Genomic DNA, 72,089 nt, shown 5'->3' on the forward strand with positions numbered 1-72,089 from the left:
TCTGGTTGCCATCCTACGGTACGGGAGATTACAAACAAAATGCACATACCATCATTTGCATCCTTAACGGTACTCCATTATTTTGCAGGGACCAGTCATCCCCCGATCAAAATAAGATCGTCGATCCTGGATGTGCATTTGCGTCCGCGATTCAGTCTAACCTGGAACCTTGTAGCTGACTTTGGCATATTGGGATCAACTATCTTAGCAGTCGTTAGCCATGGTACCACTGATGTGCAACATGGTCACACAATCTACCATGATCGGACCATCACCATCTACCCAGGTATTCCATTTTCTCATTGTTGTGTGTTAGAGTAGTAGAGTAGTACTTGTTAGTTATTTTCTTTTCTTGACTGGGACATGTTTGCTGTAGTAGTAGTACAATTTAGTATTATATTTCTTTAACCTTCTCGCCTTCTCTTTCATTGTTGTACTACTTACTAGTACTAGTAGGAGTACTTTTTACCTTGGAGGACACGTATAGCTAGCTAGGCCCTTGAAGACTTGAACCCACTAGCTCCCACCATTTTTGTTTTTCCATGTCTTACTATATCATCCATGTAGCCAAGAGTGGCTATATATAATAAGCCGGTAATTTTACTTCCTCTATACCAGAGTAGTACTATTTGCTTCACAGTATTACTGACCACCATATTTGAGCACAACATTATTATGCATGGACCTTGACTATGTACGTCACTATGTGTCCAGATCTGAGATGCCGCGTGTACCAGATGAACGGTGCTGAGTTCTACCCACGTGGTGCTATGTGGGTGTCGAGGAACACTCTTGGAGAGTACTCTCTTTTCATTGGGGATAGCTACCCCATTGTGAAGCTGATGCCACCTTCCATGCACGACACCGAAGGCCTGCCGTTCATGAAGCATGGTTGTGTCTTCAGTGCACACCGCCGGATGAATGACATGCCGGGACACGCTATCCCTGATTTATGCCACTTCAGCTTGGATGAGTCTCCATCATGTGGAACCGGACTAGAAAGCTGCGACAATGATTCCCATTGCCCACGCTATGGATCGTGCCATCCATGAAGAACACCTAGGACTGGAACTTGCGTTGGTTTTCCTTGAAGAGGAAAGGGTGATGCAACAATAGTAGCATAAGTATTTCCCTTAGTTTTTGAGAACCAAGGTATCAATCCAGTAGGAGTCTCCTGAAAGTCCCATGCACCTACACAAACAAAGAAAGAACTCACAACCAACGCAATAAAGGGGTTGTCAATCCCTTCACGGCCACTTGCGAAAGTGAGATCTGATAGAGATAGTATGATAAGATAAATATATTTTTGGTATTTTATAATATAGATTGGAAAAGTAAAGATGCAAATAAAAGTAGATTGAAAGCTTATATGATAAAAGATAGACCCCAGGGCCATAGGTTTCACTAGTGGCTTCTCTCAAGATAGCATAAGTATTACGGTGGGTGAACAAATTACTGTTGAGCAATTGATAGAAAAGAGAATAATTATGAGATTATCTAGGCATGATCATGTATATAGGCATCACGTCCGTGACAAGTAGACCGACTCCTGCCTGCATCTACTACTATTACTCCACATATCGACCGCTATCCAGCATGCATCTAGAGTATTATGTTCATAAGAACATAGTAACGCATTAAGAAAGATGACATGATGTAGAGGGATAAACTCATGCAATATGATATAAACCCCATCTTTTTATCCTCGATGGCAACAATACAATACGTGCCTTGCTACCCTTATTGTCACTGGGTAAAGACACCACAAGATTGAACCCAAAGCTAAGCACTTCTCCCATTGCAAGAAAGATCAGTCTAGTAGGCCAAACCAAACTGATAATTCGAAGAGACTTGCAAAGATAACTCAATCATACATAAAAGAATTCAGAGGAGATTCAAATATTTCTCATAGATAAACTTGATCATAAACCCACAATTCATCAGATCTCGACAAACAAACCGCAAAAAGAGTTACATCGAATAGATCTCCAAGAAGATCGAGGAGAACATGGTATTGAGATCCAAAAAGAGAGAAGAAGCCATCTAGCTAACAACTCTGGACCCGGAGGTCTGTGGTAAACTACTCACGACTCATCGGAGGGGCTATGGTGTTGATGTAGAAGCCCTCCATGGTCGATTCCCCCTCCGACGGAGTGCCGACGAAGGCTCCAAGATGGGATCTCGCAGATACAGAAGGTTACGGTGGTGGAAATTGTTTTTCGTTGGCTCCCTGGATGTTTTCGGGGTACGTGGTATAGGAGAAAGAAGTAGGTCGGTGGCCGCCCGAGGGGCCCACAAGATAAGGGGCGCACCCTATAGGGGTGGACGTGCCCTCCACCCTCGTGGCTGCCTCGACTGCTTCTTGACTTGCACTCCAAGTCCTCTGGATCATGTTCGTTCCAAAAATCACACTCCTGAAGGTTTCATTCCGTTTGGACTCCGTTTGATATTCCTTTTCTTCGAAATACACAAATAGGCAAAAAAATAGCAATACGGGCCATGCCTCCTGTTAGTAGGTTATTCCAAAAAATGATATATATGTGTAAAATAAAGCCCATAAACATCCAAAACGGGTAATATAATAGCATGGAACAATCAAAAATTATAGATACATTGGAGACGTGTCAATCATCCCCAAGCTTAATTCCTGCTCGTCCTCGAGTAGGTAAATGATAAAAACAGAATTTTTGATGTGGAATGCTAGCATAATTCTCAATATAATTTTCTTTATTGTGGCATGAATGTTTAGATCCAAATGATTCAAAATAAAAGTTCATATTGACATAAGAAATAATAATACTTCAAGCATACTAATCAAAGCAATCATGTCTTCTCAAAATAACATGGCTAAAGAAAGTTCATCCCTACAAAATCATATAGTTAGGCTATGCTTCATTTTTGTCACACAAAGATGCTCCCAAATTCTACACCCCGATGACAAGCCAAGCAATTGTTTCATACTTAAATAATCTCAAACTTATTCAACTTTCACGCAATACATGAGCGTGAGCCATGGATATAGCACTATGGGTGGAATAGAATATGATGATTGGGACTGTGTGGAGAAGACAAAAAAGGAGAAAGTCTTACATTGACGAGGATAATCAACAGGCTATGGAGATGCCCATCAATTGATGTCAACATGAGGAGTAGGGATTGCCATCCAATGGATGCACTAGAGCTAAAAATGTATCAAAGCTCAACAAAAGAAAACTAAGTGGGTGTGCATCCAACTTGCTTGCTCACGAAGACCTTGGGCATTTTCAGGAAGCCCATCGTAGGAATATACAAGCCAATTTCTATAATGAAAAATCCCCACTAGTATATGAAAGTGACAACATATGAGACTCTCTATATGAAGAACATGGTGCTACTTTGAAGCACAAGTGTGGAAAAGAGATAGTAACATTGCCCCCTTTTTATTTATTTTCTTTTTTTCTTTTTCATTTTTTTCATTTTTTGGGCCTTTCTTTTTTTCTTTTGGCCTTTTTTTCTTTGGCCTTTCTTTTTTTCTTTTGGCCTTTTTTTCTTTTTTGGTGACAATGATCTAATAATGATGATCATCACACTTTTATTGATTTACAACTCATGAATTACAACTCGAAACTAGAACAAGATATGACTCTATATGAATGCCTCCGGCGGTGTACCGGGATGGTGCAATGAATCAAGAGTGACATGTCTGAAAAATTATGCATGGTGGCTTTGCCACAAATACGATGTCAACTACATGATCATGCAATGGCAATATGACAAAAGTAATGCGTGTCATGATGATAAACGGAACGGTGGAAAGTTGCATGGCAATATATCTCGGAATGGCTATGGAAATGCCATAATAGGTAGGTATGGTGGCTGTTTTGAGGAAGATATAAGGAGGTTTATGTGTGATAGAGCGTATCATATTACGGGGTTTGGATGCACCGGCAAAGTCTGCACCAACTCTCAAGGTGAGAAAGGGCAATGCACGATACCGAAGAGGCTAGCAATGATGGAAAGGTAAAAGTGCATATAATCCATGGACTCAACATTAGTCAAAACAACTCATATACTTATTGCAAAAATTTAGAAGTCATCAAACACCAAGCACTACGCGCATGCTCCTAGAGGGATAGATTGGTAGGAAAAGACCATCGCTCGTCCCCGACCGCCACTCATAAGGATGCACAATCCAAGGACACTTCATGTTTCAAATTTGTTATACAACTTTAACCATACGTGCATGCTATGGGACTTGCTAACTTCAACACAAGCATTCTTTAAATTCATAATCACCTAACTAGCATGAATTTAATATCACTACCTCCATATATCAAAACAATTATCAAGTATCAAATTGATCATAGCATCCAATTCACTTCCTACAATAGTTTTTATTATACCCAACTTGGATGCCTACCATTCTAGGACCAATTTTATAACCATAGCAAATACCATGTTGTTCTAAAGACTCAAAATAATATAAGTTAAGCATGAGAGACTAGAAATTTCTACAAAATTAAGACACCGCCGTGCTCTAAAAGATATAAGTGAAGCACTAGAGCAAAAACTATTTAGCTCAAAAGATATAAGTGAAGCACTAGAGTATTCTAGTAAATTTCAATCAAGTGGGCTTCTCCCAAAAGGTGTTTACAGAAAGGATTATTGTGAAAAACTAAAAAGCAAATACTAATATCATACACGACGCTCCAAGCAAAACACATATCATGTGGCGAATAAAAATATAGCTCCAAGTAAAGTTACCAATGAATGAAGACGAAAGAGGGGATGCCTTCCGGGGGCATCCACAAGCTTGGGCTTTTGGCTACTCTTGAATATCTTGGGGTGCCATGGGCATCCCCAAGCTTAGTCTTTTTCCACTCGTTATTCCATAGTCCATCAAATCTTTACCCAAAACTTGAAAACTTAACAACACAAAACTCAAGAGGAAATCTCATAAGCTCCGTTAGTGAAAGAAAGCAAAACCACCACATAAGGTACTGTAATGAACTCATTCTTTATTTATATTTGTGTTAAACCTACTGTATTTAAAGTTCTCTATGGTTCATACCACTTAATACTAGACATAGATGCATTAAAATAAGCAGACAACACACGAAAAACAGAATCTGTCAAAAACAGAACAGTCTGTAGCAATCTGTAACTAACGCAAACTTCTGAACTCTAAAAATACTACCAAAATAGGAAGTTCTGGACAATTTGTCTATTGATCTACAGCAAAAAGAATCAACGCAAAAGCACGTTTCTGTGATTTAACAAAACTAATTTTGTGCGCGCAAAATTTCTGTTTTTCAGCAGAATCAAATTAACTATCACCATAGGTTATCCTATAGGTTCTACTTGGCACAAACACTAATTAAAACATAAAAACACATCTAAACAGAAGGTAGATGCAAAAAAAAATACTAAACAAAAAACAAAAACAAAAAACACAAATAAATTTGGGTTGCCTCCCAACTAGCGCTATCGTTTAACGCCCCTAGCTAGGCATAAAAGCGAAGATAGATCTAAGTAGTGCCATCTTTAATTTTCAGTTTTTTAGCGGAGTCATGCTCGAATCCGGGCGGTTCTTTACGTTTCCCTTCATACTCACAAATTTTTAGGTCCAAAGAATCCAACCGCTTATTGCAAAGAGTAATCAACATATTCATGCGGTGAAGATTTCCGCTAAGACTTTTAAGAGGCTCAAGAGACTTTTGTAAAAAAATTGTTAGTTCGCAATTTTTTACAAATACTTGTGTTTCTTCTTGGGTAGGATGTGATCCCCCTTTTTGAGGTAGTGTTCCCACTATTCCCTCTATAATTTCATGCGCAATACTAGGATCAATTTCAATAAAATTTCCTTTGGCAATGCAATCCAAGAGTTGTCTATGCGACATATTTAGCCCAACATAAAAATTGCGAAGAAGAATTCTAACATTCACCTCTAGGGTGCAATTACGATAAGATTCCATCATCCTATACCAAGCATCTTTTAAGTTTTCTCCTTGCCTTTGCTTGAAGTGAAGAACTTCAAACTCGGGAGACATATGAGCGGACAAGGAACTAGCCATTAAGACAAGGTAAACGATCTAACACACGAGCAAACAAAAAAAGGCAAGCAAAAGAGAGAGAGGTTGGGAAAGAGAGGGCAAATAAAACGGCAAGGGTGAAGTGGGGGGGGGGAGGAAAATGAGAGGCAAATGGAAAATAATGTAAGTGCGAGGGAAATGAGTTTGTGATGGGTACTTGGTATGTCTTGACTTGAGTGAAGACCTCCCCGGCAACGGCGCCAGAAATCTTTCTTGCTGCGTCTTGAGCTTGCGTTGGTTTTCCTTGAAGAGGAAAGGGTGATGCAGTAATAGTAGCGTAAGTATTTCCCTCAGTTTTTGAGAACCCAGGTATCAATCCAGTAGGAGCCACCTCAACAGTCCCACACACCTACACAAACAAACAAAGAATTCGCAACGAACGCAATAAAGGGGTTGTCAATCCCTTCACGGCCACTTGCGAAAGTGAGATATGATAGAGATAGTATGATAAGATAAATATATTTTTGGTATTTTATAATATAGATTGGAAAAGTAAAGATGCAAACAAAAGTAGATTGAAAGCTTATATGATAAAACATAGACCCGGGGGCCATAGGTTTCACTAGTGACTTCTCTCAAGATAGCATAAGTATTACGGTGGGTGAACAAATTACTGTCGAGCAATTGAGAGAAAAGCGAATAATTATGAGATTATCTAGGCATGATCATGTATATAGGCATCATGTCTGTGACGAGTAGACCGACTCCTGCCTTCATCTACTACTATTACTCCACACATCGACCGCTATCCAGCATGCATGTAGAGTATTAAGTTCGTAAGAACAGAGTAATGCATTAAGAAAGATGACATGATGTAGAGGGATAAACTCATGCAATATGATATAAACCCCATCTTTTTATCCTCGATGGCAACAATACAATACGTGCCTTGCTACCCTTATTATCACTGGGTAAGGACACCGCAAGATTGAACCCAAAGCTAAGCACTTCTGCCATTGCAAGAAAGATCAATCTAGTAGGCCAAACCAAACTGATAATCCGAAGAGACTTGCAAAGATAACTCAATCATACATAAAAGAATTCAGAGGAGATTCAAATATTTCTCATAGATAAACTTGATCATAAACCCACAATTCATCGGGTCTCGACAAACACACCGCAAAAAGAGTTACATCGAATAGATCTCTAAGAAGATCGAGGAGAACATAGTATTGAGACCCAAAAAGGGAGAAGAAGCCATCTAGTTAATAACTATGGACCCGAAGGTCTGTGGTAAACTACTCACAACTCATCGGAGGGGCTATGGTGTTGATGTAGAAGCCCTCAATGGTTGACTCCCCCTCCGGCGGAGCGCCGGCGCAGGCTCCAAGATGGGATCTCGCTAATACAGAAGGTTACAGCGGTGGAAATTGTTTTTTGTTGGCTCCCTGGATGTTTTCGGGGTACGTGGGTATATATAGGAGGAAGAAGTAGGTCGGTGGCCACCCGAGGGGCCCACGAGATAGGGGGGCGCTCCCTCCACCCTCGTGGCCGCCTCGACTGCTTCTTAACTTGCGCTCCAAGTCCTCTGGATCACGTTCGTTCCAAAAATCATGCTCCCGAAGGTTTCATTCCGTTTGGACTCCGTTTGATATTCCTTTTTTTCGAAATACTGAAATATGCAAAAAAACAGCAATACGGGTCGGGCCTCTGGTTAGTAGGTTAGTCCCAAAAATGACATAAATGTGTAAAATAAAGCCCATAAACATCCAAAACGAGTAATATAATAGCATGGAACAATTAAAAATTATAGATACGTTGGAGACGTATCAAACATGGAGCCCATCTATAATGTGTAAGTGGAGTATAGTAAATTGTAAATGGTAGCGCCGTGAATATATGTAGACTAGTCGTGCACAAATTTATCACATGAAGTGGAAATGAACTTGTGTGGCATACTGGCATTTTTCCTTTAGAATTTATTACTAGTAAGTGTGTTATGTGTACGTGCAACTTGTGTGGTTGCTGCACGGGCTCCAACATGCTCTTTGAGAAAAATAAGGTGGCACGGCTTTGGATATAGGTGACGTGGTGGCATCATACAGTAGCATCGTTCACTATAGTTGTAGTACTCCTACTAGGACGATAATTCCTATAAAACCTTGTGTTTGGCTCTTTGCCTATTCGGGAGGTTAAACAGTTCATACTCGTATGAACCTTGCACTTGGCTCTTCGCCTCTTCGGAAGGTCCAACAATGATGATACTACAGTACAATATGCTTTTGGCAATCTGATACCGAATGAACTACTGCACGTCCACCGCGAGGGCGAAAGAGAGGGAGAGGGCACTGTAGTAAAACCCTCCCCTCGTCCTGCGAGCCACCCCGCGCATGGGTGAGGGAGAGGGCATAGGCATACGTAATAAGCAAGCTTCTCCTCGTCTTGTGAGCCACCGCGCGTGGGAGAGGGAGAGGGCGTACTAAGCAAGCTTGTCCTCGTTCGGAGAGTTGACAGGACACATCAAAGCAGTACTAGTCCATACTGCATCCTTTCCGGTTAATATAGCTTAATTTGAAACGAGAATAATACATAGGAGGTCAACGTATGTACAAATACGCTCATTACGGTCACTATATAGTTTTGCGGTGATTATACGGTCACTAGCTCACTGTAGAGCACCGTATTGTACCGTAAGGACCGGCCACATAGTCGACGTGGCACTTTCTTGACTTGTTAAATTGACACCTGGTTTCTGGGTCCCACCTATCAGTTGGCAGGGCAAAGAAATCAGTTAACAAAACTTTATGCATGCACGATAGGAGTCCAACCCTTGCGCGCGAACCACCCTGGTTGTGTATGTGAGTGCATGCACGTGTACTCCCTCGGTCTTCCAATAAAGAGTGTACATCTACACTTCCAATGCACTTAGGTTTTAATCTAATTGATCGATTGACTAATGCACCAACTTGTGCTCTAGCTATAGGCTACATGTCTATCCTTAATTACAACATGCAACAACCTTTATTTAATCTTCTTCTCTCAATGGTCGCATCCACACATAAGTCTGCTACTTTTGGGCGTTAATTATGCCATGAAGTTCCGGTTCCTCATGGTCAATGTGTAAATCTCTATATGTACAGACTTTCACGGACGGAGGGAGTAGGTTGAGCACTTGAGCATGAGCGTGTGTGTTGCGTCATGTGCTGTGTGCCACATGGATGCATAGGTGTTGCATGCGTGCGTGTGTATGTGTGAGTGTTGCATGTTGCATGCATGCATGAGGCTTTTACTCCCCCCCATTGACATGTTCATATTTCAAGCTTTATTAAAATGTTGCATGCAAGAATTAAGAGAAAACTCAACAATGCGTGTAAAAGTTCAGGTCATTTGTTCGTCACGCATGCGTTCTAATTAATACGTTCGTTAACACAGTTTTCTTGTGGAAAACGAGCCCATTATTGAGTACTTTCGAAAAAAAAAATTCTCCAGACACTCATCATTTACTACTACCTTGGTTGATGATTTTTTATTGACCTGTATATAAACCTCTGTCCTGGTTTAATGGTCCCCTTCATACTTAGTGTAAAATTTTGACCGTAAATTTAACTAACAAAGTGTCAATGCATGTCATAAAAAACTGTACTGTTAAAAACTATATTCAAATATGAATCCAATGATATGATTTTTGGTGAAATGTATTAACATTTTATTAGTTAAATAGATGGTAAAATTTTGACGCAAAATACTATTAGTACTCTTGGCGCCGGGTGCCTTGGCCAATGTTTCATCTTGTTGGACAGGATGAGAGTGAGGCATAGGGATACTGTAGATAGGAAGTCTTGGCGATCCATTATTCCCCATCTCGGTCAGAGAGAACTATTCAACTTGTCTTCACAGTGAAGTGACAATACACGCAGCAGCATATGGAACACATAATTAATAAGCTGAATCAGCCTTACCCAGTACTACCATCATGTTTGCCAGTGGAGCACGCTTCCGCAAATACGACTACGCACCTCTCTCTTCCATTAATTTACATATGGGCCCTCTTGTGGTTGACCCAGATGTCATCGGCTTAACTATTTACACTCCGAAGGACGGTATATCCTGGTAGTAGTACTAGTAGAATTGAGTTTTAATGCACTTTCTTCCCTGTCTTTCCCTCTTCTTCCTCCTCGATTCCCCATCGCCGACCGCACACCATTCCCCCCCGCTCACTGCTCGCCCGCTCATGCCATCTTCCTTGGTAGCTTGCGCGTACCATATCCCCCCGCTCACTGCTTGTCCACACATGCCATATTATTCGCCCGCCCGCCCGAATCCACTTCCCCGCTCGCTCGCAGGCACCGAAAACCCCAATCACTCAGTGCCCTAAAAAATCTATGGCAGAACCAACTGACACGCAGAGCCGCGATTGGGATTTCCTCCCCGATGTTCTCTTGGAACAGATCTGTAATCGTATGGACCTGCTCAGCACCGTCCGTTCGGCTGCATGCTCGGAGTCTTTGTACCATATACTCGTCTACAACCGGCCGGCCCTTTTCAAGAAAACCTTCTTGCTGATGCCCGATCCTCGTAGGTGGCCCAGACAACAACTTGACAATCCTATGGAGGTTTCCATGGTGCCCCTCAATATGCTACCATTACCCGTCCACATGTCCTTCATGAACAACCACTACTGGGCGGGCATATAGGCCAACTGGATCGTCCTCATCCACCAATACGGTAGTTCGTTGCGTCTTGTGGATATCTAAACCCAGTGAGAGATCACCCTTCCATCATTGGATACCGCCGCCATCGAGTCTCGCAGCCCACCGGACACTACTGGCAACTACGCACGAGACACGTCGAGCTTGGTGCGACCTCCGTTTGCTGAAGGTTGTAATCTGTGAAGTGCCCACACCATCAGAAGACTACATGGATTACAAGCTCATTGCCTTGTTCAACATGGGATTAGTCTATCTAGAATCCGGTCACCATACATGGTTATGGCTCATCGTCAATCCCGTCGAGCCTCCATTTCTGTCTGATGCTATAGTGCACGATGGCATCGTTTACGCGTTCGACACACGGATTGGCTTCCTATACTGGTGGAATCTATCGTCGTGTAATTGTTCTATCTCATCTTATCTTTACCTCATGAATATGACTGCTTGTTGATTGTTGCAAATTTAGAATAGATAGTATGTCTATAACCACATCATTGCTATATATTCCTCTCATTTCCTAGATTTTTATGACCACACATGTTATTGTTGGAGTTGATATGAGAACAATTGGTATCTAATGATTGTTAGAATAGAAATTATGAGTATAACGTCATGATTGCTATACGTTACTCTCATTTTGTCAGGGGGATGAACCCCGGGAAGGCAACTGAACCAGGATCCTTTCCAAAAACAACAGGGCCGACGTCGCCCCTCAAGGTGGCACGCGCGACCCGGCCAAACCCCGCGACCCGGTCAAACTCTCCTACAGGGCCCAACACCTCGACTCGGCCTCAACAACTAGTACACGACAGCCGAACCTGGCACAACCAAGGCTTCCTCAACAAGCCAGCTCCACCCGTGGTGTGCTCCGTAATCATGCCACGGGTCAGCTCCTGTCCCATCCAGGCCGTACGATGGGACGAGTCTTCAGCCACTGATGACCAAGGCAATAGTGCCCCGCCCATGCCTCTGGTCAGCCAGAGTATGGCAACAGTGCCCCTCACCTACCTGCTGACCAGGGCCGGCGTGGGTACAGTGCCCCCGCCATCACTGCTGACGACAGCAAGCACGACCTGACAGAACGCCACTCTACATCACTCGACTTGGCCACGCCCTGACGATCGACAAGACGGCGCATAGTTCCCTTAGGCACGTGGGGGCCTGCACCTAGGGGAACCCGGCGAACCACATGCCCCTAGCGGGTCCCAGCCCGGGTCCCCAGATGCTGACGACCCGGACCCACAGACTTGTAATATTACCATTGTATCCCTGGGGGGTTGGCCTATAAAACCCCCTAGGAGCCCATGCATACACAGAGAGAGGGAGACAGATAACGTAGAGAGGAACTAGCCACCAAATAGTAACATCCACCCGGGGAGAAGGAGCAGCCTAAGCCTTGGCCATCCTTCCTTCCTCCTCCATACAGCTCTAGGAGCAACCTTGTACTGTGGAGGATCAAACTACACTCGGCAGAACTAGGGGTGTTATCTCTCTGGAGAGCCCCGAACCTGGGTATGTCTTGCATCCCGCGCTCGCTCATACCAACCCCGCCTATGGAGCCCATAAGTGCCCTCAAGCCTCCTCCTCTCTTTAGCCATCCCATGGCATCTGTCGTGTGCCCACCATGATAGTTGGCGCCCACCGTGGGGCAGCTGGAGGAGCTTGCTGGGAGCATGCTTTAGACGGGGCCCTTCTCCTACTCCGACGAGTCCGTCATGCTGACGGACGATGTCGTCCATGCATTCACCGCCTCCTTCACCGCGTTGTGCATCTCTGATGCGCCCACGGCCGACGAGTACCCCAGCGAGGTACTCAGCTACTCCGACACCCCCTCTCCCTCGGCGGTGGCATTCCCGCCCGGGCAATGGACGTCCACGTGGAGGTCTTGCTCACCGGCGATGGAGCCTCCTCCTCATCGAGCAAAACAAGGAAGGCTGCCGAAGCTAGGGCCGCAGCGGAACGGGCCGAGCCGTCCGACCCATTGCGCACCATGATGCAGAGCCTCCGCGTCCCCATCAGCACCGACGTTGACGCGGCCAACGTGCTGAGGCTCGAGGCCAGCTGAAGAAAGGCGCCAGTAGATGCTGGACCTGTCCGAGATGCTCGGTGCCACCCAGCGTTGCATGGATTCTGCTCAGCTAGAGTGCAATGCCACCTACGGATTCATGCCCGCCGCAGTCGAGACGAGCTGGGTCATTGACGTCCTTGCCCGGGGAGGAGCGATCGACTGGGTCCTCGGCGCCATCCCGACCGTCTACGAGACCCCAGTGAAGAACATGCGTGCTGCCCAGTAAGCCGCGGTCGGCCTAGATCAGCTCACGGGCAAGGAACTGAAGGACCGGATCGAGCGGATGCGCGACCTCCTCAACGCGGCCAACACCTAGAAAGACCGCCTGAACCATCTCGCCAAGCCAGCAGGATCCGGCTCCACCCACATTGGCGGACCCGGCAAACTTCAGCACATAGCTTCCTCGCCACTCGGCGAGGCGCACTCCGGCCGAGCCCGGACTCGGTGCGACCCGGCCGCCACGGCTGCCATTGGTTTGGGTGATGAGCCCATCCCAGAGATCCAGTGCGGACCCGGCCAGCATGGCTGGCATCCGGCTCCAACCGACGTAGCCCCCCGTGGCCTGGTCACCAGTCGACTCGGCCCGCGCGCCATCGACGACGCCGACGCTCGCCACCGCCTCGACCAGCTCGCTCACTCCTTGGAGGTGGAGGAAAATGGCGCTATTTGGCAGGCGTGCTTCGGCCCACGCATCCGGGAAGAGCTCTTTCCCAAAGGGTTCATGCTCCCCTGCGACACCCCCAAGTACAACGGGACGGTGAAGCCAGAAGATTGGCTCACCGAATACACCACCGCCATCGGCTTCACCGGTGCCAATCGCCTGCTCGCCGTGCGCTACGCACCACTCATGCTCCAGGGGTCGGCCCGCACCTGGTTGAACAGTCTGCCGATAGGCAGCGTCAACATGTGGGCCGACTTCGAGCAAGTCTTTGTCCGCAACTTCACGGGGACCTACAAGCGACCCGGCCACCTTAGGCAGCTCGCCATGTGCGTGCAAGGGCCTACGAAGACCAGTCGCGAGTACCTCACACGCTGGACCGAGCTCCGGTACAGCTGCGAGGGTGTCCATGAAGTCCAAGCAATCCAGCACTTCGTCAACGGGTGCCGAGACGGCACCCTCCTCAAACACAAGCTCTTACGCTCCGAGCCGGCCACCATGGCTGCGCTCATGGTGACGGCGGACAAATACGCCAACGCCTACTCCGCCATGAAGATCCAGGTGGCCCTTGATGAAGCCAGCAAGGCAAAGCTGGTTCCCCCTCCAAAGCCGGCCGGCGAAAGCAGCCGACAGCAGCATCAACAGAACAACAAGCGCAAGGCCGACTAGCTGGCGTAGCGCTACGACAACCGGCTCATCGCGGCCATCGAGCCCGCAACGGACCCGGCAGCCAAGCGCCGGCAGACCGGCAAGATGGCGTGGCAACCCACCATGAGCTTTGAAGAGATGCTCGATGCCCCCTGAGGGATTCCTGGATAGGGGAGTATCCGGACAGCCAGACTATGTACTTTGGCCAGACTATTGGACTATGAAGATACAAGATTGAAGACTTCGTCCCGTGTCCAGATGGGACTCTCCTCATGGAAGGCAAGCTTGGCGATTCGGATGTAGATCTCCTTCTCTGTAACCGACTCTGTGTAACCCTAGCCCCCTCCGATGTCTATATAAACCGGAGGGTTTACTCCGTAGGACAACAACAATCATACCATAGGCTAGCTTCTAGGGTTTAGCCTCTACGATCTCGTGGTAGATCAACTCTTGTACTACTCATATCATCAAGATCAATCAAGTAGGAAGTACGGTATTACCTGCATCGAGAGGGCCCAAACCTGGGTAAAATATCGTGTCCCCAGTCTCCTGTTACCATTAGCCTTAGACGCACAGTTTGGGACCCCCTACCCGAGATCCGCCGGTTTTGACACCGACATTGGTTTTTTCATTGAGAGTTCCTCTATGTCGTCGTTGTAAGGCTCGATGGCTCCCCTAACCTTCAACAACGCAGTCTAGGGTGAGACTTTTCTCCCCGGACAAATCTTCATGTTCGGCGGCTTCGCACTGCGGGCCAACTCGCTTGGCCATCTGGAGTAGATCGATAGCTATGCCCCTGGCCATCAGGTCAGGTTTGGGAACATGAATTACACGGTCGATATCCGTGGAGACTTGATCTTCGACGGATTCGGGCCTGCATCGGAAGTATCGAACAGTCACGATGAGCATGACTTAAATCTGCTATCGGACATTATTCGGGATATCGCCCTTGCAGCCGATCCAGACCTAATTCCGGGGCAGATCGTGTCGACCGAGGATGGGTGGATGGACCCTGCCATGGACGCCGCATACTCTTCGGCGATAGAACCGAACACAAACTCCGCCGTTAAGGGGATCTGCATCACCAGACCCCCGGACCTGTGTCCGGACGTGGGTTCTGAACCGCGAGTGCCCGGGCACATCAAGTCCGATTGGGTTCCAATAATGGAGTTCACCACCGCGGATATCTTTCAGCACTCCCCCTTTGCCGATGTGCTAAATTCATTAAGGTCTCTCTCTCTGTTAGGAGAGTCCTGGCCGAACTATGTTCGGCTTGAGTGAGAAGCAGGCGACGAAGAAATTCGTTACCCACCCACCACTCACTTCATAGCCACGGTCAATGATTTAACCGACGTGCTTAACTTCGACTCTGAAGACATCGACGATATAGACGACGATGCTGGAGAAGAACAGGAACCACCACCCACAGGGCGCTGGACTGCCACCACTTCATATGATATATATATGGTGGACAACCCCAAAGAAAACAATGGCGATGAGGCAACAGAAGATAACCCCTCAGGGAAGAAATCAAAGCATGGGCGTCATCAGCGCCGCTCTAAGCCCCGCCACAGCAACACCGGCACTGGAGAAGAAAACAATCCAGATGGCGCCGAAGAGGAATACAATCCTGATCAGCCTACCTTCGAGTAGGCCGAACAAAAACACGGGCAGGTCAGCCCAGATGAACAGGCGACGGACGGATACTTGGAGGACGACAACTATATGCCTCCCTCCAAAGACGAGGTGAGCCTCGGTGATGACGAATTCGGCGTACCAGAGGATCCCATAGTGCAGGAGAGCTTTAAGCGCCGGCTTATAGCCACTGCAAGAAGCCTGAAAAAGAAGTAGCAGTAGCTCCAAGCTGATCAAGATCTGCTCGCAGACAGATGGACTGAGGTCCTGGCGACCGAGGAATATGGACTCGAGCCCCCCACCAATGGTTACCCAAAACATAAGTTGCTACCTCAGCTAGAGGAAGAGGCCGTAGAGCCTGCACTACCAGCACAAGATAAGGCTGACCAGCCACCTCGTGGCCGGGATAAAACGACGTACCAGCCCGCACCCCCATGCCGGTTCACTACAGCCCGAGGCAATACGCAGGACCTGCGAGACATATTGGAAAACAACGCAGGACAACGAAGATCGATCTATGGATCACGGGGGCACGCCACAGCACATGACGACGACCGTCATGCCGGATACACTAATAATAAATCCGGCCTGGCCGAACATAACCGACCAGACTTAGTCAGACTGCGTCGTGACATAGCCCGGCATAGAGGCGCCGCACACCCCCTCTGCTTCACTGATGAAGTAATGGATCATGAATTCCCAGAAGGGTTTAAACCTATCAACATCGAGTCATACGATGGCACAACAGACCCCGCGGTGTGGATTGAAGATTTCCTTCTCCATATTCACATGGCTCGCGGTGATGATCTACATGCCATCAAGTATCTCCCCTCAAGCTTAAAGGACCAGCCAGACATTGGCTGAATAGCCTACCAGCGAACTCCATCGGCAGTTGGGAAAATCTTGAGGACACATTCCTCGGCAACTTCCAAGGCACCTACATGCGACCACCAGATGCTGATGACTTAAATCACACTACCCAACAGCCCGGAGAGTTAGCCAGAAAATTCTGGACTCGGTTCCTAACTAAAAAGAACCAAATTGTCGATTGTCCGGACGCAGAGGCCCTGGCGGCCTTTAAGCATAATATACGCGATGAGTGGCTCGCCCGACACCTCGGCCAAGAAAAACCGAAGTCCATGGCGTTCCTCACGACACTCATGACCCGCGATTGCGTGGGCGAGGACAACTGGCTGGCTCGCAGTAACACCACGCCAGGAAACTCCGACACTTCAGATGTCCGCGACAGTAACGGAAAACCACGGCGCAATAGACATAAGCGTCGGAACAATGGCGACAATGCCGAAGATACGACAGTCAATGCCAGATTCAGCAACTCTAAATCCAGTCAGCGGAAAAAGCCGTTCAAAAGAAACAATCCGGGATCGTCCAATCTGGACCGCATACTTGACCGCTCGTGCCAGATTCACGGCACCCCCGAAAAACCAGCCAATCAGACTAACAGAGATTGCTGGGTGTTCAAACAGGCCGGCAAGTTGAATGCCGAAAACAAGGACAAGGGGCTGCATAACGATGACGACGAGGAGTCTCGGTGTCCAAACACTTGGGGACAGAAGAAATCCCCCCCCCCTAGGTGAAAACGGTAAACATGATCTATGCCACCCACATTCCCAAACGGGAACGAAAGCATGCACTTAGGGACGTCTATGCGATGGAGCCAGTCGCCCCAAAGTTTAACCCATGGTCATCCTGTCCGATCACCTTTGATCGTAGGGACCATCCTACCAGCATCTGTCACGGTGGCTCAGCCGCATTGGTCCTTGACCCAATCATCGACGGATTCCATCTCACGCGAGTCCTTATGGACAGTGGCAGTAGCCTGAACCTGCTCTATCAGGACACAGTGCGCAAAATGGGCACCGATCCCTCACGGATCAAACCAACCAAGACCACCTTTAAAGGTGTAATTCCAGTGGTAGAGGCCCGCTGTACGGGCTCAATAACACTGGAAGTGGTCTTCGGATCTCCGGATAATTTCCGAAGCGAGGAATTAATCTTCGATATCGTCCCTTTCCGTAGTGGCTATCATGCACTACTGGGACGAACTGCGTTCGCTCGATTAAATGTGGTACCGCACTATGCATACCTTAAGCTCAAGATGCCAGGACCCCGCGGGGTTATAACAGTCAATGGAAACACAGACCGCTCCCTCCGTACAAAAGAGCACACTGCGGCCCTTGCGGAAGAAGTACAAAGCAGCCTTCTTCGACAAACAGCCCATTCGGTAATAACAACCCCGAACACCGTCATGCGAGTCCGGAGGACCCCGCAGTAGGATGGTCAGGCACGGCAAGAGCTCGAATAGCAATCTGGCCTCCGCCCCAGCCCCATTGAGGTGGCATTTGTGCCAAGCGTACACAACTATGCACTCAAAATACCATGGGCATAGGCGGAGGCGAGTCGACGATGCAGCTCACAGTGCGGTTTAGCCTCCACGAGGCCCGCACACCCTTATCCTTTCTTTCTTTTCAGGACCCTACTTTCAGGCAGCCCCTTCAGAGAACCGGACTACCCAACTCATCACTGGGGGAAACACCAAGGAGGCAAGAGGCTTTACACACAAGGGAATACCCAGGTGGTCTCTTTCAATGATCGTTTTACCTGTTTTTACATACCCGCATGCAGCCTGCCCTTGGATAGGACATGTCAAATAGTCCTATTTGTTTCTGCTTAGTGCATTAATTGTACACATACGCCTTGCCGTATTATCCAAATAACAATGGGAAATAATATACAACGTCAGCTTCTTATTACTATCTTCATATTTTCCCTTGAATATTTATTTAATGTTGGATCCATACACTTTGGTACGATCAGTTCGCCAGGGGCTTTTTATTGAGCCCCATAACATGGCAATAAACGTACGAACACTTTCGACAGTGCGATACCCCGAACTTATAGCATTATATGCATCAACTCCGAATCATGTCTTGGGTCAATAGATGGGTTAGCCCGGCTCCCTTGTTTTGGTACCTTATGTTCCGTTATATCCGCTAAGGTAGCACAAGGAGAACTACTGCGATTATGTCCCGGTTCTTCCGGACGAGCACCTCACTAGAGAAAGCCGAAAACTGACTGTCATGATGCGGCGAGAGCTAGTCGCTGTTCGAGAGGTACTAAATCCTTAAAGATTTTTCCCGCTTAAGGCGAGGAATCGGCCTTGTTTGATTTAGGCGTGTATAGCACCCCAGTTCGGCCTTCCGAATACTAGGGGCTTCACCGAAATTTAAAATTATAGACTTCTATGGCCAAGTGAGAGTTATAAAGCCGCATAGTCTGATTGCCTCGTTCACTGCGCCAAACACCTCCTTAAAGGACCAAAAACTTGGATAAAGAGTGTTTGGGTTTTCCACGAACACCCTAGTACTAGCTACATGGGGGCAGAAGCCGATGACTGGCCTACTCTCAGAATTTATAAACGGCCGCACAGAAGGTAATATTTTGAATCAACAAAGCGTTATATAGCGTACACAAACTCGTTCTAATATTACAAAGACGACACGAGTCCATTCACTCAAAGATTATGTTCTTGGTGCATTCACCGGCCACAAGGCGAGCGCCTTTCATGACGCCATCATAATATTTCTCGGGGTAGCGATGCTCCTTACCCTCCGGGGGTCCGTCCTTCACCAGCTTCTCAGCGTCCAGTTTGTCCCAATGCATCTTCACGCGGGCAAAGGCCCGGCGGGCGCCCTCAATGCAGATGGACTGCTTGATAACTTCAAGCCGCGGACAAGCACTTACCATCCGCTTTATATGTCTAAAGTAGCTGTCAGGCAGGGGCTCACCAGGACACATCCGGACTATGAGGTCCTTCATGGCCAGTTCGGCTGCCCTGTGGAGTTCGACCAATTGCTTCAGTTGGTCACTCAGGGACATTGGGTGTTCGGCTCCAGTATACTCGGACCTGAACAACTTCTCTGTATAGCTCCCCTCGTCAGCACGATAGAACTCCGCGGCATCAGATATGCTGTGTGGCAGATCTGCGAATGCCCCTGGAGAGCTCCGAATGCAGGTGAGTAAAAGAAATGTCTCCTCCACATGCTTGCTTTGCATAACGAATGCCTTACCCGCCGCTATCTTCTTGGACGCCTGGATTTCCTGGAGGGCCTTTTGGGCTTCTGCTTTGGCATCTTTCGCGCTCTCAAGGGCTTTGGCAATCTCGAACGCTTGAGTCTTGAAGTCATGCTCCAAGGACTCGAACTTCTTGCCGAACTCTTGGAGCTCTTGCTGTACCTCCCCCACCCGAGCATCTTGTTTCTCATGCTCGGTGCACTCTGTGGCCGCCTTGGCTTCGGCTTCGGACAGCGCTTTCTTCAGGGCTGCCACTTCGGTCGCCGCCCCTATTAAAAATCATAATGCTTTTTATTAGCATCATCAATTTTCTCCTCTACACGAAACACAGACGGGGTATCACTTATCTTTGTTCTCCTCGAGCTGCCTCTTCACGAGGCCGAGCTCCTCTTTGTCCTGCCCCAGGTCCTGCCTGAGTCCGATGACCTCAGCTGTGCGTGCAACAGCAGTCAGCAGAAACGCCTGCTTATTAACACACACAAGTACTGTCAGACTCCTGCGGATTAAAAATCGACCCTCCGTTTGGCTTTTTCTTTCCGAACACCAAACAGAGTATCAGGGGCTACTGTCTATTGGGTGATATTTTCTCACACTTTTCATTACTTACCTCAAAGCCTGTTAGGAGGCTGGTGCAGGCTTCGGTCAACCCGCTTTTGGCGGACCGGACCTTCTCAATCACCGTACCCATGAGAGTACGGTGCTCTTCGTTGATGGAAGCGCTATGAAGCACTTCCAGCAAATTATCCGTTGCCTCTGTCTGGGCGGAGGTCATCGGCACGGCCGGCTCACCCTCCCTAGCGAGGAGCTGCTCACTTGAATCCGGAACCTATGAAGGCTCCGGTGTAGTAACCAGCGGAGACCAGACTTGCTGCGGCTCCCGTCCGCATAATCCATGGGGATCTTACCCCCCATGTGCCCAGCGTCTGGGATTTTTCCTTGGGGCGTCTCCGGAACTGTCGGCCTGCTCTGGTATCCTTTGGGACAACACCTCAGTGTCATCCGCAGGTCGTGGGGAAGTGGCCGTCGGGAGTGAATCCATCTCCGACGCACTCAAGGACCCATCCGAAGAGGATACCCCGAGATTGTACCTGCCGGACTACATACACGTGTTTGGTGTCATTATGAGCCAGGAAGTTAGAGTCGCACAAAAGGTATTACATAGTGCGGATACTTACGACTTCGCTCGGGGCTTCCCCTGGGAAGCCACTCCTCCTCGCTGTAGGCGGTTGTGGTGGAGTGGTCCGGAAGGGATACCTTTCCCTTCTTTAGTGTCCTAGCCTCCCCCTGTGGGGCGGCTTTCCTCTTCTCCTCCCCCGTGCAGGGAGGGGGCATTTCTTCGTGTTTCCCCCCGTCTCCATGGGAGGAATCTGCCTTGCCGTCCTCTGATGACGAGTCTATTACGGCCTGGCGCCAAAGACCCTTCCTGGTCCCCGTGGCCGTTTTCTTGGACCCTTCGGCTTCCCCGGATGGGGCGGCCCTCTTCCTCTTCTTCTCCTCCCCTTCATGGGAGGATTGCGCCTCATCGTCTTCGGGCGAGGCGTCTGGTGCGACCTAGCGCCGTAGACCTTTCCTGGTCCCCATGGCCTTCTTTTCAACCTTCTTCTCCGGCACTTGTAAGGCGCCGGAGCCAGCATCTCCGTTAGGAGTGCGGTCGCCGAATCTTCGGGCAGCGGAGCTGGACAGTCGATCTGCTCCGCCGTCTCCACGTAATCCTGTTTTGTTAGCATAGTGACTTAAAATCCTCCCACGAATATGCTGGGAAAGGTACATCTTGTGATGGTTAGAGGACGTACCGAATTGGCGAGGTGCTTTGCGCTGAGCCTGCTGTCCTCGGAAATGGGAGGAGGAACTTCGCCGGTCTTGAACAGCACCTTCCAGGCGTCCTTATGCATCGTGTCCAAGAGCTCATGCAACATCTGGTGTTCGGCCGGATCGAACTCCCACATATTGAATGCCCGTCTTTGACACGGGAGAATCCGGCGGACGAGCATGACCTGGACAACGTTTACAAGCTTGATCTTCTTGTCCCTCATACTTTTTATGCAGGTCTCAAGTCCGGTTAGCTCCAAAGGTTCGCCCCAGGCCAGGCCCTTCTTTTCCCAAGAGGTGAGCCTCATGGGGATTCCGGATCGGAATTTGGGGGCCGGCACCCAATTGGCGTCGCGCGGCTCGGTGATGTAGAACCACCCTGATTGTCACCCTTTCACGGTCTCCACAAAGGAGTCGTCAAGCCATGTAACATTGGGCATTCTGCCCACCATGGTGCCTCCACACTCTGCCTGCTGGCCGCTAACGATCTTCGGTTTCACACAGAAGATTTTCAGCCACAGGCCAAAGTGGGGCTTGATGCGGAGGAAGGCCTCGCACACGACGATGAACGCCGAGATGTTGAGGATGAAATTTGGGGCTAGATCATGGAAATCTAGCCCATAGTAATACATGAGCCCGCAGACGAACGGGTGGAGTGGAAATCCTAGTCCGCGGATAAAATGAGGGAGGAATACTACTCTCTCCCGAGACTTTGGGGTAGGGGTGATCTGTCCCTCCGCTGGGAGCCTATGCGCTATGTTTTCGGCCAAGTATCCGGCCTCCCGAAGCTTGGTGATATCCTCCTCCGTGACGGAGGAGGCCATCCACTTGCCTCCCGCTCCAGACATGCTGCGGATGGTCCTAAGGAGAAGGTGAGAACTTGGGCGCTGGGGCTCGAGAGTGCGAGAACGGATGACCAAAGGAGGAAGAAGGCATGGGTGAGAAGGGGGGATCCTTATCCCTTTATAAAGACGGTGAAAAAATGTGCGCCTCCCCACTTTCCTGTCAAAATTACTCATTTTCCGAGCGCCACGATTGATGGCACAGTTGGGTTACCCACACCCGTATTGATGAGGATCCCGCGATAAGGGGACACGATCTCTGCTATGACAAGACGTGCCAAAGAAACCGCCTCGCGACGTGTGCGGTAGCTGGTTGTAAAAACAGTTCGAATAAAAGCCGGGTCGTGGTGTGGTGTCATGCTACGAAGAGTTGTCAGCAGATCAGACTCGTGGATTATTGTTTTCTCTACGGTGGTATGTGAAATTTGTCTTGCAGAGCCAAACACGGTCCTTGTGTTCACAGTTTATCTTGGAGTATTCGGAGATGGAACCTGCCTTGCAATGCCGAAGACAATCTGTGCACCGGACTCATCATCATTGAAACCTGGTTCAGGGGCTACTGAGGGATTCCAGGATAGGGGGGTATCCGGACAGCCGGACTATGTACTTTGGCCGGACTGTTGGACTATGAAGATACAAGATTGAAGACTTCGTCCCGTGTCCGTATGGGACTCTCCTTTGCATGGAAGGCAAGCTTGGCGATTCGGATGTAGATCTCCTTCTCTGTAACCGACTCTGTGTAACCCTAGCCCCCTCCGGTGTCTATATAAACTGGAGGGTTTAGTCCATAGGATAAAACAATCATACCATAGGCTAGCTTCTAGGGTTTAGCCTCTACGATCTCGTCGTAGATCAACTCTTGTACTACTCATATCATCAAGATCAATCAAGCAGGAAGTAGGGTATTACCTCCATCGAGAGGGCCCGAACCTGGGTAAAATATCGTGTCCCCAATCTACAGTTACCATTAGCCTTAGACGCACAGTTCGGCCCCCCTACCCGAGATCCGCCAGTTTTGACACCGACACCCCCTGCAAGCACCACAGTGGTGCAAGACCGTCAACGCACACGCTCCGGTAGTGCGGCATCACCAAGCACATCATGAGGGGCGACATCCTGCCTCCTCCGGCTTCAACTCCAGGCGCGGGGCAGTCACCTCCACCTCCACCGCCGCCTCTAGATGGCGGCACAATGCGTGATGACGCCTACCCGGACCAGAACACGGCCTACATCGTCTTCACCAGCCTCAGCGATGACTAGCGTAAGGAGCGCCTCCTTCGGCAGGAGGTGAACACCGTCGTACCAGCCAAACCATAGTTCATGCACTGGTCGGACCGCCCAGTCACCTAGACCCAGGAGGATCACCCGGCACTCATGCCGAATCCAGATGGTTATACCCTCGTCCTCAACCCCACCATCATTGCGCGGTGCACATGCAAGTTCTCCTGAGTCCTCATCGACGGCGGCAACAGCATCAACATCCTCTACCGCGACACAATGACCAAACTCGGCCTCAAGGCCGAGGACCTGGAACCGACCCGGACGATCTTTCACGGCATCGTACCCGGCCTCTCCTGCTCTCCCATTGGCCGGGTCTGGCTCGACGTCCTGTTCAGTGACAGCAACAACTTTCGGTGCGAACCGATCTGATTCTAGGTGGTGGACCTGTCCAGCATGTACCACGCACTGCTAGGCCGACCCACGCTCGCCAAATTCATGGTGGTCCCCCATTACGCGTATCTGAAGATGAAGATGCCGGATACAAAGGGCCTCATCACCATTACCGGGGACTACCGCAAGTCCCTAGAGTGCGCCCAGGACGGTGCCAAGCTAGCCGAGTTGCTGGTCATTGCCGAGGAGCGGCGCCAGCTCGACCGGATCGTTGCCATGGCAGGCGAGGCCTCGGCCGTGTCGATCCCAAGCAAGGACCCGGCCGACGAGGCTGCCTTCAAGCCCTCCAAGGAGACCAAGAAAGTGAAGCTGAACTCGAAGGATCCAAGCCGTAGTAAGTACGTTGTCGTAGGCACCCGCCTCGACAACAAATAGGAAGGCGAGCTCGTCGACTTCCTCCATGAGAATCGGGATATCTTCGCATGGACCCCCAAGGACATGCCGAGTATCCCGAGGAAGTACACCAAGCACAAAATCCACGTCCGCAAGGATGCCAAGCCTGTCCATCAGCCCATCCGACATTTTTCTGAAGAAAAGAGAAGAACCATTGGCGAAGAGGTCACCAAGCTTTTGGAGGCTGGCTTCATCATGGAAGTGTTTCACCCCGAGTGGCTGGCCAATCCAGTCCTCGTCTTGAAGAAGAACAAGACCTGACGCATGTGTATTGACTACACCACCCTCAACAAGGCCTGTCCCAAGGATCCGTTCACCCTCCCGCGAATCGACCAAGTCATCGAATCGACCGTCAGGTGCGAGCTCTTGTCCTTCCTGGACGCTTACTCCGGCTACCACCAGATCAAGCTGGACCCGGCCGATGCCCTAAAGACGTCCTTTGTAACGCCCTTTGAGGCGTATTGCTACATCACCATGTCATTCGGCTTGAAGAATGCCCGCTGTCGGTGTCAAAACCGGCGGATCTCGGGTAGGGGGTCCCCAACTGTGCATCTAGGAGGATGGTAACAGGAGACAAGGGACACGATGTTTTTACCCAGGTTTGGGCCCTCTCGATGGAGGTAAAACCCTACTCCTGCTTGATTAATATTGATGATATGGGTAGTATAAGAGTTGATCTACCACGAGATCAGAGAGGCTAAACCCTAGAAGCTAGCCTATGGTATGATTGTTGTTCATCCTACGGACTAAAAATCTCCAGTTTATATAGACACCGGAGAGGGCTAGGGTTACACAGAGTCGGTTACAATGGGAGGAGATCTTCATATCGTATCGCGAAGCTTGCCTTCCATGCCAAGGAAAGTCCCATCCGGACGCGGGACGAAGTATTCAATCTTGTATCGTCATAGTCCGGGAGTCCGGCCAAAGGTCATAGTCCGGCCATCCGGACACCCCCTAATCCAGGACTCCCTCAGTAGCCCCCGAACCAGGCTTGAATGACGATGGGTCCGGTGCGCAAGTTTGTCTTCAATATTGCAAGGCGGGTTCTTCTCCAAATTCCATGTACCTGTCGGATAGTGTCCGGTTTCCGGTGCGTGTTGCTCTCCTCAGCTTCTGTGCCCAATAATGACCATCTTCCACGTGTCAAATGAATGCGAAAAGCCAGGGAGTTTTTTCGTTTACCCCCCCCCCTGGCCGCGTAAATGAGCCGCTTATAAAAAAGAGGTGGGGATTTAGATCCAATTCACACCACCTTCCCCCCGCGAGTATTCATCAGAGCGCTTTCGACAGAGATCCATTCCACCATGGCCGGCCGAAGCAGCTCCTCCTCTCGCCTCTCCAGCCCTCGGCCCGGAGACTGGGAGCGGTGTTCTGTCCCGTATAGCAAGCTAGTAGTGCTTCAAACCAAGGGGCTCCTCCCCCCCAGCATATGGTCCCAGTTCGATCTGGGATTGCCTCCTATAGCGGCGGAGAGCAGGCGGAGAGCGTCCCCAATCCCACTCAAGGAGAGCGGGTTTCCCTAGTTCCTTATTTAATAAGAGGACTCGGATTTCCAATTCATCCGTTTCTCCGAGGCCTACTAGAGTTCTACGGCCACCAGCTACACAACCTCACGCCCGCCTCCATACTGCATTTTGCGGGCTTCGTGGCCCTCTGCGAGCTGTTCTTGGGCATCGAGGCCCATTTCACGCTGTGGAAGAGGTTGTTCTGCCTTGTGCCCCGCTCTCAGGAGGGGTCAATTTATCAAGTGGGCGGAGCCGAACTATGCGCATCGCCGGGACCGGATATCTATCCGGTACCCCAAAGAAGGCGTCTGAGGACTAGCCTTCAGATTGGTTTTATATGGATGACGTCCCCCTGCCGGACCCTGTACGGATCGGCCTCCCTAAGTTTAGTAACGCTCCGTTAAAGAAACGCCTGAGCTGGCGCCCACGGAACCCTCAGAGGGAAACAGACAGGGACGTTCTTTATCTGATTAGCCGGATAAGATTGTTGGCTCATTCCGGATTGACCATGATCGAGGTCATGGACACATGCATTACGCGGGGGGTGCATCCGCTTCTGTACAGGGGCCACCCCATGTGGGATTTCAACGGGGAGGACGACGCCACCCGGTGCGGTCGCAAGGGGCCGGACTCGGCTGCCACTTTAATGAAGATTTTATCCGCTTTGTACAAGGGAGAAGAAGAGGAATTCCTCTGGGTCAACCCACGGGGCGGATATTCCATGTACAGTCCTCCAAGCTGGGTGAGCGAACCTTTTCACCTGCCTACCTGTTTTCAAATTCCCATAATTGAGCACTCAGCCTAGTAATTCTAATGTAGGAGCTGCGCCAGACTATGAAGGAGATAAGCAGCCCTCCTCCACAACCCGAGGACCCGGAGCGGTCCCTCGATCCGGACTCCCAAGAGGATCCGGACTTATGTGTGGAGCTAATTGATGGGGTGTTTCATCAATTGAGTAAGGACAATACCTTAGTGTCCATTGCGGCCGACTATCCCGAACTACTTCCAGCCTCAAAGGTAACCGAGATCGAAATCCCAGTACTTTCAAGAGGATCCATCCATGCCTTATTTTGAATGTCGTAAACCAATAGTGTTTCGTTTTGCAGGGGAAATCCTTGAGGCGGAGAGCCGAGCCCGCGGTGGGTAGCCAACAAGGGCCGCTGAAGCCAGACGGGCTAAAAAGAAGTGCGGACCAGATCGAGATTCCGGCGCAACGGTACGGCACGCAAATTGAACGCCTAGGGTTTATGCCCTCAAGTCACACTAACACTCATTCTCTCCTCAGGAAGAAGAGAGCCCGCCGGACTATATCCACCGGCCAGGCTTCAAGGCCGGGTCCGGAAGTGGAGGCGAACACAGGGCGCACATCGGACGTTCCTCCGACAGAGGACGCAAACGGGCTTTCTGCCACCAATTCAGAGGTGGAGAGTGCCATGAACCACATGCGTCGCTGGACTGTTCTTTGTGACGCATGTTTTTCCCCAGAGGCATTGGACGCCTTTAATACGGGAGATGCGTACCTCCGTGCCGCTCAAAATGGTCTAGCCAGAGCGACAGAGCAGTATGCGAAAGACATACGGGTGAGTAAATCTGATGGTTATATATGTCAGTAGCCCCCGAGACTTGAAACAATTAAGATAACTAATTTAAGGATCATATGTTATGCAGGATCTTACAAAAAAGAACACGCAACTATCCCAGGAGCTGGAAGAGTGCAAGGCGCAACTCGAGGCCGCACTGGCCGCTTCAGAGAGTGCCAAGGGTTCCCCCTCAGGTGATGTATGCTTCGAAAGATAACTCTGCTGTGAAGTACGGCATGTGTGCAATTCTGACAATAACAGTGCAGATGGGGCTAGAGTGAATCCGGACAAGCAGCAACTCCTACGCCAGTTAAAGGCTGGTGAGAGCGTGCTAACGAGGGTGAGGCAAGAGAAGAACAAGCTTCAAGACGCCAATACCCAGCTGGGCGAGGAACTAAAGGATGTTCATGCTCAGCTGTCTGATTTCGTAAAGGAGAATCGGTGACTTCGACGCGGCATTTTTAGCAAGTGCTTAAGCGAATCTTTGAAAAAAGAGTTCGGCGAGGAAGTCGATTGACAGAGCTATGTCTACATATGTGCTGACAGGTTGTCCAGCGGAGGAGATGCCCGGTTCAACGGGGGACCTTCTTCCCGAGCTGTTGAAACTGCACGAACGAGTTCGACAGGCGATGCAAGGCGTCGTCCAGGCTATGTGGCCATCCCTCTCCATGCCCGAAGGCCTTGGAGAGCTTGTAGAGAAGTTGAAGGGAGTGCGGCAGTGCTTCTGGTTATGGAAGATATCGGCCTGCCATCAAGGTGCCAGGGAGGCCTGACCCAAACCACATGGCCAAGGTCGGCCCTGTGGGGCCCGATGGGAAGGAGATCCCTGTCAGTTTGGTGTATGGCTAGGTAGAGCTGGCCGCCAAGTATTCTCAACAGGACTGTAAATTAGACAGCCTGTTGGATGGTATTGAAGAAGAGTATACCAAGTCAAATTGACTATGTAATTTTAAAATGACATGCAAAATGCCTTCTAGCCGGATTGTAGATCGTTTGTCATTGCGGACCTTTTCGCTTCAACCTCTAGACCCGATAGTACGTAGTGTGTCCGAATACCTTCTCGGTTATATAAGAACCGGGGCATGCATGGAGACCAGGCGCAGGGGTCATAAGTGCTTTAGCAGTCAAGTGCCCAACTAGTTATGTTATATTACATGGTTAGTAAGAAACATCTTCCAGGGAGAATAGTTCCATTAGGGGTTCCTTTCCCTGGGAGGCATGCACTAAAGTGCATGTCCGAACTGCGAGAAAAAAGCAAAAAAACATCTGGGGGTAGATAAATAAACAAGAAAAATCATCTTTTAGTTCACCGACCGAATATTCCCTTAAAAACGCTAGCTTTCGGCTTCACCCAGTCTGAGGTACACATCCGGCTAACCCGGCAGTAACAATTGCAGAGGTGCTCCCTTTACCACCTAGCCGAACAAACGGGAACGTAGGGGTAAGCACAGGAGCCAGGCAACCCAGCTTGGCCAAAACTTAAGTCATATCGATGCATATGATGGTGTATAAAAGGCTCATCCGGAAGTGTGACACATGTTTTGGCCATGAGGACCGTTTATATAAACTTCTAATAAAGTAGCCCCCCAGGTATAATGAGCGCGGGTGGCGCGTCAAGTATGTGCGAACAACGCGCAAGCAAGCCCCTAAGGGCGTGGGAGAAAAAGGTAGGGAGAAGGAGAGAAGTACTAGGCAGCTAAAAACAAAAAAGTAAAAAATAAAGCGATAGGGGAAGGAGACGAACATGGAGTCCGGCGCTAGGCATAGAATCTTCATAGGCGTGCTGCATTCCATGGGTTTGGCTCGAGTCGGTTGTCCGATGCATTTCGTAGACGGTACGCTCCACCAGTCAGGACTTGGTCGATTATGAAGGGACCCTCCCATTCGGGCTTTAGTTTGTCCTTTTTCTTGTCCGGCAAGTGTAGAACTAGTTCGCCAACATTATAAGTTTTGGCCCGTACTTCTCTGCTTTGATATCTTCGAGCCTGCTGTTGATAGAATGCGGAACGAGCTTTTGCCACGTCGCGCTCCTCCTCCAATGCGTCCAAAATGTCCTGCCGATCGAGCTTGGCTTCTCTTTCTTCGTACATGCACACACGAGGTGGGTCATGAATTATGTCGCAGGGCAGGACTGCCTCTGCGCCGTATACCATAAAAAATGGTGTGAATCCGGTAGTGCGATTCGGCGTGGTCCGCAGCCCCTAGAGTATGGAGTCAAGCTCCTCTACCCAGTGCGTGTTAGATTCCTTGAGGGATCGCACTAGTCTAGGTTTGATGCCGCTCATGATGAGACCGTTGGCTCGCTCGACTTGACCGTTGGTTTGAGGGTGATAGACTGAAGCGTAGTTGAGCTTAATGCCCATGTTTTTGCACCAGAGTTTAACTTTGTCGGCCACGAAGTTTGTGCCATTGTCAGTTATGATGCTGTGGGGGACGCCGTAACGGTGTACGACCCCGGATATGAAGTCTATCACCGGTCCGGATTCGACCGTCTTTACAGGCTTGGCCTCTATCCATTTGGTGAATTTGTCCACCATGACTAGTAGATATGTTTTCTTGTGGGTTCCTCCTTTAAGGGGTCCAACCATGTCAAGCCCCCAGACCGCAAAAGGCCGGGTAATGGGTATGGTTTGTAGGGAGGTAGGCGGCATGTGGCTTTGGTTAGCGAATAATTGGCAACCGACGCATCGCTGCACTAAGTCCTGAGCGTCTGCCTGGGCCGTCGGCCAATAAAATCCGGTACGGAAGGCCTTGCTTACAAGGGCCCCAGCTGCGGCGTGGTGCCCGCCGAGTCCGGCATGAATTTCAGCCAGAAGATTTTGCCCTTCCTCTTCGGAGATACACCTTTGAAGGACCCCGGTTGTGCTTTTCTTATAAAGCTCTCCCTCGTGGACTTTATAGGCTTTAGATCGCCGCACTATGTAGCGGGCCTTGTTTTGGTCCTCGGGGAGTTCCTGCCTAGTTAGGTAAGCTAGGAATGGTTTTGTCCACGGGGCAATGACTGCCATTATTGTGTGGGCTAACGATGTTGTTTCGTTGGCGGAGCCACCAACTGTGTCAGAATGTTCGGTGAGGGGTAGTGTGGTTGTGTCCGGGCTGTTGTTTCCGGACTCTCCCTCCCATGATACGGATGTCCTGAAAACCCTCTCTAGGAAAATGTTGGGAGGGATGGCATCGTGCTTTGCGCCAATGCGTGCCAACACGTCTGCTTCCTGGTTGTTCTCCCGGGCTATGTGGTGAAATTCGAGCCCCTCAAACCGAGCTGACATCTTTAAGACGGTGTTGCGATAAGCTGCCATTTTCGGATCTTTGGCATCAAAGTCTCCATTTATTTGGCATATCGCGAGGTTTGAATCCCCGCGGACCTCTAGGCGCTGAATGCCCATGGAGACTGTCATCCGGAGACCGTGTAGAAGGGCCTCGTATTCAGTCGCGTTGTTGGAGTCCGTGTACATTATCTGAAGTACGTATTGGACTGTATCTCTAGTTGGGGACTTCAGAACGATGCCAGCCCCCAAGCCAACGAACATTTTGGACCCGTCGAAGTGCATGATCCAGTTCGAATATGCACCGTACTCTTTAGGGATCTCGGCTTCAGTCCATTCGGCGATGAAGTCGGCCAAAGCCTGCGACTTAATAGCTCCCCGTGGCTTGTAAGTTATGCCGAACGGGAGGAGCTCAATGGCCCATTTGGCAATCCGGCCTGTTGCCTCGCGGTTGTTTATAATGTCATTAAGAGGTACTTCGGAGGCTACTGTTATTGAACATTCTTGGAAATAGTGTTGCATCTTCCGGGATGCCATGAACACCGCGTATGCTATCTTTTGATAATGCGGGTACCGTGACTTGCATGGGGTTAGGACAGTGGACACGTAGTAAACTGGTTTTTGGAGAGGGAACTTGTGTCCGTCCGTTTCTCGTTCGACAACGAGCACCGCGCTTACAACTTGATGGGTTGCCGCGATGTATAATAGCATTGGTTCGCCCGTGTTGGGCGTGGCCAGGACCGGGTTGGTGGCCAATATGGCTTTGATTTCGTCAAGTCTGGCCGTGGCGGCATCCGTCCACTCGAAGTGTTCGGTGCGTGGCAGGAGGTGATAAAGGGGTAATGCCTTTTCTCCTAAGCGGGAGATAAAGCGGCTTAGAGCCGCCACGCATCCAGTCAATTTTTGTATTTGTTTGAGGTCTTTTGGGATATCCAATTGTGACAGATCTCGGATCTTGGCTGGGTTTGCTTCAATTCCTCTATCGGATACGATGAAGTCCAAGAGCTTTCCGGCTGGTACGCCGAAAACGCATTTTTCGGGTTGAGCTTAATGTCATATGCTCGGAGATTATCGAATGTGAGCCTCAAGTCGTCTACTAGAGTATCGATGTGCTTGGTTTTGACGACCATGTCATCTACATATGCTTCAACTGTTTTGCCGATCTGGTTGGCCAGACATGTCTGAATCATGCGCTGATATGTTGCGCCGGCGTTTTTGAGCCCGAAGGGCATCGTGTTGAAGCAAAATGGGCCGTATGGGGTGATGAATGCCGTCGCGGCTTGGTCTAACTCTGCCATCTTGATTTGGTGGTAGCCAGAGTATGCATCGAGAAAACACAATGAATCGTGTCCTGCAGTGGCGTCGATGATTTGATCGATGCGGGGGAGGGGGAAGGGATCCTTTGGGCAAGCCTTGTTAAGGTCCTTGAAATCGACACATAGGCGCCAGGATTTGTCCTTCTTTGGTACCATTACCAGGTTTGCTAGCCAGTCCAGATGTTTTATATCTCTGATGAATCCGGCTCCAATAGTTTGGCTAGTTCCTCCCCATGGCCTGTCTCTTGGGTTCGGAGAAGCGCCGAAGAGTTTGTTTGACTGGCTTCAATCCTTTTAGGATATTTAAGCTGTGCTCGGCAGCCGGCGTGGGATTCCTGGCATGTCTGAGGGGTGCCAGGCAAAGATGTCCCAATTTTCCCGTAGGAATTCTCGTAGTGCGGCGTCTACATCGGGGTTTAATTGTGCTCCGATGGAGGTCGTTTTTGTGGGGTCCGTTGGATGGACTTGGAATTTGACTATTTCGTCCGCTGGTTTAAAGGAGGTGGACTTGGATCTCTTATCTAGTATCACATCGTCCCTATCCACCATGGAGCGCAACGCGGTTAGTTCCTCAGCCGCTAGGGCTTCGGATAATGCCTCGAGGGCCAGTGCGGCTGTCTTATTTTCGGCGTGGAGCGCTGTGTCCCGATCACTAGCAAGAGTGATGATTCCGTTGGGTCCGGGCATTTTGAGCTTCATGTACCCGTAATGGGGTATAGCTTGAAAAATTGTGAATGCTTCTCGCCCTAACAGAGCGTGGTATCCACAGCTGAACGGGGCCACTTGAAATGTGACCTCCTTGGATCTGTAATTATCCGGCGTGCCGAACACCACATCCAGTGTGATTTTCCCTGAACAGCACGCTTCCCGGCTTGGTATTATTCCTCTAAACGTTGTGTTGCTTCGCTCAATGCAGCTCTAGTCTATTTCTATTTTTCGCAGGGTTTCCTCGTAGATGAGGTTAAGTCTGCTGCCGTCGTCCATGAGTACCTTTGTAAGTCGGAAGCCGTCCACTATCGGACTAAGGACCAATTGGGCTGGTGCTCGGGCTGTCCAGAATTTAGGTTCGTCACTGGCATTAAAGGTAATAGCCGTGTCACTCCATGGGTTTATTGTTGCTACTTGGTAGACTTCGGTAAGGCTGTGGAGCGTTCGTTTCCTTGCATTGTTTGATGCAAAAGTCTCGAAGACTGTCGACACCATACTGGCGTTTATGGGGGGGGGTGCTCTGCGGATTCTAGAGTTAGAAGCTCCTTGCCACTTCTGGCCACCTGCCGGAGTATCCAACATGCTCTAAGGCTGTGAGTTGGTGTGACTTCCCCTGAACTATGAATTGTACAGGGTTCATTGAGCCATCCCTCCAGTATGGTCCCATACCCTATAGAGGGTTTTTGTTTTTTTCTGTTTGGCTCAAGTGCCTGGCGATAATGCGCCCTTTTGTTTCGAACTGGTATTGTATTCAGGGCCGGATCGTCCCAGAATTTAGTTTCGGTTTTCCGAACGCTTTCTGTCGCACAGTACTTTCATAGTATGGATGTCAAGTCGGTGAAGCGTGTAATTTCGGGCAACTTATGGCGTTGAGGATTCCGATGTCCGTGCAGTTGTTACAGAAGAATGAAATTGCTTCTCACGGCAGTCCTTTATCTTGTTCATAACCAGGAGGAATCTGGCCCAGTAGTGGTTTACTGTTTCCCCGGGCTCTTGCCGTATTTGGGATAGATCCCTTATATTTGGGTGGCCGAGTGGATTTAAATCCGGAACCTCGCCCGATATAAGATTTAGGGGCCAAGAAGTTTCTGAATTCAGAAGCTTGTTTTCTTGGATGTTATTCAATGAATCAGGCCTGCTGCCTGACTTTAGATTCAGGTCTTGGGCAACATCCTCCCCTCCGCGTGTGTCCGTCTTGGAGGGGTCGGGAATCCGGACACATCTGGTCCTTAGGATGGGCAAAGATTCGCAGCATTGTTCTTCCACCACTTCAATGTGGTGGGTGACCTGGGGAGAGTCGATCTCTCTCTGATCGGGTTTAAGCCCAATCTGGCCGTAATCTGTAGCGACTCCCAGGGCGGCAATGCAATCCAAGAGCTCGTTTAGGGAAGAGAGCTCCATCGGATCTAACTGCTCGGTAAGTTCCAAGCTGATGTGGAGATTGCTTTCGATGGCCCGAGAGGTCATCATCGGCGCGGTGGCCGAACAGGCGGTCATCAAAAAACTGCCTAGCCGGAGAGTTTGGCCGACAACCAAAGCTCCTTTAGCAACAGCGCCATCTGTAAAGACGGGGTGCGGCATCCTTCCTGACGGTGACGACATAGAGGAACTCTCAATGAAAGCACCAATGTCGGTGTCAAAACCGGCAGATCTAGGGTAGGGGGTCCCGAACTGTGCGTCTAGGCAGATGGTAACAGGAGACAAGGGACACGATGTTTTTACCCAGGTTTGGGCCCTCTTGATGGAGGTAAAACCCTACTCCTGCTTGATTAATATTGATGATATGGGTAGTACAAGAGTTGATCTACCACGAGATCAGAGAGGCTAAACCCTAGAAGCTAGCCTATGGTATGATTGTTGTTTGTCCTACGGACTAAAACTCTTCGATTTATATAGACACCAGAGAGGGCTAGGGTTACACAGAGTTGGTTACAATGGGAGGAGATCTTCATATCGTATCGCCAAGCTTGCCTTCCACGCCAAGGAAAGTCCCATCCGAACGCGGGACAAAGTCTTCAATCTTGTATCTTCATAGTCCGGGAGTCTGGCCAAAGGTCATAGTCTGGCCATCCAGACACCCCCTAATCCTAGACTCCCTCACCCATGCCACCTTCCAACGCTGCATGCAAAAATGTCTGCTGCCACAACTCGGCTGCAATATCCACGTTTATGTAGATGACATCATGGTGATGACCAAGCAGCACCTCACACCCCTCGACGACTTGAAGGAAACATTCACCAACCTCTGCGAATACACGGTCAAGCTTAACCAGGAAAAATGCTTTTTGGCGCCCCCGCCGGAAAGCTACTCGGCTTCCTCATCTCGGAACGTGGCATTGAGGTGAACCCGGGGAAGATCAAGTCCATCGAGCGCATGCGCAAGCTGGCTCGGCTACGCGATGTCCAGAAGTTCACCGGCTGCTTGGCCTCAGTCAGCCGGTTTCTAAGCCGGCTGGGTGAGAGGGAGCTACCCCTGTACCAGCTGATGAAGAAGATGAAGTAGTTCAAGTGGAACGACCAGGCAGACGAGGCCTTCCAAGACCCCAAGTGTATGCTCTCCACCACATCAGTCCTAGCCGCGCCGACCGACAAGGAGTCGCTGTTGCTCTACATAGCCGTGACCTCACGGGCGGTCAGCACAGTGCTGGTGGTCGAGCGACCAGAGAAGGGAAAGATCCAAGCCGTCCAACGCCTGGTCTACTACCTGAGTGAAGTGCTCTCCAACTCGAAGCAGAACTACCTGCACTACCAGAAGATGTGTTACCGCGTGTACTTTACCGCCAAGAAGCTGAAGCAGTACTTCCAAGAGCATGTCATCATCGTGGTCAGCACGGCTCCTATCAAAGAAATCATCGGGTGCCGGGATGCCTCTGGCCGGGTCGCCAAGTGGGCGCTCCAGCTGGCTAGCCTCACCATTCTCTACGAGCCCCGCACCACAATCAAGTCTCAGGCCCTGGTCGACTTCCTCGTCGACTAGACCGAGACCCAGTACCTACCGCTGCCCCCTGACTCGACGCATTGGCGCATGCATTTCGACGGGTCCAAGATGCGACTCGGCCTAGGGACCGGCATCGTGCTGTCGTCCCCAAAGGGCGACCGACTCCACCATGCACTCCAGATCCACTTCGCCGCCTCCAACAATGTCGTCGAGTAGGAAGGCCTTGTGCACGGCCTCCGGCTTGCCAAGGAACTCGGCATCCGACGCATCCTGTGCTACGACGACTTGGACCTAGTGGTGCAGCAGTGCTCCGACGAGTGGGATGCCCGCGACTCCAACATGGCAAGCTACCGCTTCCTCGTCCAGAAGTTGTCCGGGTCCTTCAAGGGCTGTGAGTTCCTCCATGTTCCGCACACGAAGAACGAAGCGGCTGACACACTCGCCAAGATCGCCTCGTCCCGGCAGTCCATCCCGTCCGACGTCTCCCTCAAGCACCTGCACGAGCCATCCGTCAAGCCGTCGCCGGACTCCGAGTCCATCCATGTCCCAGACGACCCGGCCACATCTCAACCTGACTCGGGGGCTGCTGAACCCGGCCCAGGGACTGTCGAACCCGGCCCGAGGGCTGCTCAGCTCAACCCGGCCGCCATCGCCCCTGACTTGGTCGTCGCCATCCCTGACCCGGTGGCTGCTCAACCCAGCTCGGGGGCTGCCAATTCAGAACCCGCCCCAGTGGCTGTCTTCGCCATGGTGGCGGCTCCGTCTTGGGCCCTCCCAATATCAGAATTCCTGGAGAATGGGGTTCTCCCCATGGATGAGACCGAAGCCTGACAAGTGTAGCGTCGGGCGTCCTCCTATAGCATCATCAACAACGAGCTCGTCAAGCGCAGCTCCACCGGCGTGTTCCAGCGCTACGTCGAGCAGGAGCAGGGCGTCAACATCCTCCTCGACATACACTAGGGCGAATGCGGGCACCATGCCGCGTCGCGATCCCTGGTGGCCAAGGTGTTCTGCCATGGATTCTACTGGCCCACGGCCCTCCAAGATGCCAAGTCGCTCGTTCTCAAGTGTGAGTGATGCCACCGCTTCAACTAGTGCAGCCACCAGCCAGCGTCAGCACTCCGCACGATTCCGATCGCCTGGCCCTTCACGGTCTGGGGACTCGACATGGTGGGACCCTTCAAAACCGCTTGAGGTGGCGTGACGCACTTGCTGGTGGCAGTTGACTAGTTCACCAAGTGGATCGAAGCACGACCAATCAAGAAACTGGACGGGCCAACAGCCGTCCGGTTCATCAAAGACATAGCAGTTCGCTACGGCATGCCGAACAGCATCATCACGGACAACAGAACAAACTTCGTGAAATGCACGCTTGAGCAATACTACTCTGTCTCCACTCCGTCTCCGGCATCCGCCTCGACCTGGCCTCCGTTACACAACCGCAGTCCAACGGGCAGGTCGAGCAGGCCAACAGACTCATCTTGTCCGGCATCAAGCCGTGACTCGTTGAGCCACTCATCCTCTCACCCGACAGCTGGCTTGATGAGTTGCCGACCGTTCTTTGGAGTATCCAAACCACGCCGAATCGGTCGACCGGGTTCATCCCGATCTTTCTTGTCTATGGAGCCGAAGCCATTATCCCGACCGACGTTGAGTTCGACTCGCTGCGCGTCGCGATGTACACCGAAGCCGAAGCCAGAGAAGCCCGCGAAGACGGCGTCGACCTACTCGAAGAAGCCTGCCTCCTGGCGCTCAGCCGTTCGGCCATCTACCAGCAAGGCCTGAGGCACTACCACAGCAAGAAGATCAAGCCCCTTGCATTGCGCGAGGGAGACCTCGTCCTCCGACTCATCCAAGAGCAAGCCGGCCAGCACAAGCTGGCCCCTCCATGTGAGGGCCCATTCATCATGAGCAGGGCCTTCCATGATTGCAACTCCTACAACCTCATCGATGCATGCAAGTCAAACAAGCGCAAGAGAGACACCGCCGGTGAAGAAACGACCTGGCCGTGGAACGCGGAACTCCTCCGCCCGTTTTACAGTTAGCCGCGCGAGTGTATGTATCGTCGCCTTTTGTAAACGCATGAAACTATGGGGTCCCCGAATGAGACTTGGGGGCTGCCTTTTGTCGACCAACTTATAGCGTCCCTACTTTTTTGCATCACTATGCTCCTGAACCCGCCCACCAGTCCGACCCGCTCGACCCGGGGGCTCGGGGGCTGGCCGGCTTGATCGCCACCCCGCCGCCTTACTTGGTGGTTCCTGATGCACCAGGGATGCCGCGGTTGCCCACTTCGCCCTAAGCCACATACCCGACTTCAGCTGTCGACTGGCAAGCACAACAGGCCAGAGCTCCTTCACGCTTCAAACACCGAGTCAAAGGCTGCCGGGTCGACCAACCTGGCCCACCGCTCAGAAAATAAAAACAGACAGCTGCACGACGGGCTGCTCGCCAACCGACTCCGTCGGGTTGCCGCCAGCCGGCCCAACGGGTGTTCCGCTCACGCTCAACGTTTTGAAGAACCCAAGTCCTGCGTGCTCCTTTCGAAGAACCGAACTCCTTGTCACAGACCGGAGCCTCGGCTGTCTGACTCGTGGGAGGGAGGTTTGAGAAAGGAAAAGCGCAAGAAATCCGTCCAAAAAACAAAAAGCAAGAGTAGAAACATTCACGACATATACACATAAATATTTAAAGGCCCACGGTCCGAGTTCATTACACCCAGCACCCCCAGTGGGTGGGTGGACCTGCTATCTAATAAATTCTACTAAGATATCTCAGGCATCTCCAGCGCCGCGTCGCGACGTGGATGACTCTCCCCTTGCGGCCTCCGGGTCCAGCGAGGCACCGGTGTCCTACTCGGCACCTCCGTCATGGTAGACGCCCGTCTGCTCGGAGCTCCCCTCCGGATCATGAAGAAGAAGATCATAGTCATCATCGGCCATGACCCTGCCGTCCTCCGCCTGCTCAGGGTGGAACTCGTCGTGGAAGGCAAACCCAGCAATGTAGCTGGCCTAGGAGGCAATCCGGACGGCTTGCTCCTGCAACAGCTGCTCCGAGCCGGCCCGCTGACCCATCAGCGCGTCCAGCTACAGGTCCGGATGTGAAGACAGCGTGAACTGAAGTGCCATCTCAGCAGCGGCACGAGAAGCGGAGAGGCGCCACTCGTGAAGTCGGTCCGGTCCTGTCTCCAGCCAATGCACTAGGCGTGTGAAGCTGTTCGGCTCAACGGAGCCCGGCTAAAGGGCCATCATCATTGCGGTGACAGCGTGGGACAGGCAACTCATCTGCTCCCCCAGGACCCACAGGCGGGCCTCGGCGGCGGTTATGATTTCCGGGAAGGTCCACGCCACCTGCGGGTCTGTCCCGGATCTGATGACTCCCGTCGGGTCACGCCGAAAGCAGACGGCTTCCTCCGCCAGCCGATGCGTCTCCGGGAAGGCTCAAGCCAGAAAAGCGAAGCATATCAGGAAAAAAAACAACAAGGACGAAAGGCCGGATCTCGACCTGTCAAAACACAAGGAAATCACTTACTGGAGAAGGACTCTTCCAGGTGCTGCGCTTCGAGCAACGTACCACGCCACTCCTGGTCAATGGTGCGGTCGCGCTCCTAGAGCACCTTCTCCAGGTCGTCCTCCTTGGCAAGGGTCGCCTTCACCTCGGCGTCCTTGTCATCGAATGCCTTCTCGGCCGCCTCGCGACAACGGGCCTTATCCTGACGGGCCCCCTCAGCCTTGGTAGCCTGTTCTCGCAGGCGCTCCACCTCGTCCTGGAGCCGGCCCTAGTCGTCGGCCATCCTGCCGCGCTGCTGGTCCGCCTCGACCAGGGCCTGCTGCGCCTCCACCACCTTGGTAGCCTCCGCCTTAAGGAGCTCTACCTTGGCCTCGAGGCGGCCTTGTCAAGCGACCGCCGGGCTGCGGCCGCCACCGCCCTCGCCTGCGCCACCTCGGCGCCAAGGCGGCCGGTGTCGGCAACAAGCCGGTCATAGTGATGACCAACCCGGAGCAGCCGGGTCTGCCGGGACAGCACCTCGGCTGCAAAAAGGAAGATTCAGGAAAGAAGAAAGCAAGACTTCAGATTTGGCCCAACTTTTACACAGTTGGCCCAAATCTCGGGGGCTACACCCAGTGGGTGCGCTAGCGCGCCCCCACTAGAAAAGAGCATGAAGATACCTGCGGCAATCCAGAGCTCCTCCGACCCGGTATTTTCCCAGGAGGCGGTTGAAGGCGCCGACCTGGTAGGCGTCGAGTTGCTGAAGAAAGCAGTAATCAGAGCAAAGACAACATTCTAAAGATTCGACCCAACTACTACATAGTTGGCCCGAACCTCGGGGGCTACACCCAGTGGGTGCGCTGGCGCGCCCCCACAAAGAAGAATTTGCAAAAAGAAGCTTACCAGCACGTCCCGCTCCAGGTCCCGCGTCCGCTCCAACTCAGCCTGGGCGAAGGCCTCGAGCCGGTTCGTCCGGCCGCGCAGACGGCGGCTGACGGCGTCCATCGCCGCCTCTTCCTGGGTCTGAGGCTCCGAAGACCAGGGCGCCATCACTCAGCGCTAGCTGCGGCGCGGCGGCCCGACGCCTTCCTTGCCGGGGCACCAAAGTGCACTCCCCGCTGGCCGCTCCCGACGCGGCCAGCACCTCCTCCGACGCCCTCTCCGGTGCCGTCGACGACCCGGATGCCGGGACGTCCTGTGTCACCGCCACCGGTCCGGACACTGGGACAGCCTACTGCACCACCATCGGCCCAGCTGCCGGGGTGGCCTACGGCACCGCCGCCCGCGGCGCCTCCTCCAACACCGGTGGCGTCCCGTGCACCGCCGCTCGCAGCGCCTCCTTCTTTGGCCCCCGCCCGCTCGACAGCGTCAACCCGCAGCGGGGTTTCATCCTCCACCTCCACGACCTCCTGGTCGAGGATCACCACCTCAGCCCAGCCTTCACGGTCGCGCTCCCTCACCGACGGCGGCTCAAAGACAGTCGCCACCACCACCGATCCCTCTGGCATCGCGCACCAGGCTAGCTCCTCGTCTGCTCGCGCCCATGCCGCCGCTGTGTCGGTCCAAGCCCGGTCCAACATTGCGTCCAGCTCCGCCTCGGCCTTGTTCCTGTCCCACTAGGCCAGGCCCTCGGCATCGGTCAGGTCCAGGCCGAGGTCCGGGTCGGCCGGTTCCTCCTCCTCGACCTGGTCGACAAGGTCGGACCAGCTCCTGTGGAACACGGTCCCCTCGATGGCTGCGGCGTCCGCCGCCACCCTCACCAGCGCGATCGACGACCTGAAGAAGAAGACATGATGAGCAAAAACAAAGCCAACTCGATCGCTCGAACGCATACATGAGAAGAAACTTACCCTGTCAGGACTGGGACGGGGGCCGTCCTCCCATGCCCGGCGTCATGCTTCCTCTTGGCCGGCCTCCTGCTCCCGGCCAGGTCCGCCGCGTGCTTCAGGGCCCAGGGCCGTGGCGCGACGCTGTCTTTCCTATGCGGGTGGCTCGGCGCCGCCCCATGCGATGACCCGGCTCCGCCCGCATCGCTGCCTCCCCCGTCCAGCGCCACTACACCAACAACTGGCGTCAGCATCACCCGCGCTTTGCCGCGGTCAACAACTCGACAAACACAAACAAAAACACAAGACTTACCCGCGCGACACCCAGCGTCGGTGTTGGCCTCGGCCTCCTCCTCCCCGCCGTGGGCTACGGTCTCCTCCGATGCCGCCCACTCCACCTGCGACGGAGCCCGGGCGTAAGGATGTCGGATCGCATTCAGAAGCACCTCCCGCGTTGCGTCAGGGCGAACAAGGAGATGCGCAGCAGCAAAGTAAGGTGACCAAACGCTCACCAGTGGTGCCAGATTCGACTCGATGTACGGAACCTTGCCGAATCGCTAGTCCTTCCCAAGGTTGGCCTTGGAGATATCGTTCACTCGGCGCGGGATTTGCTCCGCCGTCAGGCGCGCCGTTCCCATGTGGTTGGGGTCTTGAAGACCGTCCATCTCGCCGAAAAGGCAGGAGCGCCTCTGCAGCGGAAGAACCCGACACATGATGAATGCGGCGATGGGGTCATTGCCGGTGAGCCCCTCCCGCATCCTCATCACTGCCACCCGCTCGCAGAGATTGAGAATCTCCTGCGACGGGCACCTGGGGGAGTAAACCCTATTCATCTTCACCCGCGGCAGCGCGATGGCGAAGGCCGGAAGCGTGATGCAGTTCGCACCCAAGTTGCGGACGTAGAAGGAGTTATTCCATTTCCTGGCAGAATCCTCCAGTGGGATCTTGGGGCAGTCCGCCCTTGACCGCTTCAAGATGACAGCGGTGCCGTAGTCAGCGTACTCTCCGGCCGTCAGGCCCTGCTGCTTCAGGGAGAAGAAGTGTGCCCAGAGGTCGATCATAGGCTCAACCCCAGGTACCCCTCACAGAGGGTGACGAAGCCCGAAAGCTAGACGATGACGTTGGTGCTGAGATGGTGAGGCTAGAGCCCGAAGAACTCCAGGAACATGCGGAAGAAGGTGCTCGCCGGCAACCCATATCCACGCTCGAAATGCATGAGGAAGACCACACGCTCCGTCTCCAGGGGTTGTGGCCTCTGCTCGCCATGCGGCAGACGGACAGCGTCATCCGTCTCCCGTGGCAAGCGCCGGGACGCGCGAAGATGGGCGATGTCCTCGACGGTGATGTTCGAGCCTATCCAAGAGCCTGACGGCAACGCCATCGATGAAAACAAGAGAGGAAGAAGGAAGGTGGACGACAGCGAGGTTCTACTAGGAGCAACGGGCGTCGCAGTGCGGCGGTCGCAGGAAGCAAAGCAAGAGCAAAGGGGCAGGAGGGCCCGAGTGAGAATAATGTCTGCCGCCCCCCTTGTTCCCAATTTATAACCCTCGGTTTGAATGTGGGGAAGTGGGATCGTCTGCGCTCGCCTTTCCCACTACCCCGCAATAAGTGCGCACATACACACACAATAACTGCCTGGGGAAGAGCAACCGGCCCCCGGACGCCGCAATAAATCCACGCGCATTGGCCAAGGGCGCGTGGCGGCGGGCCCCAGCCCGTCGCCAGTCCCGTCACGCGCATGGCCTGTCAGGCCCCTCCTACTTCCGGGCAACATGTGGCACCCGCGTGAAGCTCGAGGGATTGCCCCAAGATTCAACAGACTCCTCAGCTCCCGCCCCCGCCGGGGCGCCGCAATCCGGATTCCGAAAAAACCGGCACACAGTGGGTGTTGCCGGACCCGGCGCTCGCGGAATCCGCCTTGCTTAAGGGGGAAACTACGAAGGCCCACTCATCCGAAGACGATGAACCTTCACAGCTTCTGGGACTACTGTCGGGGGGATGAACCCCGGGCAGGCAATGGAACCCGGATCCTTTTCAAAAACAACAGGGCCGGCATCACCCCTCAAGCTGGCACGCGCTTGGCCGGGTCGCTCGACCCAGCCAAACCCCGCGAACCGGACAAACTCTCCGACCTGGCCCAGCACCTCGACTCGGCCTCAACAAATAGTACAAGACAGCCGAACCCAACACAACCAAGGCTTCCTCAACAAGCCAGCTCCACCCGTGGCGTGTTCCGCAATCCAGCCACGGGTCAGGTCCTGTCCCATCCAGGCCGTATGATGGGATGAGTCTTCAGCCACTGATGACCAAGTCAACAGTGCCCCGCCCATGCCTCTGGTCAGGCGGAGCATGGCAACAGTGTCTCTCACCTACCTGCTGGCCAGGGCCGGCGTGGCTATTGTGCCCCTGCCATCACCTCTGACGATAGCAAGCGCGACCTGACGGAATGCCACTGTACATGACTCGACTCGGCCACGCCCTGACGATCGACAAGACGACGCACAGTCCCCATAGGCACGCGGGGCCCGCACCTAGGGGAACCCGGTGAACCACAGGCGCCCATCGGGTCCTAGCCCGGGTCCCGAGACGCCGACGACCCGGACCCACCGACTTGTAACATTACCATTGTATCCGTGGGGGGTTGGCCTATAAAACCCCCTAGGAGCCCACGCATACACAGAGAGAGGGAGACAGATAACGTAGAGAGGAACTAGCCACCAAACAGTAACATCCACCCGGGGAGAAGGAGCAGCCTAAGCCTTGGCCAGCCTTCCTTCCTCCTCCATACAGCTCTAGGAGCAACCTTGTACTGTTGGCACCGTTGCCGGAGAGCCATATGGGGTTGATATTTTCGTGTGTGCTTGTATGCTTTCTTCACTTAGTAAATTTTATTTTTCCTATTTGTTTATGTTTAGTTGTGGGTGAAACATACAATTTTTTTTAAAAATAACGAAAATACAAAAATATTTACTTGCCTCTCATGCCTAAAAAAGTTTTTCAAAAAGAGAAGTGATTGGAAAGTTATGCATTGAAGAAGTGAGGGTCGACCTTGAGCACTTGTGTTCATGCTCACGGAAACAATGTAGAATTTTTCATGGAAGTTTCTATGTAAATAATTATCCCCTTGTATATATCCATTGTATTATAAAAATAATGTGCCAAGGCTTGGTTTTAGTATGTTAAGATTGCTTGCTTACTATGTGCAGAACATAAACAGAAACTTTGGCTGTAGTGCATGAATTTACATTTTGTACTGGAAAGTCAAATGGGTCTGAAACTTTTTGCACATTACTTCTGTACAAAATTTTCAACTTGTCAAGTTTATTTCATAATTTGTGGAGTTACAGAAGTTTACTAAACTTCCAGATTACTACAGACTGTCCTGTTCTTGACAGATTCTGTTTTTCGTGTGTTGTTTGCTCATTTTTATGCATCTATGGCTAGTATGTAAGGGTATGAACCATAGAGAAGTTGTAATACAGTAGGTTTAACACCAATATAAACAAATAATGAGTTAATTACAGTACCTTAAAGTGGTAGTTTGCTTTATTACACTAACGGATCTCACAAGTTTTTGTTTAAGTTTTTGTGAATGAAGTGTTTGAAGAATGAGGAGTTACCGATGTGAGAACAATAAAGAGAGACGAGAGTTCAAGCTTGGGGATGCCCAAGGCAGCCCATGTAAATATTTCAAAGAATACTCAAGCATCTAAGCTTGGGGATGCCCCGGTTGGCATCCCATCTTTCTTCTTATACAAATATCGGTATACCTCGGTTTTTGTTTTGTTCACATGATTTGTGTCCTTTGTGTTTGTATTTTTCTTTAAGAATCATGCTAGTATGAGATAGATCTTCATTGATTTATAGAATACTTCATGTATATCTTTTAGTATGATCTTATAGAATTTCTCTTTGTGCTTCACTTAAATCGTTTGAGTATGGTTTTATAAAATGCTTCATGCGCTTCACTTATATATTTTGAGCTTGGATATTGGCTAGTCTATGTTAATTGTAAAATGCTCCAGGAACTTCACTTATATATTTTGGACTATGAATAATACTATAATTTAAAGTGGGTTTGGAAGAGTGTCAACTTTAGGAATTAGTGATCCCACTATCTTGGAGGGTGTTGAATCTCTGTACGATATTTATGAAAGTGGATTTGGAAGAGTGTCAACTTTAGTTAGTATTCCACTATTTCGGAAGAGGTTCCTATTGAGTAAGAGAACAAAGTTGCTATCCATGATTCTACTGAAATTTTTTATGAGGGAGGAATATGTGCTTGTAAGAGTTGCAATAATATCAAGTTTCCTCTCTATGTGCTTAAAGTTTTGAAGTTATCTTGTTTTGCCTTCCTATGCTAGTTGATTCTTGTTCCTATCAATTGTGTGCTCTCAAAATCTCTAGGCATAGGAAGTGGGTTAGATTTAAATGTGCTAGTCATATTCTTCATGATGCTCTCTTTGTGTTTCAACTCTTTTCTTTTATGTGAGCATCATTGAAATCATCATGCCTAGCTAAAAGGCATTAAAGAAAAGCGCTTGTTGGGAGACAACCCAATATTTGCCCTTACTGTTTTTGTGTGTCTACATGATTAAGCTACTGTAGTAATCATGTTTTATAGCTTTTATTTCAATAAAGTGCCAAGTAAGACCTTTGGGAAGACTTGGGTGAAAGTTAATGTGATCTTGCTGTAAAAAACAGAAACTTCGCGCTCACGAGATTAGCTGTCAATTTTTACAGAAGAGTGCTTTTGAGTTGATTATTTTTTCAGAAGATCAATAGATAAATTACTCACGTCCACCAATTTATGTCATAATTGTTGGAGTAGCAGAAGTATGGTTATTGTTCAGATCATTACAGACTGTTCTGTTTCTGACAGATTCTGTTTTCACTGCTTAGTTTGCTTGTTTTCTAGTTTCTATGGCTTATATTTCTCAATATAAATTGTAGAAATGATATGGTACAGTAGGAATTATGTGAAAACAATTATGAACCTTGTCTTTTACAGTACCCAAGTGCATGGTTTACTCTTTATCATACTAACCTATCTCACGAAGTTCCATTAAGTTTTGTGTGATTGAAGTTTTCAAGTTTTGGGTGAGATATTGATATGAGGAGAATAAGGAGTGGAAAGACCCTAAGCTTGGGGATGCACAAGGCACCCCAAGGTAATATTCAAGGAAGACTCAAGCGCCTAAGCTTGGGGATGCCCAGGAAGGCATCCCCTCTTTCGTCTTCAAAACTATCGGTACATCTCACTCGGAGCTATATTTTTATTTGTCACATGATATGTGTTTTGCTTGGAGGGTATTTTCAATTTTACTTTCTGTTTGAATAAAATCATTGGATCTAAAATATTGAATAAAAAAGGGAACCCTCCCATGGCTAGTTAATTATTTGACTACTCGGTGTCCTTCACTCATATCTTTTGGAGTAGTTTGTCATTTACTCATGTGCTTCATGTGTATCCTATGAGTAAATGGGGGAATGAATTGAATGTCATAAATCTGAATTTTTATATGTTTCATATGCTTACAACATGGATAGTAATGACTTCACATATAAAGAGTATGAGGCATAAAAGTTGTTGAGAGTCGGCAAACGTGGTTTTGGTCATCATTGCAAGTAATAGGAAGTAATAAGGAAAGAGAGGTTCACATACAAATATATTATCTTGGACATCTTTTATGATTGGGAGCACTCATTAAGTATGACATGCTAAAAGAGTTGACGTTGGACAAGGAAGACAATGTAATGGTTTATGTTTTCTCATTCCTCAGTTAAAGTATATTATCATTGACCTTCCAAATATGTTGAGCTTGCCTTTCCCCCTCATGCTAGCCAAATTCCTTGCACCAAGTAGAGATACTACTTGTGCTTCCAAATATCCTTAAACCCTGTTTTGCCATGAGAGTCCACCATACCTACGTATGGATCGAGTAAGATCCTTCAAGTAAGTTGTCATGTTGCAGGCAATAAAAATTGCTATCTAAATATGTATGACTTATTAGTGCAGAGAAAATAAGCTTTGTACGATCTTGTTGTGGAAGTAATAAAAGCGACGGACTGAATAAAGGTCCACATACAAGGGGCAATATAAAGTGAGATTCTTTTGCATTAATATTTTATGCATCCAACCCTAAACGCACATGACAACCTCTGTTTCCCTCTGCGAAGGGCCTATCTTTTATTTTATGTTTTTTCTTTTATGCTTGAGTCAAGGTGATCCTCACCTTTCCCTTTTTCATTTTATCCTTTGGCAAGCCCCTCGTGTTTGAAAGATTATGATATATATCCAATTGGATGTAAGTTATCATGGGCTATTGTTGTTGACATCACCTAAAGGTGAATACATTGGGAGGCAACACAATAAGCCCCTATCTTTCTCAGTGTTCGGCTGAAACTCCATAACCACAAGTATTGCGTGAGTGGTAGAAATTGTAGAAGACTATATGATAGTTGAGTAGGTAGACTTGCTGAAAAGCTCTATTCTTGAATCTTTCTGATGTTATGATAAATTGCAGTTGCTTCAATGACTGAGATTATAATTTATTAGTTCTCAATGAAGTTTTTGAACCATACTTGACATTGTGAATAGATTGTTACTTGTTCATGAAAAGTTTTATGAGATAAGCTACTATTATGACATGTATTGATGCTAGAAAAGGTGATTGAAATTATCATTGATCAAACTTGTGCACCTGCTAGCATTCACACTTCATAAATTATTTCTTTTATCATTTACCTACTCGAGGACGAGCAGGAATTAAGCTTGGGGATGCTGATACGTCTCCAATGTATCTATAATTTATGAAGTATTCATGCTATTATATTATCCATCTATGATGTTTTATATGCATATATATGTCATTTTATATGATTTTTGGGACTAACCTATTAACCTAGAGCCTAGTGCCACTTTCTGTTTTCTCCTTGTTTTTGTGTTTTACAGAAAAGGGGTACCAAATGGAGTCCAATTGACATGCCAGTTTTTGAGGATTTTTGATGGACCAAAATAAGACCACGGAGCATCGGAGTTGGGCCAGAAGGGTCCCGGGCTGCCCACGAGAGTGGGGGGCGCCCCCCTAGGGCGCGCCCCTATCTCGTGGATAGCCCGGAGACCCCCCTGACGTGAAACAACGCCAAAAATTCCTATAAATACATAAACCTTCGGGAATTAACCTAGATCAGGAGTTCTATCGCCGCAAGCCTCTATAGCCACGAGAAATCAATCTAGGCCCTCTCTGGCACCCTGCTGGAGGGGGCCATCATCATCGGAGGCCATGGAGGAGGATCTCGGAGGGGCCGTCATCGCCATGAAGGCCAAGGACCAGAGGGGGAAAGCCATGGAGGAGGAAGCACAAGGGGGAGAACCTCTCCTCCTCTCTCTTGGTGGCACCGGAGTGCCATCGTGAGGGGAATCATCACCGTGGTGATCGTCTTCATCAACATCACCATCATCATCACCATCCTCACCTCTTTTATGCGGTCCACTCTTCCGCACCCCGCTGTAATCCCTACTTGAACATGGTTCTTTATGCCGCATATTATGATTCAATGATGTGTTGCCATCCTATGATGTTTTGAGTAGATACTTTTTGTCTTTGGGTTGATTGATGATCTAGATTGGTATGAGTTGTATGTTTTACTTTGATGCTGTCCTATGGTGCCCTCCGTGTCGCGGAAGCGTGAGGGACTCCCGCTGTAGGGTGTTGCAATACGTTCATGATTCGCTTATAGTGGGTTGGTGAGTGACTGAAACACAAACCCGAGTAAGAGGGATTGTTGCGTTTGGGAATAAAGAGGACTTGATGCTTTAATGCTATGGTTGGGTTTGACCTTAATGATATTTAGTAGTTGCAGACGCTTTCTAGAATTCCAATCATAAGTGCATATGATCCAAGTAGAGAAGCTTTGTTAGCTTATGCCTCTCCCTCATATGAAACTGCAATATTGATTACTGGTCTTGTTAACAATTGCCTAGGACAATTCCGCACACCGATCCACCATTATTCCACACTTGCTATTTATATTATTTAGTAATATATTCTAACTTTATGATAACAACACCTACTTTTATATTTTAGCTCTACGATATCATACAAAGTTATCCTCTTTATACCCACAACACAGTTTTATTTCTTGTTTCTAGTTGGAAGCAAATGTTTGGTGCACGTAGAGTCGTATCAGTGGCCGATAGGGCTTGAGAGAATATTGATCTTACCTTTGGCTCCTTGTGGGTTCGACACTCCATACTTATCACTTCCACCTTTGGGAATTGCTATGATGATTCCCTGCACTTGGGGATTATCAACTGTCGAACATCAAACTACACTCGGCAGGACTAGGGGTGTTATCTCTCCGGAGAGCCCCGAACCTAGGTATGTCTTGCGTCCTGCGCTCGCTCATATCAACCCCGCCTCTGGAGCCCACCAGTGCCCTCGAGCCTCACCCTCTCTTTAGCCATCCCATGGCATCTATCGTGCGCCAACCACGACACATTTCCAAGATTTTTATAACCACACATGTTCTTGTTTAGAGTTGATATGAGAACAGTCGTAAGTGCTATGGTAGAATATGAGTAGGCCCTGTCATAGTTGTTTTCCGCTCATTGTTACGTGATGTTTGAACCATGACATATGGCTAGAATTTGAAAGCCATTGGCTTATTTTTTTAACTTGGGGTATGATTATGACCATGCACTACAAAAAATTACACTTCCGTGACGAGACGTGTTTTTCATAGTAGGTCACGTTTTCTGTCATGCATGTACATCCATGACGATTTTATGATAGAATCAAGATATTCATACCTGTCATGTCGTAGAAGTGTTCCATGACATTACCAAAATTATCATCACGGAAGTATCCACTTCCATGACGATAAATCGCGCGTCACAGAAGTGCTTTTGTCAAGGGTGACCGACATCTGGCATCCACTGTAACGGAACGCCGTTAAGCTATCGGGTCTGGTTTTGGATCCGATAACCCGTTAACAGCCTGGACCAATGGGGATTTTCCACGTATAAAATCATCATTGGCTGGAGGAAACACGTGTCGGCTCACCGTTTGGACAGATGTCATCCACTCATTGGACCGAAGGCAGCTATGATACGTCGACACATGGCACGGCCCAACAGAGGCCCATTCCTATGAAAAGGCCAACCTGTTTGACTTGGTCAAAAGGTGGCTGGCCGGCCCATGGAAAGCCGTTTAACAGCCTGTTTGCATATAGCCCCTTTACTGCCCGCTAACCCAGGGCCCGTCACGACCTATCCGAATTAGGCCTAGTAGCGTCATCTGGGCCGTCCAATATGATTCCAGACCGTTTTAACTTCAGGCCCATGTATGGCCCATGACGTATTTTGGCCCATATGAGGCCCTTTGTAACTCTTAGCCCATTAACGACCCGTGGTGAAACTGGCCCGTAATGAACAATGTATCACTTTATACCCGTTAACGACCCATTATTCCATTAGGCCGTTTCCAGCACATGTTATCTTTCGGCCTTCTCAAGGCCCATTTATTCTTGGGCTCATTTCCAGCATTTGGTTACTTACGTCCCGTTACTGTCCTTTTCTACTTGTGGGCCAAATTCAGCCCTTGTTACAGTCGGCCTGTTTGTGGCCCGTTAATACATTGGGCCATTTTCAAAGCGTTAACAAATACGGCCAATTAACAACGGCCCATTATGGTCGGCCCATGAATGGGTGATTCCAACTCTAGCCCGTTTTACGTCCATAATGCGGTCTATTATTTGCCCATGTTTGGCCAATAAACAATTCGGCCCGTATAAGGCCCATGCATGATACGACCAGTAGAAGTCCCATTGTGTCTACGACCCATAGAAGGCCCATTGTTTCTATGGACCGTAGAAGGCCCATTGTTTCTACGGCCCATAGGAGGCCCAGTGTCACTTCAATAAATATGTAGCCCACGGTTATTGTGGCCTAGTTTTAAAAAAATAGGTTATTGTGGCCACTAGCAAACCGCGGAAAAAGAACTGCACTGACTACAAGCAAACAAATAAACAAGAAAGAATGGAAATAAATAATTAAGAAACTTACGCTAGGCTATCATAGTTATTACACATATTACATCCACTTGGCATCAAAGTTCGCCATCAGTGCAAATATAGGGAACAAAGCAGCATATAAACGCCACAGCAAAACAAGTCGAAAACTGAAACCACTTCAGAAGAGCTCAAGAAATAATATCATGGGTACCCATAATGCTGGCAATATGCTTAACAAGCTTATTAAATTTCTCTTGTTTGACGCTTAAATCCTCCAGCGCTTGCTGTTGTACAAGAAAGTATGCATCTGAATTCTGCAGGGACTTCCTCAGTCCTGCGGCTTCTTGCCGCAGTACAGCTGACTAATGCCTTTCATCTTGTAGCTGAGACTGAAGAAGCCGAAGTGATTCAGGTAGCGAGTTCGGAGATCTTGTGCCGGAGGTACTGGCTAGTAACTCGAACACTACATCAACATAGGACTATGGGGTTTTCTCAGTGTCTAGAAGATCGTTTTTATCACCTTTCTTGGAGACCAACAGGGTTGTCTCACTATCTTGAACCTTATCTGCATTACTTTCTCTACCATTTCATAATGGGGGTGCTCTTCTCCAGTATTCTGTTTGCATAGTACAAGAGAAACAAGCAGACACATCACATGTTTAGCATGTAGTATACGAAACTCATTTTGGTAAACCGGTTCAGTAGTAAGGTGGACAGGATAACAACATCAAACAAACATATTTCTATGTACTGTGGTCACTCTATTGTCCATATCATTCTAGTTTATGTTGCCTAATCAAGATAGAGACATAGTTCAACTCACATATTTTTAAGACACAACAGCATAGACAGAATGTAAGTGTGAGAAATGACACAACATTGGCAACACTTGTAATGTGCATCACATGAGAACATAACTGTTTATACAAGTGAAACTGAAATCAACATAGAGCAAGAAGTTAGAATAGCAATCCAGTTAAAGAAATAGGTTTAAAACATACCTATTGTGCCATTGGAGTTTCAGTTGGATCCTTCAAATTTGAAAGTAGTTGGTATGAGTAAATACGGTGATGCACCAGCAAAGGAGTATGGACCACAGCTATGGAATCTGACCTGAGAACAGTTGATCTTCTGCTTTAAACGTGGAGTTGGGTTAGCTATGGTGATCCTCGTGCTTTGGGCATTGCAGTTGCTTTACAAACTGCTCGTGTGGGGGTACTCTATGGTGAACATGGTGCTTTGTCAACTAGAAGTGGGTTACTATCTGCTGGGGTTGCGGTTAGATGCATTGTAACTGGTTCTCTGCCCAATGGTGTAAGTGTGCAATCTGGAAGAGTCTCGATTATTTATGGTGGGGCTAGTTTGTGGGCCAGTACAACCATGGTTCTATCTGCATCGACGGGTAGCACTGTCTTTTGTGAAGAACGGGTTTTTGCTCCTTAGATACTGCCATCACCCCCTCCAATTCAAATAGCTGATAAACAAGAAAAGAAATTGGACGTACAGACATTGTATGATAAACAGATGTGGTAATTAACATATATGTTGTCTAACCAAACAAGACAGCATGACACAATGTCACATATATGATGCCTAACTAAACATGATAGCATGACACAGTTTCAGATATATGATGGATAACTTAACAGGATATAATGGCATAATTCGACTTATGATTAGTATTAAAACAGGATGACACGACAAAACTATATGATGTCTTTCTGAAATAGGTTGGGATGAAATAATTCACATACATGTTGTCCAAGTATACATGATGGCATGATATAATTGATATAATTGATTCATATACTAAGCAGTTGCCACTCGCATGTATGATCTCTAAAGTAAGCAGATGGAATTCAATATTGTGCATATGATGTCTAAACTAAGCAATGCAAGACACCATATGCATGATATGAGAAATATAAACATTGCAACTTAGAACATACACCTCAGGTGGGATTTAGGATTGGTCATCTGTCTCTGAATCCTCCTCTGAGGAGCTCCCTGTAACCATCGAGATATATGCTTCAACAGGTGCCATTGCCTGCTTTGAAGACCTTGTTTTCGCTCCAGATTTTTCCATAACCGGCTCAAATGGCTGATACACCTGAAGATTTGTTCAATATTCACAGATTGTCGACAAATGGAATATGTAATGCAAAAAGATGGCATGAGATAATTCACATATATGATGCCTGGCTACATGGCGGTGCATAATTCACATATATGATAACTGGCTGAAAAACATGGCATTGCATAATTCACATATCTGATATAGAAAGCAAACAGGAGGCATTCACACAAAGCATGTCTAATCTAAGCAGATGGCATGGCAATGCAAGACACAATATGCATGATATGAGCAATATAACCCTGCCAAGTTAGAGCATGCACCTCGGGGGGGGGGGGGGGGGGGGAGGGGAATACGATTGGTCATCTGTCTCCGAATCCTCCTTCGAGGAGCTATCTGTAACCAGCAAGAAATCCGCATCCACAGGTAGCACTAATTGTTCAGAAGACCTTGTTTTCACTCCAGATTTTCCCATGACCGACTCAAATTGCTGATGCACAGGAAGAGTAGATGAATGTATAAACATTGTTGACAAATGGAATACATTATGAAAAAAATATATGGCATGATACAATTCACATATACGATGACTGACTAAACAGGATGACATTGCATGATTCACGTATATGATGCATGGCTAAAGAAGATGGCATTGCATAATTCCCATATACTCCCTCCGTTCCTCAATATTTTTCTTTTTAGAGATTTCAAATGGACTACCACATATGGATGTATATAGACATATTTCAGAGTGTAGATTCACTCATTTTGCTCCGTATGTAGTCACTTGCTGAAATCTCTAAAAGGATAAATATTTAGGAACGGTGGGAGTATGATATAAAAACCAAATAGGTGGCATTCACACAAAGCAAATCTAAACTAATCCGATGACATATAAGATGTAGAAGATACGCAATGCAAGGCGCCTTATGCATGATATGACCAACATCAGCATGCCAGGTTAGAGCAAACACCTCAGGTGGTAAATAAGAGTGGTCGTCTCCCTCTGAATCCCAATCTGAACAGTTATCTTCCTCTGGAATACAATCTGGAATGGCGGGAGGGGGGGCACTTCGCCCACCATGGAGCAACATCTGCATGACATTATATTCCCACGTAACGGTCTTCTCTTTTTCTCTACATGTTCAGTACGATTGTGTACAATAACTGACATGCATAATAAAAAATAGTTAGATTTTGTAAGGCCTAATGGGTGCATGCAGAAATCAAGAGTGATGGTAGCAAACGAGTGGATAGATCCAAAACAAATGATAGCAGGTAGATTATAGCTTCAGTTTAAAAAGATACACAATGGATCATCTACTGTTTGTTGCCCACCCAACATGAACCACATAAAAGAGCCTAGATGAACCAGATAGTAGACAGATACTATTCATTGTTGCCTTGATATGAGACCCACGGGCATTTTAAAACTCAAGTTTGAATGATAAAGTAGCAGGTAATAATAACCGATGTATAACGTAAGCAAACACGAAAGACTGCGACCTCTCTTCCGGAACTGTGTAGTCCTCAGGTTCATCTGCTCAGTCGATGATGGTAATGCAGTTGGCGTGGCTGCTGGCAACGGGGAAGATGATCTGAGGCGGCAAAAGAAAGTTTGCAGGGGGAATCTCTGCTGCAGTGAATGCTTCTATCGATGGTGCACCTCAGGTGGGGTGTATGACAGCATGGCAGGAGCAGGACATAACACACAGAGTTTTCTTTGACGCCTATTTGAAAATGAAGTAAATCTATAAGGGATCCTTAGAATTGGAGGATTCTATAAATGCAGGGACAGGAAAAACACAGGAATAGGATAGGAATGCACGTGCAAAACAGAGCATTATGAATCATCAGATTTCTGTCAACCTGGGTGTTTGGTTCAATTGAATGGTCAAATTAAAGTCAAACCACATGAAAATGAAACAAAATAAGAATCTTATTATGCCAGTAATGCAATTAGTTCTGTTCTTCATTCATAGTAATTTGAAAAGGACGTCCATGTGAATATTAAAATTCCTAGGTTTTTTCTTTGAAAGAGACACCAAAGGAAAAATCCTCCAGTTTGCTTTGCTCCACTCCTTCTAACCAAATGCACAAATATTAGTACCATAGTAGTTGCATAGCAAAGGATCCCTAGGGGATTAACATGAATGCAGAGTAACAAAGTGATGCGACGAGTGTACAACCTCTTTGGCATAGCCTTGTGGACCTCAGCATCATTGGGTTGGACATGGAGGATGGTGATGCTGGTGTGACTGTCGGAGGAGGGGAAGAAGATCTGAGGCCTCTAGAAACAGCGCCGAGGGTACTGCTCCGCTGTGATGGACGGTTCTGTTGTTGGAGCAGCTCCAGTGAGGTGTACGACGGCGAGGCTGAAGCAGGACAATATAGACAACGTTTATCTGAAGTGGGACTCTAATATCATCTGCAATAGATGATGTAAAATACATCATCAAAAAGTGCTAGATGTAAAACGCATCAGCCGCACCACTTCTGCTCCGACAAATGTTGTAAGTATTGTTCACTCTAAACTTAACTTAAGAAACTGAACTTTACAGTCGAAACTGAATTTTACTGTCGAAACTGATTGAACTAGTAGCAGAGCATTGCAATAGATGTTTAGGTCATTCGAGCACTAGTAGCAAAGAAGCAGTGATCTAAATCAACAGATGCTCGAGCAGGGAACACACTAGCAGAGAGCAAGTCGTGCAGTAGCACTGCAAGCGAGTGCTAAAGGAGCAACTCCTGTAGCTGCCGGAGGTGTGCAGCAGCAGCGCGAGCGAGAGCAAGAGCAAAGCAGCAGCACGAACGAGAGTAAGAGCGGAGCAGCAACGCGTCCGACAGCAATGGCAGAGCAGAACAGCAGCATGAACGAAAGCAAGAGTAGTGCAGCAGCATGACCGACAACAAGAACAGAGCCGCAACACGATCGAGAACCAGAGCAGCAGCAGCGCGAGCGAGAGCCGGAGCAGCTGCAACTAGTGCTGGTGTGGAAGTCGCCGCCGAGGAAGCAGCGACATGGGGGAGAGACACCATGGATGAAGTAGCCGGCGACGACGCCGTCGATGGAGACCCGTCATGGCTGCTCGGTATGGAGCACGGGCAGCTCCGTGAGATCGAATAAAAGATAAAATGCAGCGGTGAGTGCAAAACCTCCTTGGTGGCGCCGAGTTGTCCACGGCTTCATCTGAGGAATTGGTGAGGGTGTTGCAGTTCTGGTAGGGCAGGTCAAGACGGTGTTGTGGGGATGGAGGTGGCGCGATAGATGAGGCGAACATCGGGGCAGCTCCTTGGAGGTGGAGGACGGGGCAGCTGATCCGGCGGGACGATGAGATCAATGACGGATCCTCATTCGGTGCGGTTGATGAGGGACGACGAGCTGTTGCGGTGGACGACGTAGTCGGGGAAGAGTCTCCGGCTGGGCGATGGTTGGGAGGCCGACGGAGGAGCGTGGGCTTTCGTGGGTTTTGGCGGCCTTGGTGTATGAAGGGGAAGGAGGGGGAGAGCCATGGCTTAGGGACGCGCTTGTTCGAAATATAGGGTAAGTTACCAGCGTACCCCCACCGATTTTGACACCGCGATGTTGAGCCGGTATTTCCAGCTGAGGGGTAGAAGGGGGATTTCGTGTGTCTTGGCTGCGGGACTGATTTCGGCTGAGGAGGGAGTTTTCGCGCGCATCGAAATTTCAGGATAACTAGGTGCGGCGTGGGTTGAAGAGCCTGGAGTTTCAAAGCAGGTGAGACAAAAGATACTCGAGTTTGAAAATTTCGGGATAACAAGGTGTGGATTCCTTGTTCGGTAGAACAACCTTAACGTGTACAAAAAACAATTCATACAAGACACAAGAGGGTCATGTCCCCTTTTACTATATTGCTATAAATGCCATTGAAAAAACTACAAGAAAAATGTAAAAAAACGGGAGAACAAGATTACCGTGTACTGTACCAAATCGATTCACACTTCCCTCAACAACAACAAAAAACAAATCAGTTCCCACCAAAATAAAGAGTAATGTCCCTTTTTATATGATTACAAATTCCAGGATCTCGAATTTGAATTTTTGAATCCACGCTATGTTGAATTCGAATATATCGTTAGGTGACCTTGCGGTTTATAATTGATGTAGTTGTACGTTTTGATCTTCCGTCATATATGAACATTTTACTCCACCCTATGAACATATATATTGTCGTCTACCATATGTACTAAATTTGAATCAATTTTCCTTATTTGAATACGATTGTTCTCAAGTTATGCAATCATTTAAATATTATCTTGATAAAAAAACATGCATATAGTAGTAATCATATTTCACTATGAACTACATGTACCATATGATCTCCAATTCAAATATTTATATCCATTTTATGTTGAATTCAAATCATAGTACATTGGTCTAGGTAGCGAGATGTTCAGGATAATCTAAACCCTGTTTTCATATGTATAATTTTTGGCTGAATTGGGACAAGTTTTGGTATAAGCTTATTGCAAAACCTGAGATTCTCTCAACAAGCCTCATGGTTCCGAGAGGGAACGTGTCACCTTTGTGTGTGAAACGATATACGTCGCCTCCTCCCTGATTTTCTTTACAGAGGCAACATAGAACTATATGAGTGGCCTGTTAAATTTTTGAATTATTCCGGGTTCGTTTGGCCTTTTTATACATTAATTGAGTTTCTGTACATTTAATGTGCATAATCCAAATTTGAACTGCAAGCACATGCCCTGGTGCACCAAAGTTGGTTGAAAAATCACGTGTGTGTCCTTGGTTGAATTTCTAGGTCCCATACAAGAAATGAGAATGAAATTCAAACATCTGGGTGTCGTGACTTGGCCGAGAACATCGAGAAACTTGGATTTTAAATCTAAATCCATAACTCGCCTGGAAATCATGAAAGTTGGCATGGTGTCATGTCATGCACTAACATGCTGTGGTAGAAAATTGGGCCGATTTGGAACAAGTTTTCGTATAAGCTTCTTGCAAACTGAAGCTTCTCTCAAGAAGGCTCGTGGTTCAGAGAGGGAACATCCCACCTTTGAGTGCGAAATGATATACGCTGCCCCCCCATGAGTTTCTCTACAAAGGCAAAATAGAACTACATGAGTGCACCGTTAAATTTCGGAATGACTCCGGGTTCATTTGGCCTTTCTATACATTAATTGAGTTTTTGGTCATTTAATGTGCATAATTTAAATCTGAACTACAAGCACATGCTCCCGTGCACCTAAGTTGGTTGAAAAATCACATATGCGTCCTCGGGTGAATTTCTAGGTCCCATGCAAGAAATGTGAATAAAATTCAAACATCTGGGCATCGTGGCTCGACCGAGAACATTGAGAAACTTGGTTTTAAAATTCCTGTAACAGCAAAACACGCCTGAAAATCATGAAATTTGGCATGGTGTCATGTCATGTTACTACGATGCTGTGGTAAAAAATTGGCCGAATAGGAACAAATTTTGGTATAAGCTTCTTGCAAACCGTAGCTTCTCTCAAGAAGTCTCGTGGTTCTGAGAGGAAACGTATCATCTTTGTGTGCATAATTCAAATTTGAAAAGAAGCACATGCTCCAGTGCACCAAAGTTGGTTGAAAAATCACATGTGTTTCCTCGGGTAAATTTCTAGGTCCCATGCAAGAAATGGGAATGAAATTCAAAATTCTGGGCGTCCTGGCTCGGCTGGAAACATTGAGAAATTTAGTTTTTTAATTCCTGTAAATCCAAAACACGCATGAAAATCATGAAACTTGGCTTGGTGCCATGACATGGCACCAACATGCTGTGGTAATTTTGTTGTCCGATTTGCGAAGGCGCACACATTAAAAATCAACAAAGTCATTTTGGAACAAGTGTTGTCACGTTACAATCGGAAACACAAGTATTATTGAAACCGTGGGCATTCTATTTACCATTTACGTGCTGCCACGCGTCCCCTTTTTTATTAGCTAGGAGGCGCCATGCAGGGTAGCTATTTGAGTATGAGAGGCGTGCGATCAGACCCCTGCGTGTACTTATCGGGAGGAGAGCCCTTTGACCTCCATATGCCATCCACCTCTCTCCGAAGGTCTCCATTAATGGCACCCAAGCCTCTGTTTAATGGCGTGGCTATGTCTCACTCGACTGAGATTTAAGGGAGAAAAAAGAAAAACTGAAAATAAAATTTTGCACGGATCTTGATGTAAGATCCGACGGACCTATATAGCATCTACTGCGACTTATAGCAAGACTAACGAATATATAAGGACGAAGAAAGTGGATAATAATTGTATTACATAATTAGGAAGATAATTAAAAAATCCACATGCGGCTACGCCGGAAAGACACAAGGGCAAAAGAAGAAGGAAGACAACGATCTGGCTCGCTGATCTCTACTTTCTTGATGCGATGCTATAGGCCGCGGGAACTAGTCTGCGCGGTGAGCAGCGATGAGCTCTTCCGAGTCCTCAAGATGCTGCTTGAGAGTATCCACGGATTCCTCCACCAGCCTTTGGCACTCGATGCGGAGCATGTCATTCTCGTCCATAGGTTTCAACAAGGCACTGGTCTCCTCCTACTAGTCTGCACTTCGGACGATCTTCGTCCTCAGTAGGTCGTGCTCGACCCAGAGCCTCTCATTGCCGTCCCTTAGTTGCCGGATGACGCCGGTAGCCTGTTCAAACGAGGCTTTCTTGTCGTCCTGCAACCTCGCCCAGCCGGAGATCTGATCCATCTAGCTATGGATGATCCCATGCATGCGCCTGTAAGAGTCGTCGCCTGCCCGTGAGACATTTTCCTAGGCTGCCACAGCGCGGCGGGACATCTCTGCTGCTCGCGGTGCGGCGGGACATCTCTGCTACTTCTGCGGCGTGACCAGACCAGTCTGATGCATCGACGGCATGGCGGGACCTCCGTGCTGCTTCGGCGGATTGGCATGACCTCTGTGCTTCTACTTCCACGCGGCGGGACGTGTCGGTTGCTTTCGCGGCGAGGCGGGACATCTCTCGTGCTTTCGCTTCCATGCTCGCCTCTCCCTGGTGGTAATGTCTTGACCCAAAACTCATGCTGGCCATGGTAGAGCAAGTGAAGGATGTTGAAGGACTTGTTTATTTTTGTGGATGAGGAGTTGAGGAGGAATGTGCAGTCATCTTGGCATAGTAGTATTTATTACCGAGTACTAATACAATCCTATGTGGGAAACCATTTAGGTTGTGATGAGTGTGAACAAGTTTGCAATTAAATATAGCGTGGTAGTAGTAGTAATTTGGAATGTGATGAGATGCAACACTACAATAAAAAGACACATATGCGACATTTTGGGCCGAAAGAATTTTTTTCCTGTCATACTTATCACACTTCTATGATGATAATTGTGACAAAACCCGATATCGATGTGGTGGGCTCCTACTTCTATGACAAAAAATCATGACAGAAAATGGGCTTTTCGTCCTGGGCGGGCCGCAGATGCGGCTACATTACATTCTTTGGGCCGTGCATGACGGAAAAAACCATGGTAGAAGTAAGGGCGAGGAAAATATCAGGGAGTTACCGGTTACGGTGGGTGATCGGGGGCAGAACGATGCGTGTTTCTCTCATACACGTACGCGCATGGGTTCGAGAGGCGTTGGGATCTAAATGAACCCGAGCGATTGCACTAGCTACGTTACTAAACCCGAGCGATCGATCCCTTGCTGTTAACTGAACCCGAGTGATTCCTTCGCTACTGCTGCTAACTGAAGCCGATCGAACCCTGCTACCTCCTTTCCTTGATGAACAATGAGTGTTATTGGGGGTTTGGATGAACAGTTCCCGGTGGGGGTGGATGAACAGTACCCTGTGGTGTTGCCTCTGGATGAACAGGACTCCGATCGAGCCGGTTGGGGGTGGATCAACAAGACCCCGTGGAGGGCTAGATGAATAGGACGACCCCATGGAGGGCTGGTTGAACAGTAGCTGGTGGAGGGCTAGATGAACAGTAGCCGGTGGAGGGGTGGTTGAACAGGACCCCGTGGAGAGGGCTGGTTGAACTGTAGCCGGTGGAGGAGCGCGCGGTGGAGGCTGGATGAACAGGAGCCTGTGGATGAACAGTAGCAGTGGAGGCTGGAGGAGGTCGACGGTGGATGAACAGTAGCCCGTGGAGGCTGGAGGAGGTCGACGGTGGAGACGAACAGTATCCCGTGGAGTCCCGTTTTGCGGTACACCACGCCCCTCCTGATGAACAGGACCCCCGTTTCGACCGTAGCGCTCCAACACAAGTCCGTTTCCTTCGTTTTGCGGTACGCCACACCCCTCTCGATCAACAGGACCCTGTTTCGACCGAAGGAGGTCCAATGGAAGTCCGTTTCCTCCATTTTGCGGTACGCCAGACTCCTCCTGATGAAAAGGATCCCATTTTGACCATGGCCGGTCGAACACAAGGCCGTTTCCTCTGTTCTGCTGTATGCCAGGCCTTGTTTCCATCGGCTGTTCCGTCCAAGCCCTCCTGATGAACACGAAGTATTCCGACCCAGTCGGTTGCCTCCCGATGAACAGGACACTGTTTCTCTGTTCCGACCCAGCCGGTTCGCTGCCCGATGAACAGGAAGTTGTTGTTGCCGTCCGTTGCCTCTCCTTGTACACAAGCCCTGGCCGTCCATATATATATGTGCGAGTACACGCTCGAGACCCCACCCGTATGTACGTACGTGGCCATATTTTCTTGCTTGCACCCTGGCTGTTGTAAGTACGTGTACATGCTACGTGCGCGCCTCTACTACGACATGAGCCCTTCCTTACACGACCACGGTTCATCGCTGCAGCCTGCAAACAGACCGATCGTATGTATGTACACGTTCACGACCAGAATGATAACGCTATTGTCAGTGTACTAGAGTAGGGGTACACTAGTATCCCGAACTAGTGCACGGGCAGTTGCAGCACCCCGCGGCAAGGCTTGCCGGGTGACCGCTAAGGTCCTCCGTGGTTCTTTTCGGAGCCATTCAAGAACAAAGTATTCAAGTCAAGGAGACAAGGCCCCGGCAAGAGGAGCTTTCCGGGAAGGCCAACCAAGGCATCCCAAGGAACTTGCCGCGACGCGCCATGCGTCCCAGTAAGGCCCGGTGAGAGACAAGCTTCCGGGCGCGGCAAGACAACGGCCGCGGCAAGGCACTTACCGCGGCAGGCAACCACTCTGTACCCGCCCTCCAGCACACCCACCAACGTGTCGCCCTGGGGGCCTTTCCAGGCGCGCGTGGCGAGAGGCTGTGCAGCCAGCGGTGCGCGGTGGCATGCGATGCTGACAAGATTGCCATCGTGGCGAGCGGTGGCGTCCCTGACGGTCCTTTTCTGCACTATTTGTGCGACACAGACGGACATTTAATGCCCTTGTCCCCTGCCGTCAGGGTTAGGTAGGATACACTGTTTAGGTAGCTGTACCAACCACAATCTCTTTTTCCATTTTTACCCTTGTCTGCGTTGCCAATTGTCGGTGACCCCTTGAGCATATAAAAGGAGGCCCATGCACGACGTAGAGGGGGGTTTGGATTCGAAGCCAGAAAAACACAAACGCTCGGTCTCGTTAGCAGCTAGAGTGTACTGTAGCGTTCAGCGCTCCCGAGCAAGAACTGAATATAATCAGACAAGCAGCAGTAGGAGTATTATCTCTCCGGAGAGCTCCGAAGCTGGGTAAACTGCTCGTGTGCTTCGCCTTGATCTGCTCTTCGTTCGATCTCCACCCCCCGCCGAACCGAAAGGGGCTCGGTCCGCCGGTCCCATAGGTGTTCGTGGATCAGCTTCCCCGACGTGTTTGGCGCGCCAGGTAGGGGGCGTCGAGGTTGTGTGAACCTGATCCGGCGTGCACACGAGCCAGATCTTCATCTTCTTCATCAACATGCCACCGAAGAAGAAGACTTCGGCGGCAGCTGTTTCGTCCATGTCGATCCCACCATCACCGGAGCAATTGGGCAGTGGGGTAGACGCCGGCGGAAGAACGGACATCGATGAGGGAGCTCACGACGCTGCCAGGTCCAAGGACAAGGCTGCGCAGACCTCGGCGTCCGTGCATGTTCCGCGCCCATCTCAGGAGGCGCAGGACCGACAGCGTCATGGTATTCGCAGTACCATACGTTTGTTGGACCAAGATCGAGCTGGTGGATCTCGGGGCGCTCAAGACCAGCATGCATGCCAACGTGCTGGCACGAGCGAGGCACGGTCGCCTGGACGGGATACTGCTCCTTCTAACATAGTTAGAAGTCCGAGCATATCCTGCTCCTCGCATCGTTCGCCACTGCCTCCCACCACTCCAGCAGAAGCTTTGGCGCGAGCTCAACTGCTCCTGGATTACCCTCCAATGGAAGACAAGATCGACGGATGGAGGGCCACCATTCAGAGTCTCATCGGCTTCGCCAACGGCGACACTCCGCGGCAGCCAAGTACTTCGCTGCCGCGGCAGGACTGCCAGGCACGAGCCGGTGGCGACGAAACTGGTGGGGGTGCAACCACCATGCACTCTCCCACTGAAGGCCAAGATCGATGACTCGCCGGATCCACCTCGACAGCGACTCCACCGCATCATCGGATCCATGAGCTCGCCGCGATCAGCGCCAAGTTCTTCACGAACGATAGCAAGAAGAAGCGGAAAGAGTAGCCCGACAGTCAAGTATGTACCAGTTTGTCGACAGCACATGGTACAGAAGAAGACTCAACGGCGTGAAATTGAAGTGTATTCGCCGGGAAGACGGACAAGAGCTGTTGGCAGAGATACATGGAGGCATATGTGGTCACCACATTGGCGCAAGAGCACTTGCCGGCAAAGCGTTCCGGCAAGGTTTCTTTTGGCCAACAGCCCTCCAGGATGCAACTGCACAAGTAACCAAGTGTGAAGCGTGCCAGTTCCATTCCAAGCAGATACACCAGCCAGCTCAAGCTCTCCAGACGATCCCTTTATCCTGGCCATTTTCGGTCTGGGGGCTCGACATCCTCGGCCCCTTTCCCCGAGCTGTCGGGGGCTTTGAGTACTTGTACGTTGCAATCGACAAGTTCACAAAGTGGCCGGAAGTGGAACCAGTGAGGAAGGTGACAGCACAGTCAGCAGTCAAGTTCTTCAGGTCGATTGTTTGCCGTTTCGGGATCCCTAACAGGATCATCACCGATAATGGCACGCAATTCACGAGCCGCAACTTCATGCAGTACGTCCAAGATCTTGGCGCCAAGGTCTGCTTCGCTTCTGTTGCTCATCCGAGAAGCAACGGTCAAGCGGAGAGGGCAAATGCTGAAGTGCTGCGTGGGCTCAAGACCAGGACTTTCGACAGGCTGTACAAATGCGGAAGGAACTGGATTGAGGAGCTGTCGGTGGTTCTTTGGTCGATTAGGATGACGCCAAATCGAGCCACTGGCCAGACACATTTCGCTCTAGTCTATGGAGCAGAGGCAGTTCTCCCCACGGAACTCGTATACGGGTCACCTCGAGTGCTCGCTTATGATGAGCTTGAGCAAGAGCAGCTGCGCCAAGATGACGCGCTGCTCCTTGAGGAGGACCGTCTTCAGGCTGCTATACGAGCTGCTAGATACCAGCAAGCTTTGCGTCGCTACCATAGCTGCAAAGTTAGTGCCAGAAGTCTCGAGGAAGGCGACCTTGTTCTTCGGCCCATTCAGTCAGCCAAGAATTCCAACAAGTTGACGCCGAAGTGGGAAGGCCCTTACCGGGTGAAACGAGTCACTAGGCCTGGCGCTGTCCGCCTTGAGACCGAAGATGGCATTCCAGTGAGCAACTCCTGGAACATTGAGCATCTTCGTAAGTTTTACCCGTAAGGCGCGGTTGCTGGAACCTGTTCCGGCAACCACCTTTCGTACAAGTCTTGCCGATGTTGCATGTAATCCTTTGTACGAAGCCGGGCGCATACCCCGTACATAAGTAAAGATCATGTGCTCTGCACATCTTTTCAATTTAATGCTTTCTACTATCTTTGCATGCTTTATCTGACATTTTGTGCAGCGCCTACCCCCGGTAAGCAATGACGAGCCGTAAGGCTCCATAACTTTATTTTCTCTTCTTTCTTTTTCTCAAAAAGGAAAGGAAGGTTCCCTCGCACACAAGTTTGCTAGGGGAAAGGAGAAGATAATGGTGTGGACCAGGCGTCGTCCAAGCAAGTTTTCGCCTTACCGGAAAGCAAGTGACAGAAAAGCTAAGTTGCCAAAGTTTGAGCAATCAGTTTTTAAATTTTTAAGTTATCTTCCTCGAACGACCGTACTTTGTATGGAAAACCTGTGCACGGAGGAACCAACTCGTAGCTAGTTGCGCCCTTACTTTGTTTCGAGTCCGCTCAACAACTTAAGTGATCTGCGACTAGTTGCGACAAGGTTTCTTGTTGGAAGCGGCACCGCCAGCAAGCTGCTGACGTCCCGCACTCAGCGCTCGCGGCTCAGGTGCCTGCGCCGACAAGTTCCCTAAAAGCGTAGGGCAAAAATATACAAAGGAAGGAATCAAATAAAGGAGATAACATAGCAATCTCTACCCAAAATAGAGTCATATTACAAGATAACTTGTCGCAGCTCTAACAGATTGTTCTCATAACTTGACCAGCAGCGACAAGGAAAAAGAGAAAACGGGCGGCCTAGTCTACGCGATCGCCCTCAACCCTCTTTATTTCGCTCACCTTGTCCACAATGGGTGCGACAAGGGCCTTGAGCGCCTCCAGATCAGCATCCGGCGGCAAGGACCTGAGGACGTCGGTGAAGTTGAGGCCTGGGTTGCGGAAGGCCACCTTCACCAGCACCTTCTGAAGAACTCCCGCGTAGATCTTGCGCGACTCGTCGGCCAGCTTCTTTGGGATCTTCTCTCGGAGTCGCTGGAGCGCCGTCGCCACGCCTTTGAAGAACAAGCTGAGCTTGGCACTGGGTTGGAGGTTCTCATCGGAGGAGTACCCGAGATCCTCCATCCCCAGCTCCCCGTCGATGGCTGCGGCAACATTCACCAGACCCTCGGTCCAGTGCTCCATGGTCTCCCTGAAAGCGTTCTGGGCGGCAGCAGCATTCGCTAGCAGCGCCTCGTTAGTCTTGACCTTCTCCGACAAGGCCACCTCCCTCTCCCTGGCGCCGTCCAGCGTCTGAGTCAAAGTAGCCAGCTTCAACTCGAGATCTGCATTGGAATCCTTGGCGGCGCTGAGCTCCTTGCTCCTCTCAGCGAGAAGACCCTGCAGCTCACCATGAGCGGCAGCGTCCTTCTCGCGCTCACGCTTGAGCGCGGCAAGCTCCTCGCCGCTCAACCTGAGATCAGCCTCCCCGACATCTTTGGCGCGACGCGTGCCGTTGGGGGAGAGGGCGGTGGATACGGAGTAAGATACGGCGTAACCCAGGCCGCGCATGCCCGTGCCCTGTTTTGGGCCTGGCCAAACAGCGCTCGGCACCGTGTGTGGCCCAGGCCCCGGGGCTCAAGTCAGTGTACTAGAGTAGGGGTACACTAGTATCCCGAACTTGTGCACGGGTAGTTGCAGCACCCTGCGACAAGGCTTGCCGGGTGACCGCCAAGGTCCTCCATGGTTCTTTTTGGAGCCATTCAAGAACAAAGTATTCAAGTCAAGGAGACAAGGCCCCGGCAAGAGGAGCTTGCCGGGAAGGCCAACCAAGGGATCTCAAGGAACTTGCCGCGACGCGCCACGCGTCCTGGCAAGGCCCGGTGAGCGACAAGCTTCCGGGCGCGGCAAGACAACAACCGCGGCAAGGTGCTTGCCGCGGCAGGCAACCACTCTGTACCCGCGCTCCAGCACATCCACCAACGTGTCGCCCTGGGGGCCTTTCCAGGCGCGCGTGGCGAGAGGCTGTGCAGCCAGCGGTGCGCGGTGGCATGCGACGCTGACAAGATTGCCATCGTGGCAAGCGGTGGCATCCCTGACGGTCCTTTTTTGCACTATTTGTGCGACACAGACGGGCATTTAATGCCCTTGTCCCCTGCCGTCAGGGTTAGGTAGGATACACTGTTTAGGTAGCTGTACCAACCACAATCTCTTTTTCCATTTTTACCCTTGTCTGCGTTGCCACCTGTCGGTGACCCCTTGAGCATATAAAAGGAGGCCCATGCGCAACGTAGAGGGGGGTTTGGATTCGAAGCCAGAAAAACACACACGCTCGGTCTCGTTAGCAGCTAGAGTGTACTGTAGCGTTCAGCGCTCCCGAGCAAGAACTGAATATAATCAGACAAGGAGCAGTAGGAGTATTATCTCTCCGGAGAGCTCCGAAGCTGGGTAAACTGCTCGTGTGCTTCGCCTCGATTTTCTCTTCGTTCGAACTCCGCCCCCCGCCGAACCGAAAGGGGCTCGGTCCGCCGGTCCCATAGGTGTTCGTGGATCAGCTTCCCCGACAGCTACGTACGCTTCGACCAGGTGGGTCCCAATTGTCAGGCACTTCCTTACGTTCGAAGATGTAGCTGGTGGGTCCCAGCAGTCAGGGGGCGAATCATTTTTTTCCCCGTAATATGGACGCACTTCCTTGCGTGCGAATATGTAGCTGGTATGTCCCAACAGTCAGGGGGAAACATTTTTTTCGTGAAATACGGTGTCCCGTCCAGTGGGTCCCTGCTGTCAGGTAGAGGAATCATTATTTTCCACATAATAAGGATGCACTTCCTTGCTGCGGCCGTGGACCCACCTGTCAGCCTCTCCACGTATAGTACTCATCCGATGGAAGTCGGTCGTTGACCACATTGACCATGCCGCACCGAGAGCACCAAGGCGGTGGACGACAGCGAGGCCTAGAAAGGGGACGATGCAGAGCCGAGGAAGACGCGGCAGTGGATTCCCACGCGGAGAGGAGTATAAGGGTTCACTGGTTCTCCTGCAGCGTGAGTCTGCCACCGCCGCAAAATAACATAGGGAGTGGGTGAGTGGAGGGATGGCCTGGCCTGCGATGGGAGTAGTAGGGGGCAGTGAGTCCTCCGCGGCAGCACGGCCGACCATGGGAGGCAGGAGCAGGCGACACAACCGGCGCTGCTTTGGGCGGCTGGAGCATGAAGATAAGAGGTTGAAGAAGCATGACAGCCGTTGGATGGACATCGTACGGTCACTGCAGCTAGAATCATTTATATTGACTAAGTTGACAAAGCCCTTGGTACGCGTCAACTTAGTAGGCCCATAGGTCAGCTTCTGAAACGGTGCACCCTAGATGTCAGGGGGAGGAATCATTTTTTGGGAGGGTGAAGCTAGAATATCCGAGATTGAAGAAGAAGCACGACATCCGTTGGATGGAGATCCAACAGCCACTGCTGCTAGAACCGTGTGTTGACTATAAGTTGACAAAGCCTTGCATACGCGTCAACTTATATTTTTTTTTGAGAGGACATGTCAACTTAGTAAGCCCACAAGTGTGTGGCAGAGAACTTATAGCCTATTTGAGATTTGTAAGAATGTGCATCCCATTTCTGAATTCTAATGGAATTTTCTACAACACATTTACAGATTGTTAAAAGTATGACCCATTTTCTAGCTAGGACAAGGATTAATAATTTCAACCAACCGTTCAATACATAATTCAATAAAATTTCGCACATTTTGATGGGATCCGAAATATTTTTATCCTAAAATTTCTAGTCAGATTAAATACAATTTCAATATACATTTGTATTACGTAAAAATCCAACGAAACATTGCACGCGCAACAATTAATGAAATTAAAATTTTCAAAATCCAAAAATAATATTTTATAAAATAATTACGTGTTTGGTGCATTTTTTTGTAGTTACTGCCCAGTTTTTATGATTACATCCCATTTATTATTTCTCAAAGCCCATTTTCTTGTTAACCCTAATGCATCCCTCCTAGGAAAGATTTGTAGCCCAGCGGGGTGGAGAATAACAAGTTGACCTTGCCTGGGTATTCCTCAGAAAAAGTATAGCTAGGCTAGCCATTTTCATCTTGAAAAAAATATATTAATATCTCGGCTGGATATCTGGCCTGGGCTAGACGGGCCACAGCCCGCCCAGTTAATACCCTGCTCTCCTTTGAACAACAAGGAAAACATCGCTCAAGAAAAATTGTGCAGTGCTCACACCTCCAAAACACAAATACTGCTCGAGCTGCTGGGTCCCAGCTGCCGGCCGCTCCTTGTGCAATTCTCTCGTTTATTGACTACATAGGTTGACAATGGTGTGGGACCATGATGTCAGGAAACCAGGAGGAAGCAAAAAAATTAGAGTTGTATATAATAAGGAGGCACTTGCGTACATTCGGCTATGGCCCTGGTGGGTCCCCGCTGTCATCCTCTACAAGTAAAGTCATCTCCTCATTCCTCATGTCTGTTGACCATGTTGACAACGCGAGACGGCGGCACCACGGTGAGCGCAATAACTCGAAGGACGATGGAGAGGGCCTCGCGGGCCATACAGATGGTCTGATACAGCACCCGCTGCTCATTCGAGAAGCCAGGATCATAGGGCCACATGTCCGCGACGACATTGTCGTTCACTTGTTGACCGGTGCTTGTAGAGGAGACGGAGGTTGCAGCACAGGTCCTCCTGTGCTGGTAGCTCTTCCGCCATTAGTGCGTTGAAGTGCGGCCGCACCTGTTCTATGGTGAACACGGCATGAACTGGCTTGGATAGTGGCGCAGGATCCTGGTCGGAAGCTACATCCATCGTCGGATTGTCATCGCTTAGCTTGGCGAGCTTGCTGGCGAGCCAGCATGTGCGGCTGCTAGACCAACCCGCTGCCAAGCACGAGTCTGTCTGCCCTAGCCCACCCAAACTGCCTCCCTCGCTCGTGCATGCTTTCCGCCCGAAACGGTCAGTGTCGCCTGCCCCGCTTCGCGGTGCAGGCGATTGCTCCGCCTTCAACCAACACTGGTGCCGTCTGGCCGTCCCTTTGCCGCCCACATCAATGATATGTAGTTGCCGAGGCGGCTACTCCGGCTCCACACGTCCATCCCTCCACCGCCCACCATTGCTATATAAACTGTTGCGCCGCCCATAGCCGCAGTCATCCACCTCTGTTTCCTTTCTCCTGTCCACACCACTACTTCCCCCCATAGCTTCCTCGCGCTCTAGCGCTCTTCGGGACGGGCGGACGATGGACCACAAGGATATGGCAGCCATTGCTGCCGACTGGCTGGCCGACAGGCAGTCGGAGGACGACGACATCCCAATGGATAAAATGGTAGTCGATGATCCGACGCCAACCCCCTCCTCCGCGCTATCCTCGCTGGTGCATTGTAGCATGACCATCGGCGAGGCCCGTGCCCAGTACATGGACACGGTGAGGCAGAAGCGTGAGGAGCAGTTCCGGGAGGCACAGGCCGCCGCCGCCTACAACCACCATCTCCTCCAGGAGCACTTACAGACGGAGGATAAAATCACCATAGAGAGGGCAGAACAGGAGGCGCTGCTCTAGTCGTACCGCTCCGCCCGCGAGGGCCGTCTCGAGCGCTGGCGGTACCGCATGTGGGTGGCGGTGGCTGCAGCCGCCTACAAAGAGGGCGATGAAGTGGGCGAGGCACTATTTGGCGAGACCGAGGACGAGGCAGAGGACAATGCTGGCTCCGACGAGTCCCCGCTCTGCTGGCGTCGACGAGGCCCTGCTCCACCGATACCCCATGGCGCCAACAACGAGGCAGAGGACACCGCCGGCTCTGCCGTGGCCCCACCCCACCAACAATGAGGTAGAGTACATCGATGGCTCAGTCGAGGCCCCACCCTGCCGGCAACGAGGGGGGGGGGGTTCCCCCGCTCTGCCGAGGCACCGCCCCACCGGCAACAAGACAGAGGACATTGCTGGCTCCGTCGAGGCCCTGCCCCGCCTGCACCGAGGTGATGGCCCTACTCCGTTGAGGCCCCACCCCGCCAATAACAAGGCAGAGGACATCGCCGGCTCAGCCGAGGCCCCACCCTGCCGGCATCGAGGGGGAGGATTTCCCCCGCTCCGCCGAGGCACCGCCCCGCCAGTAACGAGACAAAGGACATCGCTGGCTCCGTCGAGGCCCAGCCCGGCTGCCAACAAGGCCATGCCACATAGAAAACAACGAAGAGTATAACATGATAGGTCACCGCCACTCGGGCCCATTTTAGGCCACCGCTGCTACCCTCCGGTTGTATCCAAGCTAGGCGGGTTGACCATTGACGGCCGATTAGCTTCTTGGCGACAACGTGGAGTCGGAGAGCTATGTTGCAGAAGGACACTGCTTCTACTTAACTGCTGGTGTAGTTGCTGACTAACATGCGGGCCCAATAGGCATCTGGGCCACATGTCAGTTACACAACAACACCTGTAGTTAAGTCACTGAAGCTCAGTCCGTTGGAGAAGAATCTTCTGTTCGGCTTAGGCAGACACAGGTGGGTAGCTTCAGTTAATTAATTATACCTCCAGCGCACCCCTTTTTAGTTGAAGAATGTATGAAATGTAATGAAATCCGGCATGTTTATATGAAATCCGACCGTGTATGAATGAATTTATTTTGATTAGTTCGAATTCTTGTATCACTAGCATTGGATGAACATGCAAAACAATACGTACTAGCATTATTCCCAGGGTGATCACCTCATTTGCAGCAGTTTCACATGTACTCCCTCCGGTCCTTTCTAGTGTGCATACAAGTTTTGTCTGCAGTCAAAGTATTTCTACTTTGACCAATCTTATAGAAACAAGTATGCACTTTCACAATGTGCAAAGTAAAAAAGAACAAAAGGAGTACAAAGAGTTTGAGGAGCTTTTTAGCATTCCTGTACATTGCAATGAAACACACAGGCCTGGCAATTCATGGAGAACATTCAAAACAATCAATGATTATGCATCTCAGTGATTCACATGTCAGAGCCAATATTTACTTCACAACTAAAGAATAAAGAAAAATCAATCGATGCTGCTGACAGCAAAGGGCGTCCCATTTGAAAATATCA

The sequence above is a fragment of the Triticum aestivum genome, chromosome 5B (genome assembly GCF_018294505.1).
Source record: "Triticum aestivum cultivar Chinese Spring chromosome 5B, IWGSC CS RefSeq v2.1, whole genome shotgun sequence".
Taxonomy (NCBI): domain Eukaryota; kingdom Viridiplantae; phylum Streptophyta; class Magnoliopsida; order Poales; family Poaceae; genus Triticum; species Triticum aestivum.